General features: G+C 45.4%; 1 protein-coding gene across 1 annotated transcript; it reads right to left on the bottom strand.

Annotated features, from left to right (window-relative positions):
• Nucleotides 1–19,241: 19,241 nt before the first annotated feature.
• On the bottom strand, nt 19,242–61,621 carry MYLIP (myosin regulatory light chain interacting protein). Its single transcript, XM_086950150.1, has 7 exons — nt 61,417–61,621; nt 58,131–58,321; nt 30,932–31,117; nt 27,683–27,880; nt 26,756–26,920; nt 24,872–25,292; nt 19,242–21,099 (listed from the first exon to the last, which is right to left on the bottom strand). Exons 1-7 carry the CDS (start codon nt 61,501–61,503, stop codon nt 21,010–21,012), a joined length of 1,338 nt encoding a protein of 445 aa, XP_086806276.1. The 5' UTR covers nt 61,504–61,621; the 3' UTR covers nt 19,242–21,009.
• Nucleotides 61,622–72,089: the final 10,468 nt, after the last annotated feature.

Below are 72,089 nucleotides of genomic sequence, written 5' to 3'. Positions count from 1 at the left end.
CTAGTAATGACACGGCAATTGAGAAAAGCAGAACAGAGAGCCCAAGATCAGTTAGCGCCAAAGGACTCTCGGACATGGAAATGCCGGACGTCACCCCGCAGACAGCAGACGGGATGTTTGGGTGATGGGGCTGCAGAGGGTGCGTGGGACAACTGGTACGATGTCTGTATTCTTACTGAGCTCAGGGGCCAGTTTGATGTGGGGCAGCACGGCGGGAGATCACCTTCCAAGAATGCCGGGGACCCGACTGGCTATGTATATTCCTAAGGAGGGTGGTGTTGGGGTTCTGGGGGCATTGTGCGCGAGTCACACATTACCTCATAGTCACGGTTCTTTGTATGGACATCTTGGTTTGGATGGGAACCTGTTCTTGTGTGCCTGTCCTGGGGTGTGGGAGTTGGGTAAAGTTTGAAGGTTGGTTGGGACATGTCGCTAGGGGGATTTTCGAAGAGAGTGTGCACAAGATGGATCCATGGGCACCTCCATGGGACTTAAAGTTATGTCTTGGAATGTAAGGGGGATGCACACTATGTGTTGGCGAAACAAAATACATGCCTACCTAGTACAGCGAGGAGTGCAAATCGCACTGCTTCAAGAAACTCACCTGGCGGAGGGGATGGCACTACAGCACCGTTGGAGGGGGCAGGTGTTCCACACTACCTACTCGGCCTATGCCAGGGGGACCTTGATTTGGGTGCGGGCAGGGGTACCATTCCAATGTGTATGCCCCCAATGTTGAACAGTCTACCTTTTTTACACAGCTATCACAAAAATTGGCGGGGAGTTAACGTGTCCTGTTCTTCGGGGCTTTAATTGCGTGACTGATATAGATCTGGACCGCTCCCATCCTCCGCTTCCTGACGCCCCTACTCATAGGATTGCAGAGGTCAGACGAGACTGGCAACAGCGCTGGGGACTGACGGACACCTGGAGGGCTCTTCACCCTGGGGACCGAGACTACTCTTATTTTTCAGCCGTCCATGAGTTGCATGTCAGGCTGGATGCTATATTGTGTTCCCCTAATGTCCACATGATGATCAAAATGAGTGAGTACCTGGCTAGGACAACCTCAGATCATAACCCTCTCTTGGTGGCCCTGAATTGGGTTCGACTTAGAACGGCGATTCCTAATTGGCGTCGCCGAACTGAAGTATTGGAAGACCAGGTCTTCCGAACCACCATAGGTACTGCCATAGAAGACTATTTTCAGCACATCCTCTAGTCTGCATAATGAGTGGGATGAATTCAAGGTAGTGATATGCGGGCGGTACATTGGGGAAGCTGTGGGAGTTCGTAGAACGCTATTGAGTGAGGTACAGCAGGCAGAATGGCGGCTCAGGGAGAAAGAAAGGGAGAGACCTGGATGGGAGGATACACAAGAAGAGCTGCTGAGGGCGAAGGAAGAGTTGGCAACGCAAGTCGAGAGGCTGAGGTGCTTTGATTACAGGGCATACATGATGCGGGCGCATGCAGAAAGAGATAAATCTGGGGCACTACTATCCAATTCAATTCAATATTTATTGAAGATTTGGAACTCCAAAGAGGTCCACATAAAATATGTACAAGTTATTAAAAATAAAGAGGAAGCACATAACAAGCCCAATCCACAAACTATCATAAAATTGTTAACAGTCTACCTTAAATTTGCTAACTTTTTTTTTATAGCAGAGGCGAACAATATTAACGGAGAGCCCAAGTCATACAGTACCTAATATTTTCCACATTACAGCTCCTAGGATGTACATAAGGCATTATAAAAGCTGGCAGTTCATTTAATAAAAGAGCTTAAGTTCCAGTTCATCTAGAGGATCAATTTAAAATTAGGGACAAAGAAATAAAAACATGGGTATATTCACACCTTTGCAAAAAGCATTACAATAGCAGCCCGCTCACTAAAAAATGTACAAATGCAAATTAATAAAAACTAAGATGCTAATGTTTTGCAAATGAAAAAAGCTAGCTAAAAGGCTAGCTAAAAGAGTAATCATCTATTTATAAAGTGTGCTAAAAGGTAGAAGAAATTAAAAAGTTTTAGTCACACTGCTTCGTTTTTTGCCCAAAATTAACAGTCTCAAGTTGATGCTACACTTTTTACACGATCTTGTGTGAACGTCATTACAGAATTAAAATATATACATAAATTCCTTAAAATACTTAAATAGTTTTACGCACACTGCTTCATTTTTAGGACAGAGGAGATAATCTCGAGCTGATGCTACATTTTTAACAGAATTTTGCAAAAACATCGGACGAAGCCAGCCATGACGGCTCGATGCCAAAGCTGGACATACAAACAAAACATGGTCCAGAATCTGGTTACTCAGTGTACACAAATTACAAATGTTCCCATTATTCAGGTTCTGAGACCAGTTTGCTGTAAGGTCATTTAGAGGCAAGAGATTGATGCGTCCTAAAATAAGCAAGCGTCGAGTGCCGTGTTCTAAATTCCAGAAAAAATATTTTTGTGCTGTTCTCGGAGAATTTGTCCTAATTATAAGTTTTAGTCTTTCTTTAGAGTTACAGGATTGAATATATCTATCAAAACTAATTCGGCCACTCAGAGTTTTTAAGAGAGACTTAAATCCTGATAATAGAAGAGTAAGCACTGATTCTTCTTGTATACTAAAGGTTTTTGTTTTTGTGGGGCGCTACTAGCTTGGTTGGCAAATCCAGCGCGCAGAGGCACACCAATTCTTAAACTACGGGAAGAAGGGGGGACAATACACTATGGACACTAGGCCATTACCATGCAGTTCCTGGAATACTATTCCATCCTTTATTGCAGCAGGTTGGACCCCAGAGAACTAGAGGAGGGGGATTTCCTAGATATAGAGTTGCCTCAGATTGAAGCGGAAGATGCAGAGAGCCTGGACCGCCCAGTGGAATTGGCCGAGGTCCGACAACTGGTGACTCTTTATAATCGGTCGAAGCAGAATGGATATTTACCTAGCTCGACAAGGGAGGCAGTGATCGCACCTCTCCTTAAACCGGGCAAGCCGGAGTGGGACCGCACAGTGTATCGCCCCCTGGCGATGTTAAATATTGATTATATGATCTTGAGTATTATCTTGGCCAGTCGCCTGATGGCACACATGACAACTCTGGTGCACGGGGACCAGGCATTCCTACCCGGAACATGGCCATAAACATTCGGAGACTGTAAATTGCTGCACGAGACAGCGGCAGGGGGAGATGAGACGTGTGTACTATCGATAGACATTGAAAAAGCCTTCAATAGCTTAGAGTGGCCATATCGGTTTCGGGTTCTGAGGGCCTTTGGCTTAGGTGAGGTGTTTGTGGCCTGGACGAAGATTCTGTATACTCGCTCGACGACCAGGGTCCGGATAGGGGGGGTGATTTCCGCAGATTGTGATGTAGGCAGGGGGACAAGACAGGGCTGCCCGCTGTCTCCCCTCCTGTTTGCCCTGGCAATGGAGCCTCTGACGGTTCACGCACGGACAGGGAGACACTACAGGGGCTTGGAGGGGATGGGTCAGATGCACTACATTACTCTATATGCTGATGATTTGTTAATGTTCCTTGCCAATGCTACTGACGAGCTACGGGGAGCTCGGGATTTGCTAGAGAAGCTGGGGCAAGTGGCAGAACTCAAAGTCAACTGGGCTAAGCCGTGTATATTTCCAGTGCGCGGGGACAGAGGCGATCCTCCTGAGGGGCTCGATGTGCGATGGGAAGGCAGATGCTTGCCTTATTTGGGGGTCCGAATTTATCACAAGGCTGCTGATTTATTTGAGGGAAATGTAGGACGGGCTCTGCGAACTACCAAGAGTAATCTTGATTTCTGGGGGTCTCTCCCTTTATCGGTTGCTGGACGAGTGGCATTACTAAAAATGATAACCCCGCCTCGCCAGCTTTACTACTTTATTACACTACCGCTTTGGGTGCCTGGGAAATGCTTTGCCCAACTAAACTCAATGGTGATGAGTTTTCTATGGGGCTCAGGGGGGTGCTAAATGTTAAATGTTGTATACTTGTAAAGCGCACAGCTGCCCCAGCAAAGGGGCGTCCCGGCGCTGTATACCGCTGGGGAACCGATCCTGGCTTTCCCTGTGAGATGGTCCCTCCTGGGCATCTCCAAGGTGAAGACAAGCATCCCTGGCGCTGATGGGGCCGTTAGAGATTAAGCAATCTATTGCCCAGAGTTGCTGAGTTGGACCCATGGTTGGAGTAGGCACCGAGGCGAGAATTATCGAGTCCGCTGACCATGGCCCAAGACCCTGCCGCGTCGGGAATCGAACCCTGGTCCCGGGTCGACCTCTGCTTCCGGGTCTGCCGCCTCTAACCAGTGAGCCACACCACTCCATAGAGTGTAGAGTGGCTTTGAATACTATGATGCGCCCTAGACAGGAAGGGGGCTTTGCAGTACCTGATTTTGAGGCTTATTATCATGCGGCCCAGTTCCAATGGTTCACGCAGCGGATGGCGGGGAAACTGGGAGTAGAGGTGGATCAGAAGGGTAGGGATTTGGGGCTTCAACATCTGACTAGGATTCTGCTCCAGCTCCTGGTGCGTGAAAGAGAGGTGCCCAGAGACTTATGGATACTACGACAATGCTGGAATAGGGCCCTACGATGAAATAAAGCGAGCCCTGCGTATGCGCCTGAGATTCCAGGGTGGTTCTGTGAGGAGTTGGTCATGGGGGGGGATTGGCAGAGACTGCGGGAATGGGAGGAACTGGGGATCTCCTCCATTGGGGATCTATACGAGGATGGTACCCTCTTACCATTTCAAGACCTCATGGAAAGACATGAACTGCCTGCTCAGGATTTTCTTTTGCATGCGGCAGTGACGGCTGCTGTGCGCAAACACTGAAAAAAAGGGATGGAGGAACCACAGGTCTTCCTTCCTTGCCAATACGTGGTCACCTCTGCGGGTAAGATTAAGGCGGTTACGAGTCTATATCGAAGACTGACGCAGGGATTACAGGCTCCTTTAGAGGGGCTGCGCATTAAATGGGAGACGGACCTGGGAATGCCCATAGAGGCAAAGCTCTGGGAGATGCTGCTGGAACGAGCATGGAAATGCTCTCGAAATGAGAGATTCCAGCTAATACAATTCTATGTGTTTCATCTGGCGTACCCCACTCCTCACAAAATCAATTAATTCTTTGACTCCCACAATGCCTGCCTGCGATGCAGACTGGAAAATGCAGCGTTTATGCACATGTTCTGGGATTGTCCATTGCTCCGCAGGTTCTGGGGGGAGGTTCTGACCAAGCTGAAGGAGGTGAAGGAAGGGGAGCTGCAGCTTACTCCAGGTGTTTGCCTGTTACACTGGTTCCCCCACACTGCCCGCAACAAAACCACCAGTAAATTCCTGGACTTTGGTTTAGTCCTAGCCAAAAGAGAAATTACTAGCCATTAGAAGGCAGTCACAGCCCCCAACTTTGCGCGATGGCTGCGGGAATTTATAAAGTGGGCGGACTGTGAGGGGACCCTCCGGCTTCAGTTGGCTCAGACAACTGACAATGACAGATTATGGGACATGGCGAGAGCCTGGGAGGGGATGGTGGATCTTTTTAAAAACCCGATTGATGGCGATGACTGATCTCCCCGGGTGTGGGGAACTCCCTTCACAACATGGGAACATGACCATAAGGGAAAGAGTGGGACGATTGATGGGGAGGCGACCAACGCAGGTGCATCCTCCTCAATGGGACATGGATTATTGCCATAGGGAATCCAACGAAATGATAGGAATACATTTAATACAACAAGTGCGCTGTTAGGGAGAGCGACATGTCTGAGGGGAGGAGGGAGGTGGGGCTAATGGGGGGACCAGGGAAGAGGGGGAATAAGTTGGGGGGGGTGTGTTCTTAGTTGTTTAGTAAGGCGAATAGGTGAAGACAGTGTTCGCATAATCCTGGGGTATAATGGTTCGGCCCCTCAGGGCTATGACACAAGTCTGATGGGATATGACTCCTGCACCTGATGAACAATTCTTCTTGCGAAGAAGGAGATGAAGGCATAGACGAACTAGTATGATGCAGGACTATGACTTGCTGTAGATCCACGGGACTGCAGGATTGCGTGATTTTATTTGTTCGCCACATGACCATGAGAATGTTATATTTGTGAGAAATGAAAAAAACAAAGTCTGTTTTAAAAAAGCTATAACAATGCCCGCTGCAAAGTCTTGCTGGGTCAATTACAAAAAAAAAACATAAAACATCCTACAGTTTAGCTACTACAAGGACTGCATAGATGGATACTCCGCAGCAATGATGACAACAACCACCTTGTGTGGCAGATCAAACACAGTAAACTGTTGCAATTTAATCTCCATGCTTGTAGGTGTTTGTTGCCCAGGTTTGATTTCAAAACCCTGCCCTGCTGGTGCAATAGATCCTTCTTGAGGGTTAACCAGATCAGGGGATAGGGGGTCATGCCCATGAGTTCCTGCTACCACATCTCCTGGCGCAGTTTGGAGCCACTAGGTTAGTTGGGCCAGGATGTTCCTGCTCACTTTCAGAACTCTGGGCAACAGTGGCAGAGGTGGAAAGGTGTACAGGAGTCCTGTGCTCCACTTCAGCCAGAATTAATCTCTTCTGAGAGTTTTCATGGGAACTCCAACACACAAATGTTTTGACATTGCACGTTCAACTTTGGTGAAAACATCTAACCAGCATTTCCCTCCGACTGTCGTAAGATGCCCACCTCGGAATGCAGATGCCATTTGTGATCAGCCAAGTGCCTCTGGCTGAGCTAGTCCACCCCTGGTATTCAAGCATCCCACTAGGTGGTTCATGATCAGGGATATGCCATGACACTGTTCACAAAGGGAGAGCTATGGAAGGAACCAAAAGCCTGTGAAGGATTGAGAGATCCCTCCTAGACTGAAGGAGAAGGGATACATACTTACAGTAGCATAATTGAAATACAAAAATGGGTATCCACTCACTGAGATTAAACACACTAGAAAGAGGTGGAAAGTAAGTAACTGATTTTGTTACCGCCTAAAAGAGGCAGGAAGAGGTGGACAAAGAGTCCACAAGAGGAAGGAGTAAACACTGGCAGCCACACACGGAACAATCAGATAGCGGGTCAGAGCAAAAACAGTGGGGACCTGCACAGCCCTGCTACGCTCCCTGCGTAAAATCATGCCACTTCTCCCTGCACAAGCCCGGGCGTCGATAGTCAGGTGTACAATACTCAGTCGCCTTGACTATTGTAACGCCCTGCTCCTTGAGTCTCCAGTCACGCTGATGGACCGACTTCAAAGAATTCAATCTGCCGCCGCCAAGCTGGCTCTTGGCTGGACGAGAAGGTCTTCGGCCACAGCAGCCCTCTGCATTGTCTTTAAGGCTATGCATGGACTTGGGCCCAGACCCCTGCAAGCTTTGTTTCTGTGGTACACTCCCACCAGAGACTTACGATCATCCTCAGCCTGTCTGGTAAAGGTGCCCAGATTCAACAAAGCCAGAACCGGGGGCAGATCCTTCAGGGTCGCAGCGGCCAAGTTATGGAACAGCTTGCCCATTGACATACGCCAGATCTCACAACTTCTTCCATTTAGGAAGCGCATCAAGACCTGGCTATTCCCCTAAAATTCTGCCCGCCTGCTAGTTACTCCGGTCTATCCTTCAGCAGAGTATTCTCCAGCGCCAGGAAGCCTGCAAGGTATCAGTCGCGCTCTATAAATACTTAAAATAAATAAATAAAAAATAAGTTGCCCAAGAACATAGTGGTAAACCTAACCACAGTGGAACTGACTACCACAGAACTTACAGTTCTTAATGAAAGCCTAGGCGTTGTCCTCACTACACAGAAGGACACATTTAAGAGAAGATGGGAATTAGCGGAATTCTATTGAAAAATACACATTTAAGCATTTTTCCACAGATCACATTACAAAGAAACCCACAACAGCCACACAGATCTGAAGAACAAATCAAGGTTCCAACCCCCTCTGTACTCTATTCCACCGGCGGGACTACCGTTTGAGGAAGCAGTCACGAGGGTGGGAGAAGAACTTCCACCAAATAGGAGGGATTTTCAAAACCTTACCAACCAGGAAAGCACTCTTGAGAAAAAACCCCACTTGGGCTTCAAACCGGCTGATAAAGGCGGTGCAGTGGAAATCCAGGTTCGTGAAGCACAGAGAGGCCTGCATAAACCTCCTACAGGATAGGAGAAACTACTGAGTCCTTAGATCTGACCCAACACCACGTATGAGTAATTTGATTGAGCACCTCACTGATGAAGGGCTGAAAAACAATGGATCACATTTAGGGAACGAGACTTTCTCATTGCCAAGGAACCATGTATTCCACTATTTTACACAGCCAAAAATCCCCCACCCAGCAGACCTATATTTCTTGGGACAGGTTCAATTCTGGAAACTTCATCACAATTCACGGACTGGTTTCTCCGCCCACTAATGAAGGAAATAAAATCCAAAGTACAGTACACAAAACATCTTCTGAATATCCTGCAAAGCATGGATTATGACCCCAGAACACAGACTATGTTATGCTTAGGCGTAGAGGCCCTTTACACAAGCATACCCCAAGAGGAAACTCTACGAGTAGTTAATGAACTTATGTTGGCACAAGACTGGAACTGGCGGGCGCCGGTACACTGGATCATGCAATTAGCAGAGATTGCTCTCAAAGAGAACTTCTTCTGTTTTGAGCAACTAACCTACCTACAGTGCCACAGCACATCAATGGGCAGTACCTTTGCCCAGAGCCTGGCCTGTTTGTATGTTTGTTTGTTTGAGGATCACAATATTTGGACAAAAAGCATACAAAAATTAAATCTGCCTGTGGCGACGTCTTATTGACAATATTTTTGTGATCTGGTGAGGTACAACACAAAATATTTCCGGGTTTCTTGGACTGGCTGAAAGGAAGAAATCCATTCCTCACCTTTACCTTTTCTGCAGACAAAAATCTTATCTCCTTCCTGGACGTTACTATCAAGGCCGAGAACGGCAAACTAACGATCATAATGTACAAAAAACCAACGGATCGCAACATTCTCCTACACTTCAACAGCGCACACCCTAGAGCACTGATGGAGAATCGCCTCGTGGAGCAATTCCTGAGGATCCGTAGGAACTGTGCTGATCTCCAAGACTATAAAAAAGAAGCGGGGTCCCTCGGAGGGAAAAGGCTTACCATTGAGAAGTAATTCTTGTTGAAGATTGGGGTAAGCCACAATACAACTGTGTATATATAGATTGGATTATTAGGCATGCACAATGTCACTTACCATTTCATGTAGTACGAAGCACCTACATAAATCATAGGAGCACCATGCTTCCAACCGCCCCACCTTTTCTACAGATGTATATACTCAGAATTGTTTTGTTATGCTTTTAAATAAACCAAGTTGAAGGATCAAAAAACTTTTTACCAAGATAACCCGTAATACTGTACCTTTACCATAAACATGGCTTGAATGAGACCTAGGTCTGTAACTAAGGTTCTGGCATCGCAGATATATATTATTATTAGTAGATATGCGCACTACAACGTATGTAAATGACAAGTAGGCTTATGTGAGCTGTACATATTTTAGTACCGACATTCCCGCCACCTGAAAATTTGGGAGTTGTGGGAATCAAGAGTGTGGAGATTGAACTGATAACTTTTCCGCCTTTTTGATAATACATATGTCAACAGGTTAATCACCCAAAGAGCAGCAAGTACTTACTATCTTTTTACCATCTGCAATCGGCAGTGGCAGGTTGTTTCACGCCGGGACTAACACTCCTGCACTGCATGTTCACGTGTGGAAATATCACCAGGTGACACTACTGGGGATCGCTTCTCACGCCCTGACGAATGCCCCGGACCCATACAGGCCTATACAGTAGGACAGAAATATGTTGTCACCTGGAGCTTAGGGTCATAGGATCACAACATCCTGATTGCCCCTCTCTTTTCGTGTTTTTGCTATCCCCGTTCAACCCAATAATAAAGAGATACCGGGGATGAACTAGGGAGTTTTAACTTAATGCTAAGAAGTCCCCCTAAGAACAGTAAGTCTACCGGTTTTTTAAGTGCTCCCTGGAACACAGTTGAGCCCACCCTGACCTTTAGGATTCCGGGTGAACCAGATGATGAAGCAGGCCAATATTAGAGTCTACGCCATGACACTCCGCACAACTCCGGACAGCACAGAGCCTCTTGGCACAGGACACACAACCACATCGCAGCACCACGACAGTGGGTTGTCAGTGAGAACCTGTGTCCTTGATGGACAGCAGAAAGGCCTTTAGCTCAGAATGAATGTCCAACAACTCCAATAGATTGAAAAGGAGTCTGATTTCCTCCAGAGACCAGTCACCCGATCTCTGCCTCCGCAACCCAGCAGCAACATACTGTCACCACTGGCAGTTTAGGGTGTGGGAAGGGAAAGGGGTCTGTGATTGGTCCAATTATGGTTAATCAGCCACAGCTGCAGATCATATGCAGTCATCTTGTGGGGTTGGGACCTCAGCCACTTGTCCAATTACCACAGCAAAGAAAGCCTTCTCTTCTGTTGAGTGCCCACAAGGTGAATTCAACACTGCATCTGGAGGGAGAATGAAGCCCACTGGCCTCCTGTAAATCCATGTAGAGAGTGTCCTCATCATAATTTTGGGGGTGGGAGGGTAAATCAACCCTATTCTCACCATTGTCATCTCAGGGTTGTGACAGATTACCTCCCCAACCTAGCAGCAACACATCAGTCACCACGTCAGCTCAGGGTGGGGGAGGAAGGGAGAGGCGTCGGCGAATGGTCCAATTATGGTTAAGCAGCCACAAATGCAGATCATGTGCAGTCACCTTTAAATCAGAATGACTTCCGACAGGTTGCCTTGGTGCTCTGCCCACTGGGTCTTCAGATTTGACTGCAGAACTTCCATACGCCATCTGGCATAGTCGACAAGGAGAATGCAGGAGGCCAACAGGGCAAGAAGCCTCAGATCTCTTCTAATGGAAATCCAGGACAGAGGTTGAAAAATTGGGATAATAATACTAATGTCCTGGACTCGTTGCAATGGAGGGGAAGGCACTCAACTACACCCTGATAAAGGCAGCTCCTTTAACCTCTGCACAGGAGCAAGGTATGAGTTCAGCTCGTTGATAGTGAACCCTAACAATGTTCGAAGGTTAAACCTCATCTACAGATGGTCTATGAGGACTGTGGTGAGCCTGCCTTCAACAGCCAATCATTGAGGTAGTGGAAAACTGGTATCTCCGACTTCTGAAGGTAGGTGGCAACCAATGCCATAACTTTTGTTAAAACCCCAGGGGCACTCATGACAACAAAGGGGAGCACGACAAACTGAAAATGCTTCTGCCCTACCTTGAACCCCAGGTAACATTTGGGAGACTGCAGGACAGGTATGTGAAATTACTGTTAGCTCCTTTGGAGAGTAAAGCTCTCATCTCCTGCATTAGAATGTAAAGGTGCTCCTCCGAGAGACATTCTTGTATGGGAGAGAGGTGCAGATGGGCAGGCAGTCGTTAGGGCATAAGCACGCTAATCAATCTGTAGGAGCCACTTGTCAGGTGTAATGGATTGGCACCCTGGGAGTAAGTACTGGATTCTGCCTCACACAGGGTGGTTGTGCAAACTAGCGGCAAGCTAAAGCGGCTTGGAGGCTGCTGCCAGAGGTCAGCGGCACTAGGAGGGCTGATGTCCAGGATGCCCTGCGCACTGCCTAACAGATCCACATCCCCATCCACAAAAGGACTGTTGTGACTGCCCAGGAGCATGAGGAGACTGGCACTGCCTGTATGTTAACCCACTCGCGTAGTCCTGGAATTTCCTGAACTGTGAGGAAACTGCCACAGGTCAACAAACCGAGCGAACGTGCCATGGCCCTAATCTCTTTAAAGCATGTTGGGGCAGAACTACTTTTTTGGCTAATAGACACGAGCAATCAAAAGGCACATTTACCAGGGTGGCCTGTACGTCTCGTGAGAATCCTGTATATGGCATTCACACTTAGCAAGGGTACCACACTTGTGCCAACCGCTTGCCACAATCAGTAGTATCAAGAAATGCCTGAATCACGTATTTGGCCGAACCTTGAATGTTCTGAATCAAGAAGGCTCCAAGTTCGTCTGGGACCGTCTGCAAGATCTTTCAGGCCAAGTCATAGAGGAGTGCAAATACCGGCCCAGTAAACATACAAACCTGACTGAACTCAATTCTAGGCTAGCCGATCCTAACCTTAATTTTCCGAACAGCTCAACCTTTTCGACTTCCTGTCCAGAGGGTTCGTACAGAAGGAATTGAACTGTCACCTTCTGGTGGAAGCCAGGATTACCAGACTCTCTTGAGTAAGATGCCATTTATGGAAATCAGGGTCACCAGAAACCAGTCTATGGCATCTGGCTACCGGTCTATTCACTGGCAAGTGTAAACAGGGCTTGGACAAGGCACCCATTAAGGTGTTAATAATTGGTTTTATTGAACAAAGCAAGGGTTTAGATAAGGCTAGTCCAAATTGCAAAACTGCTGTAACATGCATCTTGACTTCAGCTGAAGGCAGTTGGAGGGCCAGGACTTCAGCCACTCATCGAATTACCACTGCAAAGGAAACCCTCTCTTCTGTCGGGTGCCCAAGAGGCGAATTCAACCCTGTATCAGTGGGGGGAAAATTAAGACCACTGTGCTCCTGCAAATCCATGTAAAGAGAGTCCTCATAATTTGGGGGTGGGTGGGTATATCATCCCTACTCTCAGCATTGTCATTTCTGGGTGGTGGCAAGCTCTGGTCAGAGTCGAAGCCAAAAAGATATTGGAACCACTGAGGGCACCTCTGCTGTAGTGGAAGCATAGGATCAGACTCTGCTTATATGTGGACCAGGTATGCTGTAGCAGATTCAGACATTACCTCAGTCATGTTTTAGCTGATGCCAGTCTGGGAGTCAAACATTGTAGTCTGTAGCAGTCTCTACCAACGTCATTGATGAAGGAGGGGCCAATGTAGGCCTCGGAGATGGGTGAAAGTCTGCACGAGAGTCAATGCTGAACCGGTGAGGTGCTCATGGGGTTGAGATGGCACCAAAGACTGATCCATCAACTGAGAGCCCCCTATAGATCCTGTGTGTCCAAAGGTGCACCAGAGGGAGCGAAAGATGTGCAGAATGGCTTCCTTACTGGTCTCAACCTGCTGCTTTGCTGTGGATGGCCAAGGGAACTTCAGGCACATCAGGATCGGCTCATCAATCACAGATCAGGAGTATAAAAGATTGTACTTTTACACCCACTTGACTTCTCTTAATAGAGTGGTGGGATAGGGTTGAGTCCCACTTTGCTTTCTTATGGTTTCACTTAGACCATAGGTCTTCAAACTGTGGGGCGCGCCCCCCTGGGGGGGCGCAGCATCCCCTCAGGGGGGGCGCGCCACCACTTCATCTTTCATTGTTGCCTCCAGGCGTGCGTCTCAGCCGTAGGCAGACTGGAGATGCAGGGGCGCTAAGAGGTGAAAAAACAACAAAGCCTCGTTTACACAGGAATGGTCTTTTAAACGACCTGTGAAGTACACGGGTGCAGCTGGCCTCTGCTCTAGTGACAAAGGAAAATCAAGAGGGAGGGAAATAAAAACACCGCACTGGGGATGCTCTAGTTTACTCGCCTAGATAAATAAAGGGTCCTGGTGGACTTCATGCACTTTTCAAAACACATTTATCACGGAATCAATAGTAACAGTGTTATAATCATCGCAAAGTGGATGTGAGCGCGGAAATACAAGGGAAAAAAGTTATTTTTTATATTGTCAGGGTCATAAAACGAATCACACAAATTCAGTAAAGGAAAAAGCACTCGTCAATTTCTCAATATTAAAACTGTTTGATGATTCTGCCCGTCACAAACAGATATTTATATATAAATGATACGTTTTATTATTAAATTTGTTGAAGCCCAATTTTTTAGCACTCGTGGTGAAAATGAATGAAGAATCATATTAAGAACTTTACTGAGGAGTAGCCAACACACTATTGATTGGGTCTATACTACGTTTAATAGAACTAGAATTCAATATTTTCGTAAGCACACTATTAAATATGTGATATTTCTGGTTCTGTACCTATACAAGATAAAAGATAACAGGGTGCCGCTTGTGCTTTCACTATCACGTCATACAGATCAATTGTGTTTTGAGCTTTCTTCTACCCAGCAATTGCTGGATCGTGTTCTAGTGATAATTATCCAAAGTAAATAATATATATTGTACAGTACACAGTTATGGTGTTTGTTAGTAATTTGCCAGGTAACACCACTTCTACCACTTTCCCAGATTGCTTCATGTCTTCTATTATGTTGTCTTCCAGGCAGAGACAGAACAAGGAGCATAGATTTGGAAACATATTGGAAGACAGACTCAGTTTGTAGGATGAGCGTCAATGCAGTATATTAAAATCCATTGTGTCCAATCTATATCTATGGGTCTTTAGCTTGTCCTCTTCCTGGTGACAATCCATAGTCAAGTTTGAGAATGTCTTTGTTTATTTTTCTCTTAGGAAGAACAGTCATCAAGATTGGGATGAATGATATTGGTAAAAATTGCTACTCAGGTGAATGTTCTGTGCAGCAAGTGACAACATGGTCATCAAGAGTTAAAAATAAATGAGGGGACAGATGATCACATAATATTTAAAGTGAATGGAGAATTCACATTAAGGGTTGGAGCTAAAGGCAGCTCTCTGTAGGGAACTCAAGATGTCCTATGGGTCCTCCAGACATCTACCGGCAAGCAGACTTCAGTTTACTAAACGCTCTTAATTTATTTGATATTATTTGCCCTATGCGACCTGGGCTCTGCAGGAGGGAAGGGCCATCAATGATGCAGAGTACCACCTTCCAGAATATTTTTGTCAGGGGTGGTGATGGTTGGGGGGGGGGGGGGGGGGGGGGGGGGGGGGCTCGGCGTGTAAAAAGTTTTAGATGGGGGGCTCAGCCGACAAAAGTTTGAAGACCTCTGACTTAGACTGTGAAGAATACTTCTTGTGAGCTCAGGAGCAGTCCATGCCCTTGACTTGGAGCAGGACTTATGAGACGCCGGGATATCTTCTGGTGTTAGGCAATGCGCAGCTTCTATGAACCAGATTGCCATCAGGTGCATGAGACCACACTCGCACCACACCTCATGCGTGTTCGTCACCGCATCAGTTTTCGTTAGTCACATCATAGTTTGAAGCCAGTAGTTGTGAGAGGGGACATCATTCCCCAACAAATTTATTCCCGCAGGCGATATAGTGAGTTAAAAAGTAACCTTTTAGTGTATAACTTGTAATAGCCATCTTGGTCAGACAGTTTAAGGGAAACTCTCTTCTCACTGCTGCACAGGAGTTTGTACTTTGGCACCTTCAGCATAAAAATTGAAAACATTGCAGTGTTTGTAAGAGTCTTGTTCCCATGTAGTTACTTTAGAAGACAACTTGCTCCAAGTTTCTTTTTCAAGAGCAGTTAGGAAAGAGATCTGCATTCTATTAACTGTATCAAGGACTAGACTCTGAGCATCACAGGAGACGTTAGTTCATCTTTTTACGTGCTCTTCTGTGCCAAGCATGAACCCACCCACAAAAAGCATTGACAGCTCACTAGTCACTAGAGCAATCCATTTTGAGTTTCAAGGGTCTATAGGGTCAGCAGTACAAAAATACTTATCAAAGACTATGCTGTTTTAGTACAGCTGGGGGGAAAAAAAAACAATTTTTTTTGAAGCAGCATTAATGAGGCGGCCAGTTGTGCAATAAACAAATTTACAATATCGTCTTAGAGACGGATTTAATGCAACTGTGTACGTTTCATGCTGCGGATATGAAATTCAGGAATTGTGTGAAGAATACTGGCTTATCCGTAGAAGGCCTTTCCACTGTGCCTGTGCCAGATGCTGCTTTCGCCAGCATACAATGCAAACAGTTACCAAACAATACACAGGACAGGCAGTTTTTCGACAGCCACATACAATGAACGCAGACCCCATTACTTCAAATAATGAAATTCCTAGAATCAAAGGCCATCACTCTACCAGAGCTACAGAACCATATAAATAGTAGAAGTGCATTAAGAAAATGCTTGGTAACAGGTAGGGTCTGATGCAGTGTTACCACATACTCTTGCTTTCAACAGGTTTTGAATCATTTATTGATTTTTCAACAATAAATTTGCACTTTGTGATTTTTATGCAATGAAACTGCAGAATACTTTTCATGATCCTTTGGTCCGTGTCAGAATTGAAAAATTTCGAAACAATGTTGAACTGCAAATATTACATTTAGGAGCCACAGCACACAGGTTCACAGAGCTCCTCGGTGAATCCTATACCAAAGGAGCAGAGTGGAGGCAAATCAACACTACAATTAATTTAATTTACAGAGTACTGCCACTGGACTAGGTTCTGAGTCACAGAAATCATTTCCTAAAGAACGGTGCTATGGGTACTCTTGTCAAGGCCAATTAAATGCATGAAATTCATCACAGAACTGACAAACACCTTCATTAAGAATTGTTCTGCATCCATTTTAAAGTCGCGTCAAAGTGAATTAAACGTTATATATATATATATATATATATCTCAACTACTGAAAGGGATTTATTGATATGTGAATTAGTACTACTGTAGTACTACTTAACATATTCCGACATTAATTTGTGAATTAGTCCCCAAAAAATCCCAAATGGGAATTATACATACACAATTAGTACAAATAAAAGGAAAGTGCCCTCTTGCACATTTACTAAATACGAAGTGGGACATTTCAGGGCTAGTTCACAAAGGTGGTAATGAGCACATGATGTAGCAATCCGGTAGGACTAATTTACGAGTGAGTGAGTGAGTGAGTGAGTGAGTGAGTGAGTGAGTGAGTGAGTGAGTGTGTGTGTGTGTGTGTGTGTGTGTGTGTGTGTGTGTGTGTATGTCCCCATATGTTTTGTAGACTGGCATTGCTGTCTTTGGAACTCTGCACACTGGGGTACAGCTGTCTAGGCCCAAGTGTGTGTGCTCGGACCATAAAACCATGGTGAAATTGCTAACTCCTAGTTGGGCCACCTAACTTAAGTTAGTTTGGGGAAATTACACCAATGGCATGGAGAAGGTAAATAGCACTGTCCACTGCAGCACGTTGTGCCATCCACTAGACTGACCAAGAAAACCTGGCTTCAGGCTTACCTGCATAGCCTGGCGCCAACAGCTTTTAAACTTTAGGAGAACCTGGTCAAAATCTTTTTTACAGCAAAGAACCGTATTTTTAATTATTAAGAGTCATCCCTAAGAAGTCGTGCTAGTAGTTAAAATAAATACATGTACGAATTTAATATTGGCATGTAGCTACATTGACTAGCCCCAAAAGCATTTTCACCAAGAAGGACTGTAGCTGTCCAATGACAAAAAGGCTAAGTTCAGAATAAAATCATAACTGCTATCTCTGGTTTGGCTCAAGCTACCAGAGTAATGCAAAAATGCTTATTAAAAAGCCAATTTGGTGGCAACGTCATATTTTGAATAAATATTTAGGAAAAGCAACTTTCAGGAGGCTAGTCAGCATTAGCCTACCAACAGCTGGCCTGTTGATGCTTGCCCATAAAGATGTGGGGAAAAGGCTACCATAGCTGAAGTAGTGGCTTAGGTTTTTTGACAGTATGAGCTTGCTGTGAGGTAAGCAACTCAATCTTAGGAAGCGTATCTGTGGAGGGTTCAAGAACTTCTATGAACTTGAAATTAACCAATGACAGTTAAGTTTAAAGGGCGATCTGGGGAAGAGAAACCGGTTGTCGGTTCCCAGATGGAGTATGGTGTAGCTGAGAAGGAAGGTCAGCTCAGTTCCTTAAAACACTCTTGACTGGCACATACTAGCCACTTCCAAAGGCAGAAAGGATGAGCCATCTTTGATTTGACTTCGAATACGGCATATTCAGATGGTCTGCAGGATGGCAAACACAATGTGCTCTAATCATGGGATGGGTTGCCCTTGGGAACATTTTCATTGGTTAAGAAGTGTCTATGATTCACACCCACCCACTGCCTAGTAAATCCCACAAAAGTTGCACCTCACCCAGAGCTCATCAGAACAGTTTATGTACCTGTGGAATAACAGAAATGACCTGGACCTGCTTTTTGAGACCTGTGTGGAGACCTGAAGGGCTGGGTTTGCTTCCACATGTACCCGTGACTAAGAAGTGGACTCGAAGTGTCAGTGGACTGACCTCCTGTGTGACTACACGGACACAGCAAGCTGCAAGAGGTCTTTTTCCTGTAGTAACCAGTTGGCCACTAACAACTGGACCTGTAGTGGACCCTGCTGGTAGCCTCTGAATGAATCCTGGCTGCTAAGTGCTGTCCCGGAGGTGCTGGAAGCCTTACAGGTGCAGCTTTCTCCAGAACATCTGAAAGGCTTGGACTTCCAAGACATTGGAGCATCACAGAGATCTCATAGCAAAGGTTTGCTTTCGAAGGACCTTCATTGGATGCAGCTTTAGGCTTACACCACTGAAAGATTTTGAGCTCCATTAAAAACTGAACAAGTCTGAAGGAAGAAAAGTTGACAGCGTGAAAATAGGAAAAGTATCCGTCTGAAGCGAGGACTCAAAATCCTCTGAACACAACATTTTAATTTCTCACCGAGCTTTCCTTGCCAAAGCCACCGTCTTCGGTGGGACTGTTTCCAATGGATTGAGATTTCTTCGGCAGATAGAGCCTGCAACATTGCCCGGCTGGAGATCTCGAATTGCATTTCAGAAACGAAGCTGAAAAGTCAAATCTTTGACCAGTACAAAACCGCTTGGTGTATCTGACCTATACTTTATCACGGTTGATCAAATATCGGGTCTAGGTTATGATCAAAAAATAACAGTGACTACTTATTAAAGCGTTAGTTTTTTTTGCCACTTTTTGCTTTAAAACATTATAAATCCCTAGTTCTGGTTACCCCTATTGGTTTTTGGGTCATTTTGGTCTAATTTTATTCTGACTTTAATAGTTTTGTTTCTGCTAAATACTTAACCACTTTCTTAAGTTAATCCGGTCTACTCTGTGCCATAGATCCCACAGGATTGAGCCCAGGTGTAACATGATTAAAATTGCTTTAGCATAACACCTTGTGGTGCATTCCCATCCACCCCATTTAGTAATAACCTTTTACAACCCCATTGTGTTCAATAAATGGCAATATTTACAAAATGAAATGCCACCCATACCAGGTCATTATAACAGACTAGAACTGTCAAAGCTTGGCTTTTTTTCGGCATGATTATACGAAATAGATGCAAAATGTTTTTTTATAAATCCAATGTAGACCTTTATTTTACAGAACAGAATATAAAACAAGACAGAAATTGTCTACTACACGGAACATGGGAGTTCTTTGTCGCCTCTTTTGAGAAACTAAATTCAATTTACAAAGTGAAAAAATAAATACTTCTTGGGAATTACAAGGCTATGTGCATGTGTCATAAAAAAGTAGTTTTCTCCAATAATAGTTTTTGACAAAATGTCTGTGCAAAGAAACAAAATGCATAAGGAACACACGTACTGCTACATTAAGGCAATATGAACAGCAGATAGAGGAACTTTTGCTGTAAAGTGACGGTGTAGTCGGTTTGTCCAGCTCTCCAGACAGCTGGTATTGCACACAAAATGGTCTCCCATTACTCCTGCTTGTCCAAAGACCAAAAATGCCCAGATTTGGTAGTTATGAAGAAAGGAAGAGAATATAGTGAGAGTGGGAGATTGGGAAAAAAGGAAGGATGGAAGATAAGGTGGTCCACCCAAAGTAATTTTCATACAAAGGAAATATTAGTGAACACTCCTACATGTACACAAAACAGTTTGCATCGTCCATGCGCTTTACAAAGTTCATTCCTTTGGATTAGTCCCACAACACCAACTCCTGAGAAAGTGAGGCTAAAATACAGAAATCAGCAAGAAATAAAAATGCAGCAACCTTGCAATACAAAACCCGTTTTTATATCTGTTCACACAAAACCGTTTTTTTTTTTTAAACTAAGGTTCATCTGAAAATCCAGGGCAGTATCCAGAGCGAAGAACCACTTACTTTGAACACGCCCGGTCAGTTTTGTCAGAAGGACTGACCAGGATGCCAGATATGGGCCCTCATTACGAATTGGTTGATAATTGGTACTGATATTTATTTCACCAACTGAATTAATTGGGTTTGATAAATACCACCCAGTTAGAAGTTTATCGCTGATAATTTGGAATAACAATCTGAAGTATTTACTGGGCATTCCCCCCATCGCCAATAAAGATTAGTAGGTTTATCCTGAATAAATTTATCTGAGGAGGTGATTATCACCATACTTGTATGTATAACATATGCACTAACAGAAGTTACTGCATACTTTGGAGTTTAACAGACATTTTGCAAGGAGGGCCTTGGTAACAATCACTGGATTTGAGATCCGCATGGAATTCTTATGAACCAAGATATACATTTTAATAATACTGTTTGAACCTATTTATTTTTTTATATAATAAAAAAGCTAGCTGTAGCACAACAAAAAAAATACTAACCTTGGATGCCAAACAATTAAAACGGGCCAGAAATAATGTTAAGAGCGCAATCTTTGTTTTCTCAATTAAAAATCAAAAGTGGAGTCAGATTTAGTAAAAGATAAAAAAAAATACAAAGAGAATTAACAGATAAAACCAAATAAAATGCTTTACAAAGCTGGTGGAAAATCTTCATAGTTCAGTATAAACGTCTGTGGTCACCCCCTCAGTCACACTGCGTAGAGGTCCCTTTGGCAACGTAGCCTATAGCGGAAGGAGCGTGGCTATAGGAAGTGAAAGGCAGTCTGCTCCATCAACACACTTCTCATGAATTTCTCAAGAAGAAGGCTGGTGAGATTCGACCTCCATTTGAAGCCAGATACACACCCGCTGGCTAAGTATTTCTGCTTCTTGACTCTGGCTGATGCTGGAGTGACCATGTCCCCATTATTGCAGCTCAACAGTGCAGTTCCTTTCAACAAAGTACAGTATTTTGGGTCTCAAACCGGAGGGTATCCGGGTGCAATGGTCATATCAAAGTAAGGTTCAGCAAACTGGCGTGGGTCGGCAGGTAGACGTGCTGGACATGCTCCACACGAGATCGACACACAGGGCACAACTAATAAAACAAAGAAAAACGAGCTTGTGAGTAGGACGCAGTCAGAGCATTGTATTTAGCCACACTATTTTGATGCTACTTAAAGCCAGAGATCATCATGCTTTGAGGTGCCAGATTATCAACAATAAAACAAAAAATTAATATAGTTCATAAAAAAACAACTAAACATGAAACTATTACTACGAGCCAACATGAGGGCATAAATGATCAGCTGATTAAAATGACATTACAAATTACAGGATGGGCTCTAAGATGCTTTTTTAGATTAACTTTAACACTCCCAATAGTCATCAGATGTCATAAAAACAGGTGAAAAGATTGTACAGCCTTGCATTGGCTACGCTGTGCTTTGCCTAAATGAGCATTACCCGGCGGGTAACTAGAGCAATCATTTCCATGTACCGTATAAACATCTCCCAACAGTTTAACCTGACAGACCTCCAAATAGGCGCAACAGAACACAGGTGGGGTGAAGTGTTTTTTTTGTTTGTTTTTTAAAATCACTCACGTTCTCTTTTTTCCTTTTTCAACCAAGAGTCACTAGATGACTACTACCAGTCGCATTTTTTTTTTCTAAGATCGAGCCTGGGCAGCACATGCACTGCACAGCGAGCCATACTGTATTGGAATATGTACTTGAAGCCCTGCCCACTCTTCGCCCATATTTGTCATTTGCTTGCGTCAGTCCTTCGTAAATGCTGGCTTCTGGTTCATTATTAGGCTTGTTAGTCCCTCCTTAGTACCGCCTTGTCTCATTTGTAACCTCCCACGAGGACTGGCCCTTTTACTTCAGCTGTTATAATGGACGTCTTCTTTAGTCTGCAAGCACTGTTTTCTTAAATGAGTTTCTCTTACTGCAGGAGGGCCGGAGGGTCTTTCGTGTACAGTTGTGACCACCAACTTGTTTATTTATTAAAAACTTGTAGCAAACGGGGCGCTCTTCAGGAGCCATGGGAGGCAGAATGGGGCAACTCAACCATGCCTTTAAGCATTGGGAATGCAATAGGTCTCCCATTTGCAAGAGTTTAAGCTATTGGCATTGTAATTGACAATGGCTTTTATTTCTGTTTTAAATACCAAAACATAAATATAAGGCATTATCATATACAATGCCAATAGCTCAAACTCACGTAAATGCAAGACCTATTGATTTGCAGATGCTGGTTTACCAAGAGTCACAAGATGACCGCTAGCAGATCACTAATACGGGGTGCCAGATGGCTCAAATATCTGCCTTTTCTGACGCGAGAAAAACCCCGTGTGAAGGCACACGTTAAAATGATGTGCTCTGTAGTGTATAGTGGGGGATCTCAGTGCACCCAACACACGGCTGAACACAGATGTGGAAACATTGTAGCTCACATCAGGAAAGTAATGCCACACAAACGTGAAAGCACTACACAGTGGCTAAAGTGTGCTGCATTTTCATTGCCAATAGTAGAGGAAAAAAAAGGAAGAGTCACCATAGCACATTAGGAATAAACCGGATGTGGGAAACAGGAAAGGGCAACTTACACAAAAGAGTCATGTGACAAGATGGGAGTAGCAGGGGGAGGTGTGGGCCATACATTTATCATTCCAAAGTATGTGGAATCCACCATTAGAATAAACATTCGAGGTCTATGGCTACATCACCCATATCATAGCATTTTCACTACAGGGGTGTGACAGAACACCATGTGATACGGCAGAATGCGTTATGCACCGGACCTGTGCGTACCTCCATAGCATACTTTCCACTTCGAAAAAAGATAAGTGATACCAGTGCGTGCATGATACAGTTGGCGTCTGCAGAAGGTCTTTACTGCAGCACGGCCCTGAATCAAGGCTCTGCAAGGCGATATTGTTCTTGAGTCACAAGCTCTTAGATTACTTGGTCCTAGTCTTAATAATGGTGACTTGACTTGTATAACATAAGCAAATAGTACTAACAGTCTCTGGAAAATAGCAGCGGAAAGGCTACATCTCACCAAGACTAACTAATGCTGTAATATAAAAGTGCTGCAGCAACAAACGATGGACGGAATGCTGAATAAGTCAAACATTCACCCTCAGTCAAGAGATCTGGGTTATATCCATCGTTTTCATGATCACTATACCACCCCAGTTTGGACCTAGCCGTGTGCAAATCAGTCTGGACGCTGCTCCTTATGGGAACAGACCAGCCCGAACTGCTAAGCCAGGTCTTCCCTGGATCAGAAACAAGCATCCTGGAACCGGTTTCAGAATAGAACACCCCTTATCAGCCAGGCTATCTTGAATCCAGTGGCACAGTGAGCAAGTGATCCACGCCTGGGCATACCCATCCCACTTAAGGCGAAAAGTGCTGCAGCAACAAATGATGGACGCAGTTATATACAAGTGCACATCAGTTTATTTTGTAAAACAAATTGTGCAGAGTAATTTGCCACATACTTGCAGTCACCTGGCTAAAACCAATTCCAACTTCACATCTTAACCATTTCTCTATGTTCAGTATATCATTTTTGGGCGTGGAGGGGGGCGGTCAAAGTTTGTAAATGCAGTCTTTTTCTTGAGATGCACATGAATGTATATGCAATGTTAAATTTTACGAATTTATCCGAAAGGATTTCTAGCATATCAAATTCAAGTACACTGCAACTCGCAATTCTAGCACAATCCATTATGAAGGCCACAACATGCTCTTCAGAAACTAGAACCCCACTGATAAAAAAGTCACTGGCTACTAAAAGAGGTTCGATAAAACCTTAACCACACAACCCTGCTCAGTCCAACCCAGCATTCACAATGGAAGAAATAAATGCAAAGAGAGGGGCACCAATAATGTCCCAACGTATGGTCTACAGCAAAAATGTTCAAACCACATCCCATTCACTACAGGTTAGAACACAGGATGCTGCAAATTTAAAGCAGCTTCCTCTTCTTTAAATGAACAAGGTTCAGGGCAACATCGTACAAGTGTTAAAGGATGGAAGATCTAATACATTTTTATTAACAGGGTATACCACTATGTGCCATCAGATCGAAGATAGTGTCTCACAATGAAGACCTGGTATAGGTTCCAAACATTGTTTATTACAATCACGGCTTATGAGTGACAGCTAAGACCCTGCTGATGTAAAAGGGTTCTCGAGATGTAACATTAACCAGGATCCCCCTCTCTATGAGCATCTTACAAAGCTACAAGTTCAGCAAGTACACGCCCTCCAAGGAGGTGTGCGTTATAGGTCTGCACCTGTATTTTTACCCAGGTTTAAGAGGAGGAGGGCTCCACATGCATTAAAAGATGAAAATGTCAAATTTCTTGTGCTGGGTGATAAATTGGTCTTATTCATCACAACCTTCTGGATGAGATCATATGCAAACCCAGATCTCAAAGATAGAAATGTCATGATCTTTCTGCTTTCTGCTTTATGATGGTGCAAAAGCAGATAAGTGTGGCCAGGTAAAAATCCAAGTATTTAAAAATCAAACATGGAGTTCCATGCCCACTAAATTGTACATCCAAAACTGGTCAATTTAAAAACTTCTTTAGAGGATCCAAGTAGACAATGGAGTTTCAAGAGGATAGATTTCACACCCAAGGCCAAGTACAATCAAGAATAAAGATCCTTCCCAACTACAGGCTAACTAAATGGAGACCCTGCAGGCAGTGGGGTGAATAGCATACGGAATCCAATATTTTAAAACACCTTGGCATTACATTAGGACAACAAGATTCCAGTAAATGCATTATCAGGTAAACACGTGCACTCATTACGTGGGATGCCTGCACAAAGAAGCTAGTTACCTGTAACTGGCCAGCACACCCCTCGCAGCACACCATATGGCCACACGGGCAGAAGGCCGAATTGATTTCCTCCTCGCAGCACACCATGCACAGCATGGCCTCCTTCAGCTTACGCAGCTTCTCCTGCAGGGCCTTGGTTTGGTGACAGTGGAGACCCTCGCACTCGTCGCAGTCCGGGCCATGCTCTGAAGACTTGAGAGGAGAGTTTGTGGCACTCTGGTTACTGCTGGGGGCCAGATCCACAATGCCAGCATTGTACAGAGCCCTCCGGGCATAGTCATACACCTCCTTTGAAGTCCGCTTAATGTCAAAGACGTATTTTTTGCCAAGGTTAACGTTTTCATTCAGGAACAAAGAGGCCAAGTGGCCTTTCAGGTCTCTGCTGTACTGCATCATGACGGCATTCGTTACGGTGTCGCATCTAATATGAAATGGAAAGTGTGTTAACAAGGGTGTTTGCTCGCAACAAGTTGTACTCTACAGTTTCGTGTTTTTTTATGTTGGAAAACCTCTTATTTAAATACAACATGCAATTACATATTTATAGATTTACCAGGACCACTGGAATTAAGTGGCAGGAGAATTCCAAATTATGCTGCAGGGTTAACTAAATTATGCATTAAGACCTGGGAAGTTATTTGGCGCAATGGGGCATATTTTGGGATAGAATTTCATTTTGTTCATTTTTAAACTTGGTAACTGTCTGGGCAAACATTTCACCTCATTAATACTAGTTTAACAAGCAAACATCAATAACCAACTGAAAGATGCCCAGCCAACCTTTGCCAAAGGCCTTCCAGTTCACGGGAACACATGTTGCCACATTTTAAGTAACTTTTGATTTGTCCTAGATAGAAATATATTTGTTGTTACAATCTGCAGATTATGCAGCACATGATTGATTATACCAAACCCAAAACTATGCAGAAAATTAAATCCCAAAATTAACAGATAAATTGTGAAAATTACCAACTTGAAGAAATGTCACAATTGAATGATCTTGCACAAACGGCAGTTGATCATCAACTGAATGTTGCTGCCCCATCAACTCCGACTCTAACCCATATGAAGTTGCCCGCTAATGATTCAAGCAAACGCTCATCAGCTCTACAGTCAAGCACCACTCTTGCCCACCATCAGCCGCTCTCACTCGACAACCATCGCTTCTTTGAATAGACTTATTCTGGGGCTTTTTGGAACGGCTTTTCTGCATCCAAAGCACATCTCAAAATGTTTTTGAGCCCTTGGTGGTGCGAGGGGTGGGTAGTATTTTCATGTGAATTGACTTGTTTGTGAAAGGAGTCAAGTGTCCAGACTGACCGCTGGGACTCAGTTTCTAGTGGCATTGATGAATCAACCCATCGAAGGCTGCCAACAAGAGGTGCAAAAAGTGAAGAGGGATTTAATGATGCGGAAGGGCGCCTGCTGGCAACCACACCAAACCCCAACTTGTTTTTCCTATCGCACAATTCAGGCAAACGCTTAGTCTCACCCAGGGTAAGAAATAAAAGGGACAGTTTTTTAAATTTCTGAAAACTTGCTATATGAATGGCCCAAAAAAAAGGGGAAAAAAACGAGTCCTGCACATTTAGAAACAGAAGCATCAGGCTATAGGAGATTGCATAGTCTTCAAAGTTTTACAAACTCCATCACAACTCGAATAGATCTGCCACCAGGGCATAGTAGATTCAGCTTCCTAGTAGAACTGTACTTTCACTCTATACTTGTGCTATGCAGGACCATACATATGCTTTAAACTCTGGTATTCCTTGCTTTGAGTATCCCATTACAAAGCGTATAAAGAAAAAACTACTGGACAATGCAACCACACAATACAAGGTGCTACTAACATAGTATGTGCCACCAACAGACTGGAATACACACCTGTAAAAGGCATGGGTCTCCGTTATTGCCCTGTAGAGTCCACTCGCGGCCCGCGTGCTGATCATCTTGAAGAGGAGCACAATACTCGTGCCAGTCTCCTTCGTGACCGTCAGGTAGACGTTCTTGCCCGACTGGGTCGCCATCTGTATTACTGGATACGTAATTCTGGAGCAGGAAAAACAAACTAACTTTAGTTATGCCACCAAATTAGAAAGGGTGCAGAACATGTAGGAACATCAACACTGAATACATGTCTACGTTCAGATAAATATTCTGCGAGAGGGTGGATCATGCAAAAGCATGAAAACTGAACTACTTGATCGCAACTTAATTATTTCAAGAAGCACCAGAGTGAGTGATGAAGTCGGGGGCACAAATCAAACAAATAGAAAATTCAGAGTTAAAAATTATTTACTGGGTTCCATTTGCCTATCTGAAACCAGAATACGATCAATCGCTGGTACCAGGGGCATGGGATGAAGGGAACATCAAAGAAGAGCCTAAAATAAGTGGAATCATCTGCATCTTGAATGGGGGTACCGTGGTGTGATCAAGTCTGCCAATGACATATATGGTGAATTAGTGATACCAACTTAGACCCGATAACCATCACCATAGTGTGGGCGCCAGGATACTCGTAGGGTGACAGTTGCGCGTTACAAATAATAAATACAATACATAGTAGCATCTTATTTCACCTGGGTATCAAGTTACTAGTACACCATGTGCAAGAAAGATGTAGTCCTCACAAAGAGGGTTGAATAGCTCAGTGAGGAACTGCAATGGTCTCAATAACCAGCAAGAGACAGTTCAATTCAAGAATACATATTGTCAAATTGTACAGCTTCGATACTTTGAACTAGGACTCCCAAACGACAATATGGAAGGATGATCCTCTTGCAAGACGATGAACATGGAAATATGTACCGGTTAATAGGGCTAAAGTCTTCTTTACAGACGGATACACCTTCGGGTCCGATGCCGATAATCAATTTTTGCCCTTCGTTGTCCCTCACAGAATGCCATTCCATCCCAAAGTTCTCCAGAGTTGAAGCGATCTGAAGGACCTGGTACTCAGCAGACGCCTGGCTCACCCCTTCCAGCGCCTTGTGTTTTGCAGTGATACTGTGGGGAGATGAAAGAGCCAAGTAAGTAAACAGCAACTCATTAAGATAATAAGCCAACATACAATAATACACACTGTAAATCAGTGCAACTTTTGTGTAACTGACAGACGTGTGTATTTAACTCTAGAATTCACCAACCCAGTATTCCATTGCACAATTGCGAAGTTACAAGTCTGGAGCAACAGAACACAAGCAGACTCCTCCATTTATGCACAGCACAACCACACTGTCCACATAGGCACTTATGCTAGCATCTTACAAACCCCAGTGTCCTAGTTCGCCTTCCTTTCGCTCCACTATATACTGAGGCAGATAGAATAAAGACATTTAATAGCATAACCCTATTCAACAATAAACTAATAACCACAGGAACACACATCCATCCAAGCACACCTGTCCACAAATGCGCTTTGGTGGCTTGGGTCTGAAGATCAGTATAAATTCAACTATAATCCATGGTTATTGCAGTTGTCAGAGATGGAAGCCGCCTGATATTGAATGCCTAACTGAACATAAGGATCTAAAGGAAAGCGTCGCCATGACGTAAGAGGGTTACTTTTTTAAAGAGCAAATAAAAAAGTTACTTTTTTTTTTTTATAAAAGTGTTCTAATGGAGTAATCTTCTCAACAAGACCATGTGTGGAGGCAATTCGACTGGCAGTGCCAGAGTCACATCATGGCACCCAGCCAGACAGGGAGAGATGAAAATCCCATAATATCGCTTTTTATGGGCAAATTAAATGCATAAAGCTTAAGCAGTATTGTTGGACCTCTGTCGAAATTAATATTTTTAAGGATCGCAAGGGAGAAAAACAATAGTAACAATAGTAAAACAGAAAGATAGAAAAACAATAGTAACAAGCAAACAAGGAAGCACGATGCAGAAGATTACCAGTTGGTGGGGAAATCTGATTGGGAGGGCAGTGGATCAAAGGAGATTTTGAGGGTGTTAGAAAATGGAAGAGAAAGATGGGGAGATAATTACGCTATTTGCTTTTGGCAAGAACCCTCCATCCCCCTCAGAATTGGAAATATCTGAATATATCTGGCTGTAAACAAGTGGCCTGGTGCGAAGGAAGCAGAAAACACAGAAGAATACTGCCTTGAGGCAGAAAAGGCCACCAATGGGCCAGAAATATTCTATTGAAATGCAGGACGATCTCAGTTTCAACATTTTAGCTATCTGCTTTTCAGTAATGCATAAGAAGAGTGAGGAAACTAGGTGCAAGGCGGCACTACCTTCACATAATATGGGAATGGGACACACGCAAGTCAAGATAGTCTTCCAAAATAAACTAACTGGTTTTTTTTGTTTATGGAAAACATTGTCAAAGACAAAAACACACACAAAAGTTAACCCTTCTGTCTGGTCGGCTCTCCAATAAGCACCTAACAGATTTGCTGGCCACCTTCTCTTCAACCCAGTCCAGATGGTCACGTTTTCCACACAGGCTGTGTCCTCTTGTGCACTCCATACGCCTCAAATCGAAACTATGACCATCCAACCCTCCTTTCTTCTAGGAGGGTTTTTTTGATTTTCTGCTGACATTTCAGTGAGTGTGGTGATATGAATAGCAGCCATGGGGATTTTTAAATCACGAAAAATTATATGTAGTGACCTCGGGGAAAATGGACTCCATGCATGCCAAAGGAACCTCTGCATGAAAGCGTTATAGGACGTTAATGCTATTGTCACCTATGGAAGGAATTTTTTATTTCTCAGAAGAGTGAGTAAAAGTGCAAAGTCTGGAAGATAACGTCCAGTGGGGCCACTCTCACAAACACCATCGGTGACACTGCATCCTTGTAGGGAGGTGGGATGAGAGAGGCCCAACTTGGCACAAACGCACTATTAGTTTCCTCCTCCCAGAGTGGGAATCAGGACACAGACGAATTAAACAATACAGCTGGTTTTCCAAAAACTGACTAGGCCCTGATCACTGTTTATTTCATTCTTTCAAACCAGGAATAACACTTACGCCACCAGCTGCTAGTTAAGAGGGGATGTCAAAAACACTCTCTGATCCGGGCTCCAGTCGCCAAGATAGCTGACAACCATGCAGAAAGTAAGACTCCGGATCACAGGGCCAAGAGGCCATCCTAGTAGCAGAAAAGAACACTTATTATCCCAGTTTACTGTACAGAGGGGTTGAGTCAGAGTTGACCTGTACAGAGAGCATAGAAATACCGGATGCGATATTACCATAATCACTACGAAATATTTCCACCCTGTACTAGTCAATTGCATTTTTGAGGTCTGAATGAGGAACACATGGGTCCTGGAATTACCAGGCTGTTTACCACATCTTTTTTCCTCGAAATTCCCGACAGATTGTGGTTACCTGCCATGGTGGCATTTGATCTACAATTTCAAACCTGGTAAACCTTCTAATTGTGTATGGTAGTGTTTCCTGCGGAAGTCTGCAGAGATATCCCACCACATAATTTGTAATCGGCTTACACTCTCAAACTTTTTACAAGAATTGGGAAGCAGAGTTTAAAATACATTTTCGTAGCTATTAAAATAAAAAAAAACATACATATTCTGGAACTAAAGGAGAACACTTCAATGCAATAAAGGAAAAGGGAATCCACCTATTAGGTAACTCTAGCTATGAAGTCACCTATCAGATACACAGTAGTCAACTTATCCTGAAGAGAACCCACAGATGGATGGAAGGAAGCATTCCAAACATGGAGAGCTAACTATTGAGTTATGTGCACAGTTACCGAGTGGCCTTGATGCGTGCTGGAAGCACATGGAGCAGTGATGCGGGCAGGTGCTTATACATAAACCTGCATTATTTGCACAGAGTCGAATTACAGCATTGAGGCTTTAATGGGAGCATGTCAAGTAGGCCCTACAGAGAGTAGGGTTCGTCAAAACCGTCCCAATGAAAGATCATATCACTTCTGCCCTTCAGTAACATAACAATTATCCCCAACCACAAAGCCCTGCCATGTCGCTCTCATGCCACACATTCCACGGGCCAGAAATGAATTCAAAGCAATTCCTTCAGCCCACTAAGCGCCACCGCCAGCCTCTTACCGGTTTAAAATGGCGGTGCCGAGCTCCTTCCCACACAGCTCGGGGTAGCAGTACTTGGCAGTATTCTGGTTGTAATCCCCGAACTCCATCTGTGCCAACAAAGCGCTGAGCTCCACTGCCTGCTCCGGGGAACACTGCAGATTACCTGCCAGCAGATCCTCTTTGACGTGCAAGAAAAACATATGCCTGCAAGAGATGAAACACAAAACCCATTAGCTTCTGAGAAGAGGATCTGAACAGGCAGAAGAACAGGTTGAAATGTTCTGTCAGAGCATGCTGCATCTTTTCTTTTGTAACAGACGAGTTCCTGCCAGGAGACCCGCTATGTTTCCCAGGCCATTTTACTTGCCAGATGAGACTCCAAACTCATAACAGATTCATTTGACATTACCGAGGACTGCTAAATTAACTGCACAAAATTATATATAAAAAAAAAAACAACAACAACAAAACAGGGCTTTCGACAAGGTCAAGAAAAAACAATTGAAATAGATTGCTTACATGGTCTTATTTCACTGGTTAACTTTCGAAAAGAAACTCCCTTGTTATATACAAATGCATAACAAATGTTTCATTTTGAAGCACTCACACTCTAGATATGAGCAAATGTTTACATACTAGCCACAAGATGGCGGTATTCACCCAGATGTTTGGGAGCTTAAAAAAGCTGCAGCAAAAACTAAAAGCAATGGAAGGATGCCTCAATTATTCCCAGCCATTGGCGATCAGACAGGGCCATCTTTTTTCGCTCACTGGGCCACTCTAGACAGAGACCACTCCTATGCAAATCAGCCCTGGTCCTGTCGCAATAGGAACAGTCAAACTCAAACTGTATGGACTAAAGATAAAAATAACGACTTTACCTTCAAACATTAGCCGCAGTAGATATGGCATGTTTCAGGTACCAACTAACAGCAGAGGCCCTTCAACCGTGTGGAGGTGTGCGTGTGTGTGTACGCAAGCACGCGCCTTACTGGGCTCCAGTGGAGCCACAACGTTAGGAAGGCCAAAGTTCTAACGCGAAGACAAGCAAGCAAAGATCACACCAGCACAAAAGAAACTACCCCCAAGCGAGCGCGTTAGGAAGCTACGTTAATATGATCATCGTACAAGTTTTCTAACCAGGATAATAAATTACAAGCAGAAAGTCAGCTCGGATAAACTCCTGCGTTTACACGTTATCAGTCTCATCAGCATCAAACCGGTCTGAACACTTGAGCACAAAGAAAAACAGGTTGCAGATTCAGCTGGCAGATGAGGGTGAATAATTCGCTCCCCCTCACCTCTGCCTGCGAGGCACACATTGCACAAGCGCTTCCTGGTGCTCAACGGGGCGTGCTCGGCCTCCTGGAGTGGTTTACTAGCATACGAAACTGAAAGAATTTAACAACATTCGGGGCTGCCATTTCGCACTGTACAAACCTGGGAAAGCTTCCCCCAAACTACCCTCTTCTGTATTTCCATGGTCCCGCCCATACTTTACATGTTCTCCTTTTTCGAGGGCCACGCGGTTGCCAGCCCAGTGACACCCACTGCATTCTTTCAATCCCGCTCCAGCAGCTTTTCAGAAAACTTGTCCGGGCAAGAGAATCCTTAAACCGTAGCTGCCAGGGGAAATATTTCCAGGGAGACGCTTTCCAGCCTTTTGTGTATGGCCTGGCGAATCAGTGTACCAAATTAGTAAACACCACCAGCAGCTTTTGAATCAGTGGGTCATGAAGAAAAGAAACAAGTCAAAACCAAAAATACATTTTAATACGTCACATGAACAAAAGGCAGGAAGGCGTGAAAAACAAAACCACAAAGATTGGAATAGAGTCAAAAAAGTCGTTAACGCGTGAGCGATCAGCCAACGGGTAAAAACAAACCGAAGACAAGTCAGCCGAATAGCACCGCAGCCAACAAACGAGACCGAAATTCCAAGAAAGGGCCAGGCCATAAAGCCGCACCTGACTTCTTGTACATTTATCTGGAAAAAAACAACATGGTTGCTTTCTTCCAGCATACCCAGACAAAGATTAAAAGGCGCTTTTGTTCTGTACCTGGCAGCGCAAGGCGCCGTGATAGCCTGCTCCACCTCAGGACAAGGTGATCAACATTCACTGCATGCATGTGTACTTGAAAACACCAACAAAACCATAACTGACCAGATTTAGAAAACCACATGCCACAATCCTATTTTTGGAGCTCAAACGTTTACGGTTTACAGAGATATTGCCAATCCGTCATCCAATTTGTATAGCAATTACACCAAATACCACCAGCAAATCAGTTTTAAATTGATAAACCCATATATCGCCTCAAAAGATAAGGTAAAAGCACTCCCCAAAATACTATTGCCAAATTACACCGCAAGCCAGTAATGCCTGAATTATGCGGCTGTGCGGCCGCGGCGATTTTCGTATTATTGCACCTTTGCCACATAATCCACCATCTGCCACATGAACTGCAAATTTTAACAACAACATCTTTTCTAGCTCAAATGGGTAAAAATGTAGTTAAAAAAGCAGCGACGCGTTGCAAAGGTCAACTGCTCATCTTTCTGTAGCTAATTGCTATATTTGGGTTTTACTGGTACTGAGAAGGCACAACTAATGCTCTGACTGGGTCAACACGCTTAAAAATGACAAAATAATGAAGTACAGCTATCACAAAATGCGCTGCATAATTTGTGTTTTTATGCCGCATACTTTACTCAACCCTGCCACATAATTCCAGTACCCTGTCTTTAGTGTTACACACTCATCACCAGTAACCTGTCTCGCGCTTAAACAGGGCTTAGAAACCTTCCTCTTCATGACCTAAGCCTTTGAAAACTCACGCTTTTTAGGTTTCGCTGGGGGACGGAGCCGTTAGGCTCCTCCTCCAGAGAAATCAATTGAGTACAGTAAGCACTCTGGAACACGCCCCCCCGTCCCATTGGCTAGCTCCATAAATGGAGCCTAGCCATTGGACGAGGGGCCTGTCCATCAATGCCGGACCAGACACGGGGGCGTTCCCGAGATTCTTTGGCTTTTGCCGACGTCACGCGACGCCGGGAACGCCCCCGAGTCTCCTCCGGCCGGGCCGTGCTTGCTGCTGTCCTGCCTTACTCTGTGTCCCTCCTCCCGCCGTCCCCCCTCCCCCCTCCTCGCTGTCCTGTGCACGTTTCCGCCTCCCGTGTCCTCTCCCGCCCCACTCGTCCTCTCCCGCCGATGAGCAAGGCAGAACTGCCGTGAGGACGTGAGATCTTTATGTGTGGGGAGCAGGGCTCGAGCTCCGAGAAGCATGTGCTGCATTTGAAAGAGGTCTATAAAACAGCCCAGTGTTTGTCTGTAAAGGTGGATTTATGGCCCCGGGCGAGCGTCCCCTCCTCTCCTCCCGTAAACGCTTCCTGCATGTGCTGCGTGTGTTGGGTGAGGCAGGAGGGGGTGCAGCGCAGTGTGCGCTGCCTGCTCCCCATTGTCAGGCAGCGCCGAGAGTGTGGAGAGACCTGCTGCTGCTTGCTGTTGTCCTCTGTTATCTCTCAGCGAGCTGCGAGGAGGGAAGCGTCGGCGCTGCTGCTCCTCTCCGCCCCCTCCCCTGGCTCCCCGCGCTGTGCTGTGTTTTCAGCCGGCAGCAGTCAGGGCGCAGGATCAGTGCTTGCCTCCAGCGAGTGTCACAGCGCAGCGCGGCCAGAAGCTCTGCTCTAGGCACAGTACTCAGCCATTGCCGCACGTGTGCTGTCAGGGCCCGGCGCTGTAGCCGTATCCCCCCCTTTTCTCCTAGGGAGGTAGGAACTGAGTGCTCACGTCTGGGAAGATGATCCACGTGTGTGTCCCTTGCTTCCCTATAAGCTAGAAGCCGTCTTTTTGGGTAAGAAGTCACCCGTAGACAGTGCCAACTGCAAAGGAGTGCTCCGAATACGAGGCAGGGTAGAACGAATGCTGCCACACCAAAAACCCAAAGAAAACCCTGTATCCCGGTGATTTGCAGCTGTGCATCTTTTTACAAGGCAGTGGTGTCGCACAGGATTGTAAACGAAGGGCGACCAAACGTTCTGACATAACTATGACAACCACCAAAGAGGATGACACGAGTCTGACCACGAGGCATTTGGAGGGAGCAGCCCTCGGCTCGCAGGATTAATCACACGAGGGACTTTATTTGTAAACTAGAACCATTCGTGTGTTTGAGCCTGGTAATGTAAACGGGAGCCCCCAGCCTCCACCCGCTCTTGCAGCTGAGGAGCCCGAGGCTGCGAGGAAGGAATCCCCTCTTAGCTCCTTCGTGTAACCTAAACAGGTCCCGGGCAGACGGGGATATTGTATTTAGTCTGAGGCGACAGAGTGCTTCGAGCTATAGCGCCTGGGGAATAGAGCGCGAGGCGGGCGGGCGGGGTCAGCATTCTCGCAGGCACTAGCCGTGTCACTTGAGGAACGGTGTGTGAACACAATTGAAACTTCACACTACAGAGGAAGGTTCCTTACTTCAAGAGATGTGGGAGAACCTCACAGCGATGCCAGGCCCGGTGTCAACTAAAGGGGCGCAGAGGTACTAATGGTGCTGGGAAGAGGCGTCCACAGACGCGGGACACCCGGGGTCTGTGATTGACGGCAGCGGGTTGGTGTTTCAAGTGTCTGGGAATGGTTCAGCTCCACTCACATACTTCGGGGCATATTAGCAAGATGCTCGTTAAAATTATCGCAGTTTTAGCGGCAGTTTCGATAATTTTAACGAGCTTGTTGCTAATATGCGCCAGTGTTTTTCATTTTGTAGAGGGAATAATTCCAATAGTATATAGTGAAGGCTTTATCTAGCGGTACATACCGCAGCTCAGTCGCTTCTAAGCACCCACAGACAGCTGTTATTAGGCAAATGACATAGCCGGCTGGACCCCCTGCTCATGTGTTGTCCACTTCACGAATAGGAGTGAAAATATCTGGCCTGTGGAAGTCCTCTAGTGAATGGTCAGCTGGAGGGCCTGAGGGGGGAGGAGCGTGAATACGTGAACGTAATTAACACTTAGGAAGCCATCAATGTTTTGTGTATGGCAAATGCAACCTCTGTATATTGGGGGGAGGGGGGGTATTCAAGGTACCCCTCTTTTAAGAATCTTCTTAGAAGTGATCCATAATGAAGGGATCCTTAAAGAAAGGACCCTTGAAGGAGTCCCGATAGAAGGGGTCCATCCGGAATAGTGCAGGGCCCATATAGAGCGGAGCCGCTGTTGAAAGGACCCCTGTAGGAGGGGCCCCACGAAGAAGAATTACCTCTTGAGGTGAAAAGTGAGCAAGAGCCCGTGAACCTACAGCCTTTCTCCCACGTTAGAATCGGCGCCAGCACGGATTCCACGGGCAGCCTGCTTAGCTTGCCTCAAGCCCGCCCGCTTTCAGGCGCTCGCTCTTCAACTCGCTTCCCTGCTTCGAAATTACCATATTTGCAGAAAAGGTGATGGCGTAAGTGTCAAAAACACATCTGCGCTGACAGAATGTTTTTTTTCTTTTCACACTCTGTGCAGAGAACGAACCGCACACAAATGAAAAGCGTGCGAGTTGTGGCTTCGCTTTACACTCCGCGCTCATCTTCTTGACAAACACTTTGAGAGGGAAAGCGTTCTGCATTAATCCCGGTCTGTTTTTCATTTACATATCTGTGGCAATTCAAGCAGTAACTGCTACAGCGAGGCACTCATGTGCAAGACACGCGCTTGGCTGTCTTTTGGGAAGTTTTACGAAAAATAGGGTTTGTAGTTTATTCAATTTTTAGCAAAGCTACATGGGCTTATTTTCGGAAAAAAACTTGTTTTCGTATATTCATCCCTTTACGGGATATTCTGGAGGCATCCAAAACAAGGGAAAAATCAGTAAGGAGAAGTGGAAGAAATATTGCTGAATACTAGTCAATAATGTGGGCTGTAGTGTCTCAGATTGAAAAATTTGGCAAGCCAGATCACTTAAAATTACTGAACACAAAGTCAGTCAATGAAGCCAATTATAGGCCTTCGCCTGGCTAATGGCCCGCACCTCAGGGCGCTCCTAAGGAGGTATAGGCAGGGACATTGGAATTTTGCGGCACTGTAGGGCCAAATTATGTGGCAGGGTTGTTTAAATTATGTGGAAAAAAAGGCAAATTATGCAGAATAATGCAACACTTTTTGTGATAGTATTACTTCGTTTGTAATTTTTGCTCATGATAACACTGTCTGGGCAAAGATTTAACCAGGTTACTAACAATTTAACCCAGAAATACAGAAATAAGCAGTTGACAAATGACCAGTCTGCAAAGACTTACCACTATGTCGGAAGCTTGTTGGCACACTTTTAGTAACTTTTGGTCTGTTTGTACTAGAATCTTTTCTTTGTTAAAATCTGCAAATTATGCAGCAGTTGACGGATTTTGAGGCAAATGTGGCAAATCCACAATTATGCGAAAGACGCAGCAGCTGCATAGTCACATAATTCCAGTGGCCCTGGGCATAGGTTAATACTTAACATTTTATTGAAAATATAGTTATTCCTTCTAAAAAGGCACTTGTCTAGTGTGGCAGATGGGGCCTAGAGTCATGACTGACATCCACTGACTACAGTCTGAGGAACATGATTGGCTACCCCCACTCTCAATATTCCAGTTAGTGTGGAAATTGCTTTTATTTGTTGCTCCTGTAGCACCAGCATTCAGCAGTACACTGTTTCACAGTGCTTGGCACTCAGAGGCAGCTTTTTGGATGGGAAGCAATGAGGAAAAAAACACACCTCACAGCTTCTTAGTGGTCTGTTAAAGTTCTGTTCCATTCCGTTCCTCTCCTCTCCTCTCCCTTGTCGTTGTCTTTTCTTTATTTTATTCCATCTATGCTTATTTTTCTTAGATTTTCTTACTTCTATTATGTTACCTAGTAGTCACTATCGAATTGTTGTGCATACAAGTTGTGGTACAGTTAGTAAATATCCTTGATTATGGGCTATATATAGAGTTATGGATAAAGTTAAACACTCCTAGATCTTCTGCGGTAGGATGGTAGTTAGTCGCGAGTGTGCTTATATTCGCGAGTGCGGCCAGTAGCATATTTTCTGTGACTTGCCTTCAGTAAGAAAGAGTTTGACGGTTGTGGCCTCTCACTGCTGCGGCCCAGCTCATGCACGCCTTCCGTGGAGAGCTCAATTTTTATCTGTACTCTAAAGAGGTGATAGGTTGATTGTGGCACTAGTGGTACAATGAGTTCACCACAGAACCTGGAGCCGTGTTTGTGAATTGACATAGAGGCAGTCATGTGGGAGGTTTTATGGGTGCACTTGGGGGATCTTTCTCCCAGGATAGTCTGGCCTGTTTTGTCAAAGCTCTTCAGGCATGATGCATTTGACCTTCCATTCCACTGGGAGCCAGTGAAGTCATTTTAATGTAGTTTGGACACATACATAACTTAGCAGGTTGATTTGCAAACATCTAAATGGCACCCAAAACATAAACGTGATTAAAAAAAGGAATGTGAGAAAATGTTCTTTGGGGGGACATATCTGTAGGCACACGTGAACTACTGCAGGATGGGTTTCTCTTTCAGTAAGAATAACAGGCAGCAATGTACACACTAAGGCCACAGAGACTCCTTTAGCCCACAGCACCCTAAAGATCTGTATCTGCAGAGAGGTCAAGACTAGTAGCTAAAATAAATTGCAAGGGTGGACAAAGATGAGCAAAGTAAAGGGGAAAAAAGTATAACAAAATACATGGAATTTGTGTCATTGCATGATTCGCACAGGCCCTAAAAATTCAGCTGTTACACTTTCCAACCAATGAACAGAGAGCTGGCCCAGTTGTCAACAGTTTCACTCTGAAGTAAAATCGGCATTTCCAGTCCACCCCTTACTAATTGAATGTCAAACATGGTTGGAAAAGAGGTCTTACATAATTTCTCGCGTGATTCATGAAGGGTTAAATCCCTGCCAGCCCTAATTTCCTCTGGTCACTTGCTTTCAAAGGCTCGCTCCCAGCCCTGCCATTTCTCAGGCTGCCAGGCGGGTTGTATGGCTGGTGAAAGTTAATAGGCATGCTTGCCTTTCCTCGGCCTCCTGTCACTCTGCCTGCGAGTACCAGCCAGCCCCTGGGCTGACTTAGGGAAGAGGGGCAGGGGGCACATGTTTGCACGTCTCTGCTTTTACTAGCGTCACCCTGTAGTGGAGCCCGCGCACACAGGCCTTCTTTGTGCCTCGTAAAATAGCATGATGCAAAAATGCCCAACCTGGGTCCCCACGGTTAGAGAGACTCATTGTTCCGAGCAGTGAGCATGGGCGCCAGCCAGAGCCGGGAAGCTGAGCTTTCGCACACAATACCTGTTCAGTCTGCTCCATGAATCCTGGCTGTGGATTGTTTCCATGGATGTGGGGAACAGGTAATGGCGGGAGTGTTTAACCATTGTGTTTCCAAGGCCTCCACCACCGCTAAAGGCACAGTCTGCACAAAGCATGTTAAAGCACCGCAACCATATTCCAGTTCCTGCAAGGAAGATGACAAACGAGGGTGATTCTGGCAGGGGCATCCACTGTGGACCACCACCCACGAGCACGACACATCTCCAAAACACATGTCACAGTGCAGTACATGGTATAGGCCAATTCTACTACAGTACCTGCTTCAGTGCACACTTGCACTGAGAGCAACTGCTGTGCTGTGAGAGCTGTGTGGGCTGTGTGGGCTGTGTGGGCTGTGTGGGCTCTGAGAGCTGTGTGGGCTCTGAGAGCTGTGTGGGCTCTGAGAGCTGTGTGGGCTGTGTGGGCTGTGTGGGCTGTGAGAGCTGTTGGCAATGTAAATAACAATGCCATTTATTTATAAGTAAAAAAAAAAAGAAATGTCATGAGCAATGCCAATAACTCTAACTTTTCCAAAGGCGAAACCATTGCATTGTAAATGCTTGTTTTCTGTTGAAATAAACTTGGTACATTGCCCCTCATGGGAAGGGATTTGGCATTTAAACAGAAGCGCCTCAGAACCAATAACCGTCCAGCCTGCTTCAAGCCAATGGCAGAGCAGAGAAGCACCACTATTGCTCCCTACTCGAAGTTCTACTGCAAACTGATCTTCGAAAATGTGAACTGCGGAGAAAAAAAAAAGCAGTGGGCACACATCTGCCCCGATCAGACTTGCTTACTCCGTCGTAGGAACTGCCAACAACCAAAACAAACACTGGCAAAACCAAAGTGTCTGGGGTAGGATGCCAGCCTTTTGTCTTTGCCAATGCTTGCGTTTTGTCCTGGCTTTTTATAAAACGTTATTGTAGGGGAAGCTTTCAGACCCTTATCAATATACCCCACGAAAACGATACCAATAAATAAATAAATGGCAAGAAGCAAACATATTTTTGGGGTGTCAAACATTTTCGTAGTAGCACAGGTCACTGAAGAGAACTACTTTGAGGAACTGCTTTGAGTGTGAATGTGCTCCTTGTCAAAGAGAAGAAGAATGCCCTCACTCACAACCACGTTTCCATGCTGTATCGTGAAGAAAAAAAAAAAAAAAACATGTGAACGATGACAACAGGTCAATGGATGAAGGTGACTGGCTGCATGCCTGCCCTATAAGCGAGCATAATATTATATCGTTTTAGTTAGTTTTATTTTTTTTTAAATGGTCTTGGCTAACAGCAGACCTGAAAAATAAATAGAAATCTTATGTTCTTGAGTCCTCAAGACTACATGGCGCTTTCTACTATAGACAGATGCACAGCTACACAGGAGACAAACATGGAGCAAGACCCTCCAGGATACACATGGCCAGCACATGCAGTGGGAAGGGGCCAGATGTATACAGTGTTCGTGATTAAAAGATGAGCTAGATGCACCATGGTGCAGGGATACTTTACCTATAAATTGCCTTGGCTCATGCTACTGTTTAGATGCTTTAAAGGGGCTAACTACATCTCCTCTGTGGCTCATTTGTACAGTAATATATATATGTAGAACATACAACACCCCAAGCTGCTGCCTGTGGTACCCGAGCTGTAAAACCTAGATCCTCCTTGGCAAGGGGGTGCAGCGAATTGTACAAAGCAGCAGGGTCTAGGCTATAGCATTCCCAAGGCTCCAGGGCCTAATTTGTGTAAAAAAACAAACAAAAAAAAGTGTTTATATGTGCCAGGGCTCTAGTCAGGCCACTGCAGCTTGCACCACCCGCTGCCCCCGCCAGAAGTCGGACAATTCCAGGCCCCAAAGCTATAAAAAATGGCCTGGGCAGTACATATTAGTCAATCTTATTGCGTTTTGAATTAATAAACAGCTGTTGTGCTCATCTCTGAATTCTACTGACAGCACCACCGTGTGGCAAACTGTCATAAGTGCCGGTGTTGTGCCTGTGCCCAGCACCATAACCCACCGGCTCAAATTAAGCACCGCGTGGCTCAGCCGTATTTCAAGAAAGAAAAAATAAATTAAATGAGCATCTGCTCCAGAAACAATAGCAATCCTCTGCCTAGTAAGCATGCACCACCAAAGTTGAGTTGTTACTTTATTCCTTACCCCCCTACGTATTTCTAATCCGGAAAACACTACCAACCCCTGCATCAGTGAAGCACTAGAAATGCTCAAGAAAATAAATGAGTGCATTATGACCCACTTTATACCATAAGTCCAATAAGCAGAATCGTTTCAGTACAAGAACAACTGTGGACAAGTCGCCTTGCAAAGGAAGAAGGAGGGGCGCGGGCTGCATTTCTGTCGCGTAACAGGAGCAGGTCTTTCCGTGAGAGAGAATAAAGGCAGCCATGCAGAGAGCATAAGGCAACAAGCGCTCCTTTCTTCGAGGCACAGAAGGGACTCTGAACAGATGCTCCTGCCGGCTGGCAGGGGAGGGGTCGATAACCCCACCACAAGTTTACCTGGAGAGGTGGCTTAATCACTCATAGGTAACCAACTGCATCAAAAATGGGCTTTTGTTCCCATAATCCGGCAGCTGACGCTCTTTAGAGGGCCCACATCAGTCAATTGTCACGCATGTAGTTATGTTTGAGCAGCTGCTCGGAACCACGGAGTGTTCAGTCGAACCCTCATCAGCAGATAAAAAAATAAAAAAAATGCACTGGTCTGTGGTGATTTCAGGTCCACAGAACTGGGGCAGTATTCCACTGATCCCTTGCTATAATTAAACGAAAAAAAAAAAATATATATATATATATATATATATATATATATATATATATATACATACATATACACATATATATACATATACACACACACACAACTGTGTAAGCTTAAATAATTATGTAACGATTAAATGTTACAGATTAGGGTATATGGGTTTCATACAACAATTGAAGCGAATAAAGTCACATAATGACCCATCGCAGAATGAGCACCCATTAATCTATAAAGACCGCCTACAAAATAAAGTTATTAATAAAATCATATTCTGAAGAAGAAAGTTAGCTTTACGCAAGAGCTGGGACAAATATAAACAGCAAAAGTGGTTCGTATTTCTGGCACTTTCCAAACCCTCGGCGTGTGTGTGCAAACTCATTGTTATTTGACTCTACCAACATGAAAAAAGCACTGGCAAAACCAAGGAGTCTATCCTACTAAAAGCTAGTTCAATTGGTATTTATTTTAGCTGAAAGCATATGCCACAAAATGGAAAAAAAAAGCATTTAGACCCCTTAAGGTGAGCACCATATACTTACAATAAAAAATACAACTTTTAATTAAAAAAACATTACCATGTTTGGCAGCATTACTAGTGATATTTACTAAATAACTTGCCCATCAGGTGTGCCATGCATTTTTATCATTCGTGTAAGAGACCAGGATAAATCATTACCTAACCAAGCACTCAAACTGTCAGCAGCTACAATTTTACAATGTCCCTTAGCGCGTTACTACATCAACTTTAAAAACAAACATTTGTCAATGCAATGGTTCTAACATTTGTCAGAGTTGGAGCTATTGGAGTTGTAAATGACAATATCTTTTATCTACGTGTTTTGGCTTGGAGTGTAGTGGATGTATGAACAGAGACGCAGCTGCAGCACGGCATAGAGGACTTAGAATGACAAATTACCACTGGGACCAGAGAAGCAGGTAGCACCACTGTGTAGGAGACTTAGAATGATTAATTACTGACAGGACCAGAGAAGCAGCTGCAGCACTGTGTAGAGGACGTAGAATGAGGAATTACTGGCCAGACCATAAAAGACCAGAGAAGCAGCTAGCAGCACTATCTAGGACTTAGAATGAGGAGTCACTGATGAGACTAGAGAAGCAGGTAGCAGCTAGGTCTGGGAAGAGATCGCAGAGTTACTGAAAAACTATGGATTTCCGCGGGCAGACGGTGTATTGCTCAGCCGTTATGCGGCACTGCTCAGCCAGGCTACTACACATTGCTGGTGCTTCCCAATCACAACTGGACTGCTATACTGAAGAGGCAAACACTGTACATAGACTTCAGATCAGGAAGTAGGCGCCGTGAGACTCCGTTGTTTCATACACTTCAAGCACTGGTTGAAAATCACTCAAATCTTCTTGCTGCCTCGTATCTCCACACCCAAACTGCTAAGGCCAGATCACAACACTCGCAACAGATCCCCAGTGGAAACAATATGTTGTACTAGAGGAAGGAATGCATTGCCCACCAGTCTGCTGTAAAGCAATAAGCAAGTTAAGTATTGAAGAATACAAGCCCCCCGAACTCATGTGAAAAGGGCCTCCGTCACATGCTCAATCACCTACGAGGAGAAGGTGTAAGCCACAAGCAGCCCTCCCTGCCCTGTATTGAGGTTCCTCACTCTAGGGTACCCAAGCCCCTTCCCTGACCCACAGCCTGTACGCTCTCCATAGAAGCTGAGCGAGCGCCTATATTGTATTGCTACTGGGCACTTTCTACTACTCGCTACGCTGGATCTGCACCATCCGAGCTCAAGCCCCAGACTGATCGTTTACATAGCACTTTAATATGTTGCTTTTGTGCACCTCGCTGGATCAATGGGCGTGAATGGGTGACGATGGATCGATGCGAGCTGCTGTGGGTCCCCCTTTGCTGGGCACTTTTGAAAAGCGTGTGACTACACTGGTTACCCCTAGGCAATCACTGACCATGTAACACAGCCTGCACTGTCTCTCCTGCTTACGCGACAGCCACCTACTACTATGCTATTCATCACTGTGCTGATTTCAGAAGGGTGAAGGACCAAGTAAGCCCAGCTAGGATTAGAACCACTGCCTGGAGCCTACAGGATGATTTCTGCAGGAGGCGCACAACCTACTGAACTACCCAACTTAAACACACTATCACGATAAAGAGGTGAGAGAACGGTACCATAGAGAGCCACTCAAACCCGATCACTACTAACGAATGAATACAAGGTGATTATGATTACGTAGCGCAATTGTATTCTGTTATCTATAAATTAAAGGATGAAATGTTGAGTATGTCCACCCTGCCTAGTGCCAAGTCAGTGACCTAATGATACACACAACTGTGTGCAGCAGAGCCTGAAACAACTCAGTTGATTTGCCTTCTTTTATTTACCAGTTTAGTTATTTTATTGACCTGAAAAGGAGAAATGTCCAAGTCTGCTATCCGTTGTTCGCGCCTGTGATTAAGCAGTTTATTTTATTTACAGTGGGTACGACAGCGCATTTTGAAACAAGCAATGCCACACACTTGTGGTCGGAAGGGATGACAGTGCTTTATGAGTAACAGTGTGAAAGTCGCAGTAATAGAACTTAAGCCAAAATCAGTCACCAATATTGCAGCAAAGCGTGCATAGAGCACCCACTGACCACTCCAAATCACAAGGCATGCGGGGACAGTTGCAAACAAGGGGACCAGGAGAAGATGCATGGCCTCCTCGCTCACAAGCATGCCACGCTGCTGTGCTACAGATGTATTCGGAGCCCCCACCTCCACCACCGCTCTCCACCTCCAGTTCCTGGCCATGGCTGCCATGAGAGGAGCTCAGCACTGGGCCACGGGAAAGCAAACGTCACGAGCAGAAGTTCTGCCCCTCTTCTTGGCCGGCATTGGCTTCACTGGACGGAGGCTGCAGCGCCGATTGGGCAAGCAGCTTGAACTTGTTGGTTCTGGGCTCAGGATGCTGGGGCTTCAGCTGGGCACTCGTGGCCGTCTACAGTGAACATCCCGAGGCCATCGAGAGCACATTAGGGGCCAGGAGGGTAACGTTTCCACTCACACCGAAAGGTACCAGTTACTTGTTAGGAGTTCGTGCCAGGTTGCAGAGTTTTTGTACAACTGTGTGCTTCAAACGTAGTGCAGAGTGGTAAAACAGCATACTCTGCTGGCAGAGTGGAGTTTACCACCCACCCCTTGTAGCAGCACTGTCTAGAGGACTTAGAATGGAGGAATTACTAACAGGACAAAAGAAGCAGCTGCAGCACTGTGTCGAGAGGACGGAGAATGAGGGATTATCACTGGGTACAGAGACACAGCTGTAGCACTGTCTAGAGGACTTAGAATGAAGAATTACAGACAGGACCAGAGTAGTAGCACTGCCAAGAGGACTTGGAATGATGAATTGCCACTGGGACCAGAGAAGCAGCTGCAGCACGGTCTAGAGGACTAAGAATGAGGAATTACACTCACCAGAGAAGCAGCACTGGCTAGAGGACTCAGAATGAGAAATTACCATCGAGAACAGAGACACAGCCGCCACATAAAGAAAAAGATTTACAACCCTGTTTACAGCAATGGAGAAACAGAGCTCCGAGCAAATGAAACAATGCTAAAAACTAAAGAGTTGGTGAGAGGGAGCGAGCATTCTAACTTTGTGACTACTCAACTCGATCTTCAGTAACACAGACTCTGTAGATCAAAAGTGAAATCCAAGGTACGAAGGGGTGAACACACAAAACCGTGGGTGGGAGGGGAAAGCAGCAACACTGGCCAGCTGCTCGCGTTTGCAACATTTCCAGATCACGAGGCAGGCAATCAGGAAAAATAGTGCGTGAAGCGAACTGAACCGGACATTAGATAAATGAACCTTGTAACAGGGCCAGTCGCTGTGGGAGGGAACAACAGACCAAAAGGATGGACAAATGGGCACGATTTACCGTTCAAAAGTAAGGAATTTAGCAAGGCATCCAAAACAACCAATGACAAGCGATAGACCGGCTTGAAGCCCGCTCATGTATTGAATATGAATACACCATGCATCGCATAGCTGTGCATAAGCGCTGCTAGGCTAGACCTAATTAAAATCGAAAATGAATTGAATGTGAATACACCATGCATCGCATAGCTGTGCATAAGCGCTGCTAGGCTCGACCTAATTAAAATCGAAAATGACTCGCCATCTATAAAACGGCAATCGATTTAAAGACAATGTAAATAACCAGCGTTAAAAGTTATCAAAAAAAATAACACTTTGAACTGGATTGGTCACTTAAGAGAAAGGACCCATTTTAGGTAGATGTGGACAGTGTGTACAGTGCAGTCATGCATGAACATTTAACAGCCAAGTAGGCCAAGGCAACAGAACAAGCGCCACTCCTCAAAGGTTTTTTGATCAACAGACTTGCAAAACAGCTAAAGCAGTCTCGAAAAGCCAGAGCTTTAAAATAAAAAATAAAAAGCGCACACATCGGCGATGACATGTTCGTGCTGCCTGCCTCATACAACACTCGCCTAGTTTTGGTTCTAAAGAACTACATAGCAAGTTGTTCTCTAGATTAAAGAGGACTGCGTTCATTTTTCTACCGAGCAGATGGTTCTTAAATTAAGGTTATTTCATTTATAAAGATGCACTACCAAATTAAAGCAGGGGTGTAACGCATGCACTGAGGTAGAGGGCTGGACAATCCTCGGTTTCAAAAAGCAGGTGAGGAGCCCAGCAAGGAAGCAGCTCTTACACCATCCACAAGTTCAAAGAATGGCCAGGTTGATGCCTTAGGTGTTCATCCAATACAGTTCCAGAACAGGAGGAGCTGGCCGGGACGCCAACACCGTGCTCTGCTGCAAAGGCTACATGCAGCTTATCCGTAGATATCTCATCCATTTGAAGGCAACCTCAACGATGAGCGACAGAGGTGGCCAGTAGTAACATCAAGAAGGACTCCAGTGCCTCTACTCCTCTTCATTCAAGTAGAGGTGCCTGAAATACACTTGTACCAACGATTTGGAGGAAGTGTGGGATTAAAGGAGGGTGGGGGTACTTGCTCACCAACTAACCTGGTAAAAGAAGAAGGGGGTTTAACGATACCATAATCCAAAACAGAAAGAGGAAGTTGCTAAGGCACGTAATAAAGAGAAATGGCCTAATGGTCTGGACACAACGTGAAAGAAACAGGGGAAAAAATATTGTTAGCCGATAAACAAAAGTCAAAAAAGTGTTTGTGTGTACATGGGTGGGCCCAACAACGTTGCAAGATGAAAATAGAATTATGGTGGTGTACCCTCCGCACGTCATTTTGCTCAAGCAGTGTCTTAAAATGCTCCTTTAGCAGGAACATGCGAAAGATCACACGTTGTGTCAACTTCAATATGAGACTTTTATTTTATTGTTGACCTAACCATGAAACATACTTTGATGCAAATTCTTTAAATGAAGACACCGTTAAGACTTTGACCTAGAGATGACCGCGAGAGTTGTTCTGCGCAGACGTTGGTAACTTGAAGTTCCCCGTGGTTTAAGATTACCACACCAAACAAAGGCCCTTGTTCGTGTGCGCAGGTGGGACGCTCGTGGCCAAGAGAACAGCCCCTGCTTCTCAGCCGGTCCCGTCCCGGAGAAAGCAGCTGCGGTGTGCATTTAAAATGGATCTCACTGTGCAGTCCGGTTCAGTGCACTACCCACAGCAGAGCGTGCACGCTTCCTGGTCCGGCAGCCGGAACACGTCATCGGATGATTCATGGAGACAGCACGTGAACCGTGCGGGCTGGGGCGCAGAAGCCACGGCGGGGAGGAGCGCGCAGCTCGGCGGCAAGGCCCCGAGGGCTTCGAGGCTGTGCACTAGAGTAACCTTTCCCCTACTTTCCGGGGGAAGGCCACGGGCTGCTGACTTGAACAGCAGCTTCACACGCACTACTACTCTTGGTCAACAAAGGCCATGCAGCTAGGGCCAGTTTTTATCTGGGCAACTCTCAAAAGCCCTCTTCGGTCAACAAATACAGCGCTGAATAGGACAAAAACTAACAAGCAAAGCAAGCATACGGTCACAAGGATTGGCAAATACACAAAGGCCAGTCGATGTGTGTGTTGACACGACAAACACCACTAATGGCCGTAGGTCAAAGCCTGAAATTTGAGCAAAGCAGTTTTTTCCCCCTACAACAAAAATGAGGCACTCTTCTGGCGAGGTAAATGTGAAACAGACATTCAATCAATCAATCGTCCACTCTCCATTGGAAGTGCTCGATTCAGGGTCCTATTCCGAACCACTGTGCAGTTCCATCCCCAAAGCATTCAATTTAGGATTACAGGATTCGTTTAAAAACGGGTTTGATTATTCAGTGTGGTCCAGTTAGTTGAGATGGACGATAGAATCGAGGTTTCATTTTCAGGGTAACCGCTACGAACATGCTACTAACTGGAATACATTGCAAGCCAATTTACCCTGCGCTCCTATACTGTAAATAAATGCATCATGAATGGACACCCCATGACCAATGTTGACCAATGGTGATTGTGCACTCTACTCTGTTCGGAGGTCATGGACCAGATGGCAAACAAACTGTACTTGTAGCCAGCAACCAAGGACTTCCCTTCCTCATAAAGATCTGTAGAGAAAGTGCTCCCTTTCCACCCAGACACAGAGCGGCCCCAGATCTCTTACCCGTGCACGCTCCTGCTTTATTAAAGACATATCAGTAACTTGGAACATCCTCAAATGTAGCAGTGAAGCCAGGACACAGTAGCAGGGAGTGGGACTCGATAACAACATTGCATCCTCACATATTAACAAAAGCATACCAGTGAGTAGCAAGAGACATGGAACGTCACAGACAAAAAAAAAGAGAATCAAAGACCAAGTCTCAAACCGAAATGACAAATAAAGTACATCTGAACAGCATACATCAGACAAGATCGGAAGCAATGAAAAACAAGGCTAGAGTAGTCTACAACAAACGTAAAGTCTCCAACAACGAAAACATCTGGCACTAATGACTCAGACATACATAAAAATACTGCATATGCTCCCAGCCTAAGAGCCACAACTAACTGCTATAATGGGCCCAAAGCGTATTTCAGGCTGGGGATGCTCAAAGCAAAAGGATCTGGCATTTCGCCAGTCATTAGTACCGCCCACCTGCCCAACTTCCCAACCTACCTCCCCACATCACTTATAAATATGATGGCATCTCTGGATGCCCAGTCCAATTTCCTTTACCACCACCTCCCTTCACTCGCCTTAACAGAAAACACCTTTCCTACCACACTCACCCCCACATCCCGCTTTTAGCACTCCTGTGGTTGCCAACAGCTCTTGGAACGAGTCACAGTACGCAGGATTCATAAAAATTGCGCCCCTATCCAACAGCTCACAGAGGCCATAGTTCTGACACATCCCTCCTCGACAACTGTTTACTTCCGCCTATAAATGTTGAGGTACAGCCTGGATCAACTGGTGGCTATCACACCACTGGATGAACTGTAAGCCTCGGTGTAACTATATGCAGTGCTTTAAATGGAAATATAGAAGTGCAGGGACTCCCCATTTAGAGTACTTGTTTACTCCTGTGAAGAGCAGGTACTCTCCAATTAAATGTATTGCAGCAGTGCTGAGAAGTACAGGTACTCTTCCTCTCAAACGGAAGTGAAGGTATTACCTGCCCACTTAATGCACGAACTATATGACCGCCTCGCAGAGAATAGCTTTCTAAACAATCTACATAAGTGTTATCCAAACTGTGGGACGTAAAAGTCTGACAAATAAAAAGGCCTTTAAATTCTGGGTTTATCTTTCAAATTTGGTGCTGGTCTTCCCACAAATTGCTGTTTATGGGATTGGTGTTTACTTTTCTCTCATCAACTGCAAAGTGACAGGAGTTTCTAAAGTGAATTGTGTGAAAATCTTGCTGGCGTTTAGGAAGGGGTGTTGTTTTTTCCAACGAAACGTACATACATGTAATTGAACTGTATTCGTTCGGCAGCTAGGAAAAGCAAAATTAAAAACAACATTTTGTAGAATTCTCAAGTGTGCCGGAAACAAAAATAAATGAAGACACAATTGGTTAATAAACAAATGATACACATTCACAGAAACCGCTATCGTTTATGAGCTATATACTTTTAGCAGTAAAATTGTAGGTCTGTGTATAGTGGCCGCTTCGACAGAAAATGTACTTGTCTGTAAATGAATTGCGCTTCCTGCCTTCCACACGATGCTTCGGTTACATTAAAAAAAAAATCCCCTCTCCTAGTGTCCATTACTGCTAGGTAAGTTGCGTAAGTTTGCCATTTTAACCACTGATCCACACACAGCCCCATTTGAAAAAGACTGGTAAACTGTATATGTTATTCGTGTAAATTTTCCCTTTCATTGGCAAGTTTTAGAACATTGCATTCCGAGGGGGATAACATAAAAAAACACCATGGCTACACAACTAGTTTGTAGCTTTCGTGTAGTTTGGAATAATGAGAGAGAAAAAATATATAATAAACACCGAAAGCACTCGTAACTCCGTCCGAACCTAAAATGGAGGCCTGCTCTTCGAGTGGTTTCGGAGTTGGTTTCACTTGCCTTAAAAAAGGAACCAACTTCAGAGAGGCCGGTGTCAAATAACAACGCAGATACTTCCGCGTGGAGACAGGAGATGCAGGCCAATAAGAAGCCCGGATTCTGCCTAAACGAGGAAGCGCCGTAGACTAGACATATCAACTGAACTCGCTGTACTATATAGCAAGGAACGCTGACGCTCTGAGGTTACTCGCAGTCACTGACCTGCAGTTACATCGTCACATGCCATTTCGAAGACATGAAATGCCTCATAACAACCGCACTGGAAACCACCGCTCAAAACACGCCCAGCAGCTTCGGAGAAACAGGTCCTGGCTGAGAACCGTAATGGCTATTGGTACAGAAATCACCCTAAAACACACTACCACAAACTTTACACCGCACGGAAACATAGCATATCACCCACCGAGCAAACTCAGGCGTTTTAAACTCGCACCGATTCAGGGCACGTTCGCAGCTGCTTGCTACAAACAGAGCTGCCGCAAAGGTATGTAAAGCAACTTTGACGAGAATAAAGGAATTCAAAGCAGTTCACTTGGATGCCACGGGTCAAATCCTGTCTGAAGGAATCGGCAAACTGTAAAGTGGCAATACAGGCCAATAGGAACACGCCGATTGCCCTGCGAGGGAAGGGGAAGCGGAAGACAGGAAATTGGGGCTATCACTACCCGGGTGAAGCTGAAAATAGCACGACTGTTTTGAGCCCCACTTTGTTACGTAGGTGCAAAAAGGGATCTGAAAGTCACAAGGGGTAAGGGGCCAGTCCAGGAAATATTCAGCAAAAAATTATCACATTGCATGCGTCAATGAGAGTTATTAGGTATAATATGCGGCACTCTATAGGTTTCGGTAATAAATCCTATACGGATAAAAAGGAGATGCAAGTTATTGTTTTTAAAGAAAAAAATACAAAATTGGGCCTTGCACGGAAGCATACGAGCATAATTTTGTAAACAATGTCTTTACTACCTCCAAGAGTAAAAATGTTATGAAAATCCATACAATGCTGTATTCAGCAGAAAACAAGAGTACGTGACCATCTTTTTGTTAAGGAAGACACGGAGAGCCTCTTTTCAGCACTTCTAAGCATATGCCACAAATATAAAAAAGGAAAAAAATATAACATGCTGCCACCCAAACGCGGCCACTTTATAACTGCAATAAAGCATTTTTTTTTAAACCCACACAAGTAGGATTTAACTTTTTTTTATTTTTAAACAAGCCTTTCATTTTAGAGGACAGATATCTAAATCTTCGCTAATAACATTTTCTTTGAGGGTACAAAGGTGGACCAAACATTGGAAAATCCCTAAGCACCTGTCGAGTAGCCACCACCTTATTCTTCAGGGAGACTGAAGTTATCTGCTACCTTTTCTCAAACAAAATCATGGTTACAGAAGGAATCCTGAAAACTGGACAGAAACTGCTTAGTACTAACAGTTTCCAAGTTACGAGCAAAGTGACTGCTGCAGATATCACTCCTGTCGAAGCAATGCTTTGGAGTATGATAAATGGCCAAAGTTTGTGCTGTACTTAAATTGAAGTAGCAAAGCTTTAAATCCATTTAAAAGTGTATGTTAGAGAATTTGACAAGTGGGGAAGAGACAGTAGTATCCAAAGTACGGTCTGGTAACATCATAGACCAGATCGACAATATTATTCACAATAAGGTCTATTTTAATTGTGGGCGGAGTCCTGAAAGGCTGTGATAGCATTACATCAGTTAGCGAAAGAGAATAAAAGTTCTTCGAAACAGAGTGGTAGCCATTGAGTGGAGTTTGCCTATGTAATGTTGGAGGCATAGGAGTCACTTTTAATTAAATGAGCTTGTGCTGTAAACTGGGGTGTACGAAATGTATGGTCTCTTAAGTTTTGTTTTCCTCCACATTCACCGTACGCAGTGTTCCTTTTACACAAGTGAACAAATTAGGTAGTAACAGCAACAATTCGCTCACACCGTATTACCCACGTTCCTTAAGCACATTTACATAAAAGGATGTACATAATCCACCCTTCAGATTAGTCCTAAGGAGACAGCACAAAAAGAAGTGGGTAAAGCTGTAAAATTGCCAATCTTCTAAATACCCTTTGATCTATTTAGCCTCAGAAAACTTCAAATGTGATCATAGGGAGGATGACATAGGGAAATGTGCTTTAGCAAAGTGGTTACAATCAGGGCCACTGGAATTATGTAATTTTGTAGCAGCTGTGTTTTCTGTATAGTTATGGATTTGCCAAATAATCCGTAACCATCTGCATAATCAGCAGATTTTAAACACACTTTTTTTTTAGCTTTAATTGATCAAAAGTTACTAGAAACGGAGCAACATGTGTTCCTGTGCAATGGATGTAACTTTGTACGGGTTGACTGTTCCCTTTTCTGTTGCTTATTGCTGTATTTGTGTGTCAAACTGGTTCTAATGAGATTAAGCCATTGCCCACAGTGGTAGCGTGTGTAAAAGTTACAAAATAATGAAGTAATACCATCACGAAACGTGCTGCATTACACTGCATAATTATTTTCTTGCCACAGAATTTGATCCTCCCCCGCTTTATAATTCCAGTAGCCCACCTTACAAGGTAGCTCTGTTAGAACAAGCCTTCCTTCTCAACCCATTAATGTGGCCACAAAAGGCTGATGTGGTTTTAGGAATAGTTCAGTCTTAAAACACGCCTTAAAAGACAGAGGAGGGAGGGCGTAGAACAGAGAAGGAGCTGTGGAACAGAAAGTAGAAGAGAAGGATGGAATTGCAACTTTGAATCGATCAAGGTCAAAGCTACATGCTCAGAGCAAGGACCAAGTCATCACATGAACACTAACACAGTACCCTCAGGTATCATCCAACTTATTCCTATCATCAGAACGTCATAGAAATAAGGACACCACAAGAATCCCCGTAGGCAGCCTGTCCAAACCAAGGAAGAACAAAAACATGACATCACCACCCAGGCAGGCCGCTGCTAAGCTAAATTAACTGTTTATATTTGCATTATGAGGCCACACGCCAAATCACCTAAATACACAACGAATTGAACAAATATTAGATCACTCAGTTGTCAAACAAAAGAAAAGAACACAGCGGAGACCTCATTCTCTGAAAAACAACCACACACTTAAAGGGGCCTTAGACCTAGTCTCCTGTACTACACATGTCAGAAACAAAATGTTAAAAAAATGCAGAGTTCGTAAACAGCAAATAATTCATCTCAGGAATCACACCAACGACCAAAGGAAAAATCCCTTGTAGTGTAAATCTGATTTTGTTTTTTTGTACCACCACTAACAGGTGAGAACGAGCAGCACCAGAGCAAGCTACCTTATCCCGCTCAATACCATTACAGTACAGGAACCAGAAAGGCAAGCTTCTATTGTGTATGGGCATTTTTGACCTCTCGCACTGAATAACCTACAATAGATTATACACTACACAGCTCCTTGTTAAAGTGATCTTCCCTAAACACATCACTGTTACACTAACTGAATATATACACCCTACAAGTACTACAATATATCAATACCTTACAGACAAGCTGAAGACCATTTCACAGTCCCACCTTCACCCAGAAAGAGGGGAGTATACTCCTCACAAAACACCAGTTCTAGAGGCCACACCCAGGTTTCAGGGTGGAGGCTTCGGTGTGTTTTATCCAGTTGAAAGGGGGGGGGGGGGGGATTAGCAAATCTGAAGTATGGTATGAAAATTCTCCGAGGGGTGTTGACGAAACTGATAAAGGTACTTTAAGAAAATCCGCTCAGAGTGGAAACTACAACACCCATGCTGCCCGCATAGGTCCAACCCAGAAAGGGGTGGGAGCTTACGATCGGCAACCATGTATTTCGTTAAGAAATTCAGCTAGCAGCAGTACAAAGTTTAGGCAGCAGACTACCCTACCGGACCCTCTAGTCCAGAAGAGAAGGATTTTGTCAAAGCTGCAACAATACCATACTTGTCCACCAGCGACTTATTTGAATAAGTCAAATCAATCAATGTAAGCTTTATGTAGCTTTGAAATAAAAACAATAAAAGTAAGACGGACCATGATGTACACATCAATTAAAACCATCCTCGAAATAATCACAATAAAAACATGCAGGGTAAAAAAATGCATTGACAGAACTACAAAACACTTTAAATAAATACACCATTAAAAATCCCAACAGAGATGAATCTTAAAAGATATCCCTACATGTAACGTAATAGCAATATTAGGGCCAAAGAGTTGAGTGCACTATTTTTAAAGGGGAGAGACCTTTCTTAGGACAAGAACACTCACTCAACCTAGGATGACATGCTTCATCATAAGGTTCCCTCCTCACACCAGGGCCACTAGGTCCCTGGTGTGGGCTACAACTCTGAGCCAGAAGAGGAGCAGAAGTGTTTTGCAGAGAGGGGACCGAAAATATGGTTAGTGCAAAAAGAATGGAAAAGGATAACTAGGTCAGGATTAAAAAGCGAAGAGGACTAGGTGTTACAAGCAAATATATATCCCTAAAATAGGTCAATATGTTTTTGCCATTCAATTACCCCATCCAGGGTTCACGGGCATTCTTTAGGACCAAAAAAAGTAAGCCACTCTGCAGTTATAGTAATGAAACAACATTAAAATCTTATGTAAATGTGTATACTGGCCATGACGTGATAATAGCCGATATATTTCCCAGGCCCATGATTGAGTACCACACTGACTGCTCCGCAGCCGTGTTTCAAGTGGGGTACCTATCAGGCCAAAGAGAGGTAACTGAATATTATTGATGAGACCGTGTACCCTTAGTATCTACAACCTTTGGGTCATCACTCAAATATACCGGCTATTATCACGTCATGGCCAGTATACACATTTACATAAGATTTTAATGCTGTTTCATTAATTTGACTGTAGAGTGATTTACTTTTTTTGGTCCTGAAGAATGTCTGTGAACCCCAACTGGGGTACTTGAAGGACAGAAACATGTTGACATATTTATGGGGTATATTTGCTAGTAAACCCTAGTCCTCTTCGCTTTTTAATCCTGTCCTGTACAATAAAGATATTTGGTCTCCTAGAGTCAGGTTTAAATATCGTTTCCATTTTTCCACTCTATGAATAGGACAACTCAACTCCATGGCCCTTATGTTATTACATTACCTGTAGGGACCTCTACTTGGTTTCCCCTTTTTCATGATTTGATCATTCTTGAGAACGTACTTCCAGCGAGTTCATTTTCAGATAGGGGGTACAAAAGGGGGTGGTGATGCCACCCCAGTTCAGACATGGCTATATGCAAATCAGTCTGACCCAGTGCCTCATGGGAACAGTCCAGCCCGAACTGCCAAGCCAGGTCTTCCCTGGACCGGAAACTAGCTTCCGAGGACCGGTTTCTGGCATTCCAGCCGTCTTCTGCCCGGCTTGCTTGAATCCAGTGGCAAAGTGAGCAAGGGACTCACGTCTGAGCATACCCTGCCACACTTATGGGGGCCAAAAGCGGTACAAAAGGGGGTGGTGATGGACGGAGCATCTGAATCAATCAAACACTCTCACCCAGTCAAAAGATCTGGGTTTAATCCATCACCGTTCTTTAGCCCACTATGCCACCCCAGTTCAAACATGGCTATATGCAAATCAGTCTGACCCTGTGCCTCATGGGAACAGTCCAGCCCGAACTGTCTGAGCATACCCATGGCAGTTCGGGCTGGACTGTTCCCATAAGGCACACACAGGGTCAGACTGATTTGCATATAGCCATGTCTGAACTGGGGTGGCAGAGTGGGCTAAAGAGCGGTGATGGATTAAACCCAGATCTTTTGACTGGGTGAGAGTGTTTGATTGATTCAGACGCTTCGTCCATCACCCCCCCTTTTGTACCACATATTCAGATAGGGAGCAGTGCGCTCCCCTCATTTTTTTGGGCCCGTCTCTTGGATATTTTGTGTGCATTAAATCATAGTAATTTCTGTCAGGGTTAAGAAAATCCCTGCCCTGCCCAAATAATCTATCAAGGATGGCACAAGGCCATGTACAGGAGGTCTCGTGGTCTTAGTCACCCTCCTCATCACATCCCTCTGCTCTTGGCAATGCCAAGGTACATCACACTTACTCCAATTTAAAAAGTTGCTAGTCTCTGGGAAATAACGCAATGTCCCGCCAACTCTTGGATTCTAATATAGAAATCTAAAAATGGGGAGACATATCCCCACTGGGAACAAAGTATATTCCGTGGGGCCCAAGGATTTAACAAAAAGGCCTGGGACTTCTGCGACTCTGAAGTGTTTATGAAAAACACTGACATTTTATTTTGCCTGCTGTACTTGGCAAAAGGAGGATTTTAGTACTTGGCAAAAGGAGGATTTTAGGAGGTAGACTGGGTATCATTGCAACGTTTAAAAAAAGGTAGCAAGATTAATTTGAGAGAAGGGTAAATCAAGAATGAAAACTTTATTTTTTTTTTAAGGTCTTGGCAAGTTATACACTTCCCTAAACTTCTCTTCAGCAGTCTGGCTTTCAACATTTTTAATTGAATACACATTTACTTATGGGGGTAGGGAGCGAATTGCTAATTCCAAATTCTGAAACATTTTACAGCAAGCAAACAGAAAGGGATTCATGTGTAATAAGGAGACCTGGCAATTGCACGACTGAAAAAAGTTGAACCACATCAACACGTGGGGAGGAGCTATTTCCTGCCTTCCTATGCAGGCGGGTTCCATATGACCTGCAGTAACACGGACAGCGGCGAGGGTTACTAGCGTTCATAAGGCGCCGGCAAAAGCCAGACCGAAAAATATCCTGTCATTTGATCTGTCCGTCCCTCACAGACTGAACTGAAAAACAAACTGTGTTACCACGGAAAAGGGAATTCAACTCTGCAGTTCCCACAATCGCGTCTCAGATTATGGCTTTGCAACCAATCGGTTTTGAAATGTACTATTTACATAGTCTTAAGGAAATTACAGGCGAAACTTCGACACTTTCAATTCAGAGTGAAGGGGGTCCGATGAATAAAGTAAGTATAGATCTAGAATATGTATTTCTAAACCCACACGTTTGTAGGTATTCACGCATCTCCTACAGGAAGTGTCCTGTTATTGGAAATACATACATATACAAATTTACTCCAGTCATGAAGGTGCAAAATTGGAATGGGGAGTGAAATACCCCAGTACTAATGCAAGGGTAGGATAAGAGGTTCTCCAACGGCCAAAAGAATTTCCTCGCAGGAAAAAAAAGTTACATGTGCAAATGTATACCCCAGTCACGTTTTGTATACAATTTTCCAAATGGTGAAAATTCAGCACGCAAGTACTGGAAAGGTCCTACGCCTACAGTACAATTTTGGGAGTAGTAGTTAGATACAATACAATTCCCAGGAGTTGTTTAAGTTTGCCCCTAACATTGGAGAGCTGCTACTGGATCAAACAGATTCATCTATGCAAAAAAAGCTATACGTGGAACAAAATGGAACATTGACTGCTGTTCGTAGGATTAGGGAGTAAAAATGAAAAACACATAGTAAAGCCTCCAAAACATTTTTTTTTAAACCACGATGCATTTTTTTCGGTTTCTGAAGGGTTGAGGCTGCCTCTTACCTGGTCTGCTCCTGCAATATGAGATGGGGCTCCACGAAGAACTTGACCCTCAGCTTCATTCTGTAAGGCGCCAGGCCATCCATTTGCTGGGAGATCCTGTTCCTAAGATTGAGCCACAAATTTTCGCCTTTGTTGCCGGTGAATTGGAGTCCGAAATAGTCAACCTCTATAATGCCCAACCTCCTGCAGACCTGCAGAAAAAGGGGGCATGATCACACCAGCATTCAACCCAGTGCACTCAATATTCACAGGCCTGCTGGAATTATGCGGCAGGTTAGGGCCAAACTATGTGGCAAGGTTGATTAATTATGCAGCAAGAATAGGCACATTAGATGGTAATGTCGAATTATGTTGTCATTTTTTACAGATCTTAACCTGGGCAAAGGCTTCGCATCAGTAATACAAGGTTAACACCCCAAAACAACAATAGGACACAAAACTGTTACCAGCCAAGCTTTGCAAAGACTTTCCATTTTGCCTCACAAGCGTTGCCTGTCTTATTAACTTTTAAACCGTTTGAACTACAGAAAATGTTTATTAAAATGTGAATATTATGCAGCACATACTGGATTGAGCACACAATTCATAATTTGGAGAAAACAACGCAGCCGCTAAAAGGCATAATAAACCCAGTGGCCTTGAATGCCAAATATGATGGAAGGCACATATGTAACCTTTACTCTGATATGTTCCTTTCCAACAAATGCGGTACCCATTCAAGACAATTTACTGACTGACCCAAACCTTGCAGGCAAAGACGCCAAAACTTAGTTTTGACATAATTTATGCAGCCACCCATATAGAACATCTCCTCTTTCAAGTAACTTGGGAACGGTGGGCAATACCTGCTTATCTATTTCAAAAAGATGAGCTGTTCTCCACTCACTGAGATATCTTAACATAACATAATGCCTCACTTAAAAAGACTGTTCTGGATGCCACCGTTTGCTCGTTGTATTTACTTTGGCGAGCAGTGATCATTAAAGATGACCTTACATGCCATCTCGTGACCAAATGCACTGACTCAATGGCAGCCACGTGCAAGTTAGGAAACCAAACAAGTTATAACTGTAGTAAGAAAAAAAAGTTTTGTTTTTTTTTAGAAAGTAACAAACACATTTGTGATATCTAAGACAACCAAAATGTACCACCAAACCAATCCACACGACGCTTTTCAGGTCGGTAAGAATTTCCAAACTGGAAATACATTCACGTCGTCTATCAACAAATGGACTCGACTAGATACAGATGCGAATGTTTTTTTTTTTTTTTTTTAGAAGTCTAGTCAGCAGCTGGGCAGAAAATTACGGCTGCACTTTGGAATTTCTAAGTGGAAACTAAAGCGTGCTTTGGTTTCAGTTTGTTTTTTGTTTTACCAATTAGAAAGACAGAGCCAATTACGCATAAGGGGCAAAAAGACAGCAAAAGCTCGAGGGGGAGGGGAGGCGGAACAGAAAGGACGGCCACAACACAGGAGCCCATCTGCCGACAGCAGCTAAGCATCTGTCCCTCTTGAAGCATGGGGGCAGCTGTTGCCCCTCTCTGCCTGACCCCATCAATCTTCTATGCATCGAACCCAAAAGCCTGCACCTACACAGCAATCGCCACAAAAGACGACAGGCACACTCAGGGCGACTACCAAGAGCAGCCCTCCCAGATGAGAGGGATAACAACAAATACACACACTTAAAACGATTTTTTCGGACAGATGGGTTCAACTGAGCCATTCGCTTACTTGTCTCCTGCAGGCCTAGGGGGGGAGACCACCCACGAAAAAATATAATGTTGCTTCTTGTATTGTTTTTTACCAATATGCGCTTCCAGGAGAGATAGTATGACTTTTTTTGGAGCCGATGTGCAACCATACCAGCGTTTACAAATGTTTTAAATACACTAGGATTTGTTCCAAAAGCAATTCCAAGTGGACGCCTTTTAGAAGATGATGGTGGGGTGTCTGGGTTAAGAAGTGGCAGGACCCGAGGAGAAGGTGTACTTTCCCTGCTATTGGAGAATTATTTAAGGATGTATGGGCACTGGCACACTAGCTTGCACTCCACACACGATACCCTTAGTAGTCCCATAGCTGCCACCACGCGTGAACCAGGAGGATTTAGGAAGAATTTAGGTCTCTTGGAGGTCACTTAGAAATCGGAGCCCGAAGGGCTGGCTACACGGGTGGCTGGCTATTAGGACATACGGCACAGAAAAGCGAAGTCCCACCTTTAGAGAACACTGGATGGCGGTCAGTACAGAAGGTATAAACAAAAACACACGCCACTACTGGGCAGTGAAGGGGCACCGTGAAGGTTTAAGACCTTAGCACACAGACACCCACAAAGGTACATAAGAGCCTAAAAAGAGTTTGGAAATCGCTGATACGGTGCGCTACATATAGCGCGACAGGGACCAAGGTTATTAGAGAAAACAACTTCAGTCAGAAAATACAGGGGGGGGGGGAGAGAAGATCCCTAATGAAGCAGGGTAGGGCCATCTACAGGATTTAAGAAATTACAAGAGGGGCCCGCAGATGAAGTACCGAAAGGGAAACTACAACAAAGGTCGTGGGATGGGCAACCTACGAGAGGAGTGATCAGAGAAGGGACAATAATGGTGGGCCCCAAATCACTACCACTAATAAAGGGGCAAAACATCAGTGATACTAATTGAGGGTGGGCGTTGAAGTGCCCTTATCGAGGAGCCCAGGTGAAATAACCTAGATCAAGGGTTCTAACAGAAGGGGACCTTACAAGAGGAGTCCGAAAGGGGCATGACAGGAGAATACACTGATTAATGAAACTATGGAAGGGCCTCCTTCTTGGTGAGGGGTGGGCAAGATATGGTAAACTGCTACAGTGATGGTCCCAGAAGAGGGACATTAAGAGGCCTCAAGAGGGATGGGACAATAAACCCCCCATCCTCCCAATATCAAGTTAGGTCTTAAAAAAATAGGGCCATAAGAAAGAAACTACAACAAGGATTATAGTGTGAGGAACCTACAAGAAAATCTGAGAAAAGACTGTAACTGAGAACCCCCAACCCTCTGGATTACTACCACCAACGGTGTAAGAGGAGGCTGAAATAATGTATCTACCGGACAGGAGGGGGAGGGGGGTGGGGGTCCCTGAACACAAAACTATTGCAACCCCCCCCCCCCCCCCATTATGTACACCAGGTGTGAAGGGGCCATATTAGTTAGGGTACTATGGCTCTAAAGGGTCCCTACAGAATTCTCTAGATCAACTATCCATATGTAGCGAGGGGGGGGGGTGATGGGTCGTCATCTCACCTGGATCAGGCAGTCTTCCCCGTTCGCTTTGGCGTCCACCTCAACCTCCATGACTACGGCGTCCGGCCTCGTAACGAAGCACAGCATGGTGGGTGTTGCCGCCAGGGCTGCTCTCGCGTATGCTGCTGCCACACAAGGAATCCGGTCTTCACCGACCTTAAACACCGCCGCCGTCGCCGTGTCCTGCTCTGGTCTCTCGAACAAGTCGCTCGGTCCCCTATACACAGAGCCCAGCGCCGGCCCCCAGCCCCGCCGAAACCAACCGCCGCGCGCCTCTCATCTCCCTAGGCACCTCGCCAACCAATCAGAGCAGCGGTAGTTCCAGCGATCCCTTCGGGCTCTGAAGTGAGCGCACAGGCGCCACCGCATGGTTATCTGCGGGAGTGCAATCCAGGCTGACTACAGCATGGCTGTGCCCGAGGATTGATTGCTCAGTTTTGTTTTCAGTCAAGTTAGCTGGCTCTCGGTTGCAGAACAGCACGCGCGTCCTTCTCCAGCTGCCTCTTAGTTCTCCGCAGCCTACGGCGGGGGAGGCGGAACGAGAATAAAAATAGAAATATGTTTTTATCAGTAATAGGTAGGAAGAACTCACTGTGGCATAAAACAATATTTCAGCCCTGAAAAAAATGGTAGGGACAACATTTACTACAGGTTTTGAAATCCTAAAAGTCACAGACTTGTCAAAAAGCATTTGAAACACAAAATCACACATATGCATCGATCCTCTGCTTGCCTTTCAAAGTAGTTACCTACTGAACTGTGTGCTCTTGAGAGCTCCGGGCTGCATATCTTTATGCACTGCAGCCCTGCGATTTACAAAGAAAAGTACATAGCCAAAGGAAGCTGTGCATTTTTCGCATGCAAACTCTTGGTATTTGTCAGTAGCTCCTACATAACGAACGTTCCAATGCTACCTACAGCAAACTGCCCTTTCACCCATCTATCTACCTTTCTCGTTCTTCCTGAACATTATCTCGGTCATTCAGTAATGTATCCACGTGTAAACACTTCTCCACTTCACATAATATACGATCCACAGTCATTGTTTTGTATTGCATTGCAACATTTATATAGCGCTTTCTACCCCTATTTGACTCATTGAAGCATTCGCCTGCAGTGCTTAATTTGTAAAATAATAAGTGCCAGGGCCCCCTGACCAGGAGATCACGGCAGCTTGCACCACCCATCGCTGCCAAAACAACTTCTGACCATCTCTCTCGACTGAAAGTGTGACAGTTCAGATTATTCCAGGTTCCCAAAGCCAAAGGACAGACTGAAAGGGAGGTATTAGTAATTTTTAATGTATATGCATTCAGAAACAACCTTTATTTATTCATTTTATTTAAATAAGAAGAGTAGCGCCACTATGTGGCAGACTGTCATAATTGCGGTGTTGACAATTAAGTGCCGGAAACCACTGGCTCAAATTAAGCACTGGCCTGCAAGGACAGCAACCTACGCCGGGTAGGAAGTGTGGTTTTCGTTTCGACTATAAATAATATCCTTAACATTAGTGAGGCACCTCTGACCTGCACTGATCCAAAACAGGCACCGTCAACACAAACTCACCCAGGTACCCTATGTAGTTACAAACACAGTCACTCCCATGTAAACACCTACACAGGCACAAGAATTAAAGAGCACACCGGCAACCCCACCACATTTACACCCCTCCCTGTGCAATTACACCCTGCACTTACACAGCCAACCCCTGCAGTCATCTCCCTATAGAGACTAGGTGCACCCACTCAAACAGGCAACCACAACAGCCCCACACCCTAGTATGCAGCCATCCTGGCACTCAAACCCTGCACGCACTTAGGCACTAAAACCTTGCACGCACTTAGGCAACCCTTGAACGCACAAACACAGCACCATCATGCATTCACACAAAGGCACCACCCTGCAGACACAGTCGACCCACATACACCACCTATGCTCACCCCTACAGGCACCCCATTTCACTCCTGTCTTTGCAGAGACCGAACCCCTTTATGCACATCCTGTACTCATCTACTAAAGGCACCCTTGCGCTCGCATAGGCACACCCACAGTATGTCTCCACTGGCTTCCAAATCACTTACCCTATTGGGGACCAAAACCACTGACTTCACTATAGAACCCTCTGCACTCACCCTATAAAGGCATCCACTAGGAACACACTCGCAGGCACCCCCTGCACCCACCTCTTGCACACAACAGGGTCAAGACTCACCTTGTGCTCAAACACCTCCCCAATTAACTCACTCGCTGCACACATCCTTTGCACTCACACATAGCTACATAATGCACTCGCACATATGCAGCCACTGCACTTAACACCGACAGGCACCTGCTGCTCTGTTCCCCTAAAGGCATCTCCAGCAAGCACCCTTCTCGACTCACCCCTCTAGGCACATTATTACTCAACCGCAACAGGCTCAACCCTGCACAAATCCACCTATAGGAATGCACTGCACGGTCACAGGCACCCCCTGAATCCACATAGGCACCACATGGACTCACATCTGCAGCCCACTGACTCATCCTCTGCAGGCAGTCCCTGCACTCACCCTCCCACCTTAAATACACCCCTTGCACTTACACAGGCCCCACAGCAAGCACTGCTACATCCACCCCCTGCAAGCACTCACATAGACATCCTCATGCACTTATGCTCCACAGGTACCCCTGCACTCATCTACTACATTCACACAGGCACATTCTTGCTCACACACTCTGTACACAGCGTCTGTCTCCCACCACAGACACACCCTGCCATCAACTCATACCGGCACCCCGCATTCACCTCTCCGATGGCACATAATACGCACTCAACCTAGGGGCATCCAGTGCCCTCACCCTCTACAGCCATCACTTGCACAGGTACCCTCTACACACACCCCTCCCCGTGCACAGGCAGTGAATGCACACACGTAACAGCACCACCCTGCACTCACACAGAAGCCACCCCTGCACTAACTCACACACTCCAATACCCTGCACTCATCCACTACAAACACCCCTTGCACGCACACATATCACATTCCCTTCCTGCAAGCACACCCTGCACTCACTCCCCTGCACTCACTTCCCCTGTACTCACCTTGTATTGGCACGGCATATATGCACTTCATGCTTTCACCCCTTACACGCACACCCTGTGCTCACCGCCCGCAGAAACCCCTAAATTTACCAAGGGAACACTGTCACCACCTCCTTCATATACCCCCTGCACTCACCTCCCTAAGAGCAAATCCTGCACCTGCTCACATATTCACTTCTCCACACCCACTCACACATATACTCCTGACACCCACTCACACTCAGGTACCAGACTCACCCTGCACACCTTCAGGCACACATTTCCCCCTGTACTCACACTACTCTCACTCCATTCATACAGACACCCTTTGCACCTCCACACAGCAATACCTTGCACTCACACACAGGCACCACCAAAGTAGCCTGCACTCACACAGGCACAACCTGCGCTCATCCCCTGCAAGCACCCCCTGCAAAGACCTCCATGCATGCACCCCTTCTTGTTATTCCCCTTTCAGGTTCCCCCCTATAAGTGTATTCTTCACTTCTGTCCCACAAATATGGCTGCATTCAGACGGACCTCCTGCAAGCGCTCACTCAGGTACCTCCCTGCACTCATTCCCCTCCATTTTTTAAACAAGACAGGAGTATAACCCTTAGACCAAGCCAGGACTGGGTAGATAAGGTGCAATTGGAAGATTGACTGTTACCTTTCAGGACATTGTCTTCCAATTGCACCTCATTCCCCTCCAGGCACACACTGTGCTCACCCAGCACCAACTATCACCGCAGGCACCACCCTGCAGCCCCCCTCCAATCACGCATATGCACGCCATGCATACACCCCAGACTCACCCTCTACAGGAACCCTGAATAGACTCCCTTCGGGCACCCAATCTACTCGTCTCAGCATGCACCCAATGCACCCTCATTACAACTTACTGTGCACACCCCCTGCACATGTGGAGGCTCAAGACTCACCCTGCACTCACTACCCTCCCCCTGAACTCACTGTACACCCCAGTGCCCAAAAATAGCAACACCCGACATTCACACATAAGCACCCTCCATTCTTACCACCTATAGGCAGCTGATCTTCCAGTACCCGAGGCGTTGGAAAAAGATGGTGGTTTTCTTCTTGAGAATGCAAATGGTAATTTGACCTGGGAAATCTCCAGGGCTTTTTAAATGAGACTTAGGGCCCGATGTAGGTGGCCTTTACCGGTCGGTAACGGCCGATTTCGGCCGTTACCGACCGGTAAATGGGTCAATGAGATGTAGGGGGACCTTGTTTACCGATTCGGTATATTTACCGAATCGGTAAAGTTACCGAATCTGTAAAATACCGAATCGGTATTCATACCGATTCGGTATTTTACATATGTAGGTGGGACTCTTCTGAGTCCCAGAGGCCTTACAGAATCGGTATTTTACCATGAAATAAAACCTCATGGTAAAATACCGATTCCGGTGTGCATGCACATGTGTGCATGCACACCTATGCCATGTGACAGGCAGACCTGCCCTTAGGGCATGTATGCCTGCCACATGGCACCCACGCCTGTTTAGGGGGTCCCAGGGGGTGTCAAAGTGACACCCCCTGCACCCTTCTGAAATTCGGTATTTACCGATTCGGTAAATACCGAATCGGTAAAGCCTATTGATTCCTATGGGCTTTGAAGCCCATAGGAATCAATAGGCTTTACCGATTCGGTATTTACCGAATCGGTAAATATCGAATTTTACCGATTCGGTAAAAGGGAACATCTGGATTCCCTACATACCAACCCCTCACATTTACCGAATCTTAATTACCGAATCGGTAAAATTCGGTAATTTTCGGTAATTAAGATTCGGTAAATGTTACTTACCTACATCTGGCCCTTGGTCCCATGTTGACAGAGATGGTAGACAAAGAGTTAGATCCTAAGTTAAAGACCATTTTTAGGTGGCAGGTCCACTATAGAAATCTCACGCTACATCAAGACTTTCACTTCTCTTGATATTCTCAGCAAGGTCAGGTGCACAACAATACTGCTTTTATAGCAGGTGGACGCGGTTGAGCTTGTTCTTCTGATCCAGTCCAACAGAATTCGTACAAATCCACACTCTACTTTTCATAATACCTACTTACATGCACTTTCAGTTGAAAAGGAGCACAACTGTCCTTTTACTCCCAAAGATTTACCCATGGAGAGGCATTATCCAGCAAGGTATGGCCTGATCTTGTCCAAACTTTGGAAAGCCATTCTCTGTCAGATCTTCCCCCAAAATATTAGATGGTAAACTCTCCCTCTTTCTCTACCAATTGGGAATTTTAACATCAGACCAGGCTGTGCAGGGATTCAAAATATAATTTCATCATCAACCAGTTCAGTTCGTTCCTCCCTGCCCTAAGGTTTTTAGCAGGAGCAACATCTGGTGCAGAGCGAGATTCTGGCATTCATTTGTGCACTAAGTGGCAAAACAGCTAATTCCTTGAGATTCAGTGGGTTTTGTCAGCATCCTTTTCTTAGTGAAGAAGGGTAAGGAAGGATTTTGGCCCGTGACAAATTGGAAGCTGTTGAACTGTTTCATCCTTTACCGACATTTTAAAATGGAGGGCATACCTTTCCTAAGAGATTCGCCTTTGGGAGCAGAATGAATGGCAAATGTATGTCCCAAAGAAGTGTCTTTCTTTTTTTTGAAAATATATTTTTTATTCCTTTTTCATTATACAGCACAGCATATTATACCAATTACTTACAATTACAAAGGGATAATCAATCACAATACATTTTACAAAAGAACAATACATTGGAGATATTTTGTCAGATGGCGAAGCCTAATGGTAGAAACCTTCTAGGATAGAAGGATTTTAACCTAAAATAAAATAAGTGAAACAAAACAAATAAAAAAGTAAATGAAGGACTCATGTGTGAGGCAACTATATTGTGACTCACATTCTTTATGCCATCATAAGAAAAAGTATCTAGGGTCCTTTATGAACCAACGATTACTTCCAGCTATACATAGGTGCCCATATCCTTCTACCTAAGCCTCTGTCTTTCAGCCTCTCCTCGGCCCAATGGCACTTCGCAAAGCTCTTGAAGCCAATAGGGCTTTGTAGAGATAACGAGGCATAAGAACGATTATACGCCTGGATGGCATGCTTTTTGTGTCTCAGACTGAGTGAGTTCTGATGGATAAAGTGCAGATGAGATCTCTTAAATTCCTTGGAGTAGGTCACGAGTAAGGAGGGAGTACTACAAGAACAGGTCACACCAACTATCAGAAGATTCTTTGTGATTCTTGCCCTTTGTTTCTTTGTAATAGGAGTAAAATGCGATCCACACCTGATGTGGGTGTAAAACATTATATTGTATATACTTTAAAGCTAAACTATATGACAAATATGTCAAAGACTGTGCTCTACTCAAGTGTTAGAACCATGTCTAATGCATTGTTTCTCAGTACATGCATTGCAATTTTGCATAGTGTAGTACACCCTAAGCCTATCAACAATGCTCCTGGTGACTCCAGGTGGAAGGGAGCCTTCCTATCACCACAGTGACCACTCTCTGCTATACCGTAGCATAGAGCCACCATCAACATCTCCAGCAATTTACCTTCTTCCACCATCCAGCAATGTTTTTTCCCAGTTACCTCCCCCGTATAGCCATTGGCTGCTTGCTGCAGGTGGGATGCATAATAGTAGAATTCCAGATAGGGCACTCCAAACCCCCCATCCTCCTACCCCCTCCTCAATGTTCCGCGGGCCACTCTACTCCGCCTGCCTGCCCCGAGAAGCAAGGTGAACTGAGAATTTTGCCTCCGAAATGCTCCAGCCCCAAGGCGGCACAACGAGTTCTGGATGCTGTATAAATAATGAGGCAGCAGCACCATCTTGGCCACTGCTTTTCTGCCCATGAGAGACAATGTTAGAGGGTTCAAGCACCATATTGAAGACTCCACGACGCCGGGATCCAAGAGAAGGCCCTGGACTGGACCACCTCCTTCCTCTCTGTCAGAACACAGAGCGTCCGCCTCCCCCCCTTCCGCTCCGAAGCCACCGAGATCATCTGCGGCGTACTCCAGGGGTCATCGCTCAGCCCAACGCTGTTCAACATCTACATGGCACCGCTCGCCCACGTTGCCCGATTGCACGACCTCAACATCATCTCTTACGCCAACGACACCCATCCGATCCTCTCCCTCACCAAGGACCCCCACACCGCCAAAACCAACCTCCACGAAGGAGTGAAGGCCGTTGACAAATGGATGAGGACCAGCCAGCTGAAGCTGAACTCAGACAAGACGGAGGTCCTCATCCTCGGATCCACCCCCTTGGCCTGGGCGACTCCTGGTGGCCGACCGCACTGGGTACAGCTCCAACACCCACTGACCACGCACGCAACCTAGGGGTCATCCTCGACTCCACCCTTTCCATGACTAAGCAGGTCAACTCTGTATCTTCCTCCTGCTTCAACACCCTCCGCATGCTCCGCAAGATCTACAAGCGAAACCCCACCGAGATGAGAAGAACGGTCACCCAGGCCCTCGTCAGCAGTAGGTTGGACTACGAAACCCCCTCTACGCAGGAGCATCGGCCAAACTCCTTAAATGACTCCAACGCATCCAGAACACCTCTGCACCCCTGATCCTCGACATCCCTCGCTGGAGCCACATCACACCCCACCTGAGAGACCTGCACTGCCTCCCCGTCAACAAGAAGATAACCTTCAAGCTCCTCACCCACGCACACAAGGCACTCCACAACACCGGACCAGCATACCTCAACAGACGACTCAGCTTCTACGCCCCCACCCACCAGCTCAGCTCCGCCAACCTCGCCACAGTCCCCCGCATCCGAAGAATAACCTCCGGCAGAAGATTGTTCTCCCACCTCTCCACCAAGACCTGGAACACCCTCCCCATCCACCTACGGCAGACCCAAGACCTGCTGACCATTAGAAGATTCCTCAAGACCTGGCTCTTTGAGCAGTAGCAGCATTCCCCACTCCCCAGCGCCTTGGAACCCTCACAGGTAAGTAGTGCGCTTTATAGATGCTATGATTGATTGATTGATTGATTGATTGAAGGGGCTCGAGTAATATCATAAAGCAGTTACTTCTCCTTGGTGTGTGCCACTATCATCTTCAAGTACTGGAAATTATCAAGTTCCCCTTGCAGTCGGAGGTCAGGGAGGTGGTCCGCAGGGACCCCCATCAACGCTGCCATTGGCAACAGCAATGCCTTCTTTCTGTTAACTCGGAGACTGGACACAACTCCAAAGGCCTCCAAGAGCTGGAGTAATATTGCCAAATATATCTTAGGGGCATGCAGATACAACAAGGGATCATCAACATTAAGGAATATAAAATGCTTAGTCTGATGAAGCTATATACTCCAATCACGCATTACCCAACAGACATGGATGGCGAGTGGCGTTTTTGCAAAGGCGAACAAAAAGGGTAACAATGGGCAATTCTGACTGGTTCCGTGCTCAATGGCCCACAAAGCCAAACAGAACTGACCTACCTGGACCCATGCTCCCGGATTAGTGTAAATTGCAAAAAACACAGTTGATGGACAGAATGTAGAACAATGTCATACATTCCCCCCAGTACAAGGATCTGGGCCTAAATCCATCGTTTTTTTGCACTCCACACCACCCTGGGTTAGACACTGGCTATATGCAAATCAGCTCTGACCCTGTGCCTCATGGGAACAGTCCAGTCCGAACTACCAAGCCATGTCTTTCCCAGACCGGAATCAAGCATCCAAGGACCGGTTTCTGGCTATCAGCCTTCATCAGCCTGGATAGCTTGACTCCAGTGGTGTGGAGAGCCTGGGACTCACGTCTGAGTATACCCAGCACACTCGGGGAGAAAATTGCAAAAAACACAGTTGATGGACAGAATGTAGAACAATGATAGCCAGAAACCGGTCCTTGGATGCTTGATTCTGGTCTGGGAAAGACATGGCTTGGTAGTTCGGACTGGACTGTTCCCATGGGGCACAGGGTCAGAGCTGATTTGCATATAGCCAGTGTCTATCCCAGGGTGGTGTGGAGTGCAAAAAAACGATGGATTTAGGCCCAGATCCTTGTACTGGAGTGAATGTATGACATTGTTCTACATTCTGTCCATCAACTGTGTTTTTTGCAATTTTCACCCCGAGTGTGCTGGGTATACTCAGACGTGAGTCCCAGGCTCTCCACACCACTGGAGTCAAGCTATCCAGGCTGAATGAAGGCTGATAGCCAGAAACCGGTCCTTGGATGCTTGATTCCGGTCTGGGAAAGACATGGCTTGGTAGTTCGGACTGGACTGTTCCCATGGGGCACAGGGTCAGAGCTGATTTGCATATAGCCTGGGACTGGGAGTGGTCCATTGCATGCAACGCAGCTTGGCCCCGGCCGCCTAGGAGCACAAGAACAGAAATGAGTGCCGGGGCTTTAGATCCAGAAGCCGAGTAAAGGAGGAGCGGCACCGCCAAATGTGGGACACGTACCCTGGTGGACATGAGGTGGACATGAGGAGCTAGAGCGGCAGAGATCGCATTGCGGTCCGGATCGGGACTGCGTGAGAGGGCTCGGTGAACTTCCGCGCCCTGTTCGGTGGAGACCCGGACTGAGGCCTCACAGCTGCGAGGGCGGCGCAAAACTGGTGGAGCAGGCCCGGAGACATTGATCCCCCTGGAGAGGCGCCGAGGGTTGGGACGCGGCGTTGCAGCGTGGAACTGCCTCCTACAGTGTGGAAGGACGGCGATATCTGCTCCGGCACTGGTGAGTAGGGTGCGGTGCGGCCCGGGGCCTCGAGCCGTAGAGGCTGGAGCGGGGCTCCGTGGCGGGCCACGGCCTGCGACCCGGGGCGGGCGCAGAGGTGCACACGGAGCGGCAGTAGGAAACGGCGAGTACAAGGACTGTGGGGGCTTTGCTTGAGGCCTTCAAGCAACACAGGCGTAGAGACGCTACGAGCTCTGAGATTACAAGCCAGACAGCGAGGGAATGAAGCAGACAAAAGAAGAGCACAGTGAGGGGAAGTTGGGCCCCCGGGCGAGGTGACTGGGCATGACCAGGGTGGTCTGCAGTTATTGGAACAGCAGCAGACATGAAGAAATGCGGGAGCGGTCTAAACCGGGGATAGCTACTGGAGAACTGTGATTTTGGTACCGGGGCTGCAGCGGAGGAGGAAGCACACCCTGAGTAGTGCGGCAGGCAACGAGGGTGGCAAGCCTGAATATTATTGGAGACTGTGAACCGGGGTTGCGGTGGCTAGCGACAGGCACAAACACAAGTAAGCGGCCTTGAGAGTGGCAGTGGATGGCAAAGTTGGGACCTTACTCTCACTATCACAGAATTGCAATTACTGAATAATAAGGGGACTTCGGGCAGACGAATCACTTACCTGGGAGGATCATCCCAGCAGGGCACCGGACCCCCGCAGCCCCAGCGCTGCCCTGCTGCAGCATTCTCCAGGCTCCCTGCTGCCTGCTGCCTGCCGCTTTGGACGGACGCGGCGCGCGGCAGATCGGGGACTACATCCCCCAACACCTCTTGCGCCTTGGAAGGTGTACTTCCTGTCCCGCCCCCGGAGGTGCGCTAAAGGACAGCGCGAGCCCCCGCGTCGTGGGAACGTGCGCGGGTCAGCGCCCGGGGCTAAGCC

Source organism: Lissotriton vulgaris, unplaced genomic scaffold, assembly GCF_964263255.1.
Source record: "Lissotriton vulgaris unplaced genomic scaffold, aLisVul1.2 SCAFFOLD_1755, whole genome shotgun sequence".
In the NCBI taxonomy this organism is placed as follows: Eukaryota; Metazoa; Chordata; class Amphibia; order Caudata; family Salamandridae; genus Lissotriton; species Lissotriton vulgaris.
Note: the sequence above shows the minus strand (reverse complement) of the source record. Positions and strands in the feature narration are given on the sequence as shown.

Coding starts and splice junctions, on each gene's coding strand:
- MYLIP (XM_086950150.1), bottom strand. CDS start 61,503: ATGCTGTGCTTCGTTACGAGGCCGGACGCCGTAGTCATGGAGGTTGAG. Junction 31,118..58,130: donor ATATTGCAGGAGCAGACCAG/GTAAGAGGCAGC, acceptor CATCTCTTGCAG/GCATATGTTTTTCTTGCACG. Junction 27,881..30,931: donor GGCACCGCCATTTTAAACCG/GTAAGAGGCTGG, acceptor ATCTCCCCACAG/TATCACTGCAAAACACAAGG.